The 61,059-nt window shown below is 43.4% G+C and overlaps 2 protein-coding genes across 2 annotated transcripts; one reads left to right on the forward strand and one right to left on the reverse strand.

The window, feature by feature from the left end:
- The first annotated feature begins 872 nt into the window (after positions 1 to 872).
- On the forward strand, positions 873 to 20,216 carry LOC111968709 (placenta growth factor). The gene is made up of 7 exons (XM_023994516.2): positions 873 to 1,480; positions 14,739 to 14,775; positions 16,541 to 16,737; positions 16,882 to 16,961; positions 17,101 to 17,130; positions 17,493 to 17,555; positions 17,683 to 20,216. Exons 1-7 carry the CDS (start codon positions 1,412 to 1,414, stop codon positions 17,702 to 17,704), a joined length of 498 nt encoding a protein of 165 aa, XP_023850284.1. The 5' UTR covers positions 873 to 1,411; the 3' UTR covers positions 17,705 to 20,216.
- An 18,970-nt stretch (positions 20,217 to 39,186) lies between these two features.
- On the reverse strand, positions 39,187 to 59,129 carry LOC111968710 (NLR family CARD domain-containing protein 3-like). Its single transcript, XM_023994517.3, is given in 12 exon segments — positions 39,187 to 39,831; positions 39,833 to 40,320; positions 40,475 to 40,521; positions 40,707 to 40,880; positions 41,014 to 41,187; positions 41,504 to 43,313; positions 45,186 to 45,414; positions 45,918 to 46,002; positions 51,469 to 51,576; positions 51,694 to 51,810; positions 51,957 to 52,078; positions 58,935 to 59,129. Coding segments are annotated over 11 exon segments (3,366 nt in total). The 5' UTR covers positions 52,046 to 52,078; positions 58,935 to 59,129; the 3' UTR covers positions 39,187 to 39,786.
- Between the last annotated feature and the right edge of the window lie 1,930 nt (positions 59,130 to 61,059).

Below are 61,059 nucleotides of genomic sequence, written 5' to 3' on the forward strand. Positions count from 1 at the left end.
TCCTGTGCTACTGCAAACACACGAGTCCCAAACAGAAGATTAACTCTTTGTGTCAACAGTCAAGGAATCTCCCTCTCCCAGACCCAACTAAATATAAAAGCCCATCTCTCTTAAAGAGAAAATCTCCATGCATCCTGGATCCTGAACCCATGGAGAAGAGTATTAAATGTTCCTGTTAAAAGGGAATATAAATGTTTGCTTTGCTCCAATGACTCTGTACATACTGAGTACTTTCAGTGACACTTTCTCAGCCAGAGGATGTCATGGTTGGAGACAAGAATCTTCTGTATCTCACAGAAGTACCAGGATTCTCATACCCAAGAGGCTGAAAATGGATCAACTGTGCAACATAAACAATAACATACTCTCACCAAGCTGCCTTGGTGGTGCACTATTTCTTTTTTTGTTGCATTGTGGGACTAATCAGTCTCCATGAAATCAGACTATGGAGTGGGTTGGGGTGGGGAGATCGGAGAGGATATATAGTTTGACAGTGACAAAGAACATAGTGTCCTTTCTAATGAAAATGTCATCAGTGACACTCATTCTGTATGTTTGCACATTTGTAATGTCTACATCCTAACAGCCTGACAATTAGGGACCATTTTAGTCTCCCTAAACAGTGACATATGGTTGAGAAGAGCCTGAACTGTCCAACAAATGTCAAAGGTTTCATACAATTATCAAGAAGTTGGGGCTATGAATGGAAAACTCTACCCTATAAGAAAACAGCATATACTGTACCTCCAGGAGTTCTATTAAGTATTTCCAAGGAGGAGAGGAGGAGTGTATCAAGGCTAGAGGGAGATGGAGGGAAACTGGAGGGGAGGGGATTTAAATGGGCAACATGTTGAGAGGCAGTGAGAGGCAATTAATAGCAAGTATGTCACTTTACCGAGGAAATGAACAGAGCAAGAAGACCATTCAAATTGACCAGGTTACAAAGTGTGACAGCTGGCTCCTTGTGCACTTTTTGAATGTATATATAATTGCAACTTTTGGAAAGATATTTATAGATTTTTGGACATGCTGATTTGGTAGACACGTTCTGCTTAACATATATTTTGTTTTTGTAAGCTACTTTAAAAACGCAACAATATTACTGTATTTTTTGTGTGCATTTGTTTTTTGTTTTTTGCATATTAAATTACACAAATGCATATCAACTTACTTTCTGAGAGCATTTTTCTGTAGCCTGATCAAACTCGTCAGGTTACACTTATCCCGCATGACGACACGCTCATTGCCTCACGATTATTGAAGAAGGAACGAGCGAGAAGCGTCTCTTCTGCAATTTCTTCTCTGGACTGGAGGGTTATTGCCAGAATATCTACGCGGCTTATCTGCACTTTGGTGGATTTCGCGTGCATTGTAAAACTTCATCATCTGGCTTTCTGACAAGAAACACGAAATGAAACCCTTTGCCTCGTTTGTCATCCAGATTGTGGTGACGCTCCAACTTCAGCTTTCACCTGCTCAGGTATGCTATGCTTCAATATGCTACACAGAACTCAATACAAATGTTATAATCATTTTCATTTTTATTCAAGATACGATTCATAGCCCAGGCTATCCAGTTTATTGCGAGATACCAATACGGCATATGATTGGCCCATATATTTGAGGATAGGCCTAATAAATTATTATTTGTATGATTATAATGACAATTATGATTATAGTTATTCATATTATTAACAGGCTAATATTAATAATATCTATATATGTTTTTATTACACTGGTATTGACATATCAGATTAGCCTATCTATGGACTTCACGAACACTTCTTTCTAACAGGCTCAGCAGAAGCCTTTCAGACCACTATGTGTGATGGCTCATTGTGTCTTGATACTATGATCCCTTTTTGAACGCGTGCCATGCTGAAACAGTTGAGTCATGAGGTGGAACGTGACAAACTGCATCCCTCTCTGACTCAGACATTAGAGGTTTTCACAGGGTTTCCAGGCTAATTGAAAAACGTTATGAATGATATGCAGTAATGGATATCTTCAGTATGTTCATTGATTTCTTTATGAACTGTTCAGATGAAACTCTGCCTGCCTCTGACCACTCTCTCCGTCCCTCAGCCTAATTAATTTCATCTGCCAATTTCAGAGTTAGAAAAGAAAACCATTGTCTTCAAATGTCCACTTCCAGGAAGGCAGGGCAGGTATGAGTATCAGAGCCTGGTATTTCTGTTAGATGTTTAGAGACTTGGCAATGTCACTATGGTCAAAATGGCAAGAAAATGCAGTAACAAGAAATTCACCTCTCTGCACTTTTCACCTCACCTGCTGCAAGCTGTAATTGTCTCTCCATCTTTCCTCTCAGCTTGATAACCGGAGAATGCACAATAATGATCGTGTGTGCGTGTATTTGTGTGTATCCTCTGTGACTATACAGTATACTTATTATCACAAAGCTGGTCTGTGTTTTCTGCCTTGGCATTGCCAGACTTTAGCCTTAGTCCCAAAATGTATGGCGATACATTTTCCCGGAACTGATAGTGAGGCTCCATTCAAAGTCTTGTGCCATGCTGCAATAACACTTGTAAGTGGACGTGCCACCGGACATTGGCATATGTGTTCCTGCATCAGAGAACCCATTCAGTCTCTCTCTTCCTCTTAAGGTGAGCAATTGCTGGCTCTGTCTACACTGCAGCTAAGTCCCTGGCCTCTCATGTTTAATGCAGAGCAGGTCGCCTCCCAGGGCCCATTCACAACCATTGTCTCACTGTTCATAGACTGACTCTGCCTATTGGTCTGAATGGCACTGCAGTGGCTGCCCTGTGCCAGCAGGCGTTGTGTGAATGAGGAGACTTGAGTTTCATTGCACTGAGACTCAGCTGTGCTTGAAGCATGGGGCGACCAGAGCTGCACGTCCCTCTGGGTTTTCCATGCAGAACAGAGCCCTGGGTCAGAACTCAGAGGGAGAGACTGGCAGTCTGGCTACTACAGGAACAGGATTCAGTAGGAGAGTGGGAGTCTAGGAGGCCAGAAGAGAGGCAGGGGCAGAGGAGAGGCAGGGGCAGAGGAGAGGCAGAGGAGAGGCAGGGGCACAGGCAGAGGAGAGGCAGAGGCAGAGGCAGGGGCAGAAGAGAGGCAGAGGCAGGTGCAKCGGAGAAGCAGAGGCAGGGGCAGAGGAGAGGCAGGGGCAGAGGAGAGGCAGCGGAGAGGCAGGGGCTTGCGGAGAGGCAGGGACAGGGGCAAAGGCAGGGACCGCCACATCATAAATACTAATCCACATGGTCAGCTCATGGCCTGCTTAGTCAAAACATGAGGGGTGAGAAAATCCAGCTCTCTTAACACGTATCAGGTTAAGCTGGTGTCCGCAGTTTGGAAACAGATGGGGAATGTAAACTACACAACCATGAGATACAACATACAGTAAAGGAAGCCTTTAGAATAAACACAGAAAAAATATATAAATGCAACATGTAAGGTGTTGGTCCCATGTTTCATGAGCTGAAATAAAAGTTCCCAGAAATGTTCCATATGCACAAAAAAATTATTTCTCTCAAATTTTGCGAACAAATTAGTTTACATCCCTGTTAGTGAGCATTTATACTTTGCCAAGATAATCCATCCACCTGTCAGATGTGGCATATCAAGAAGCTGATTAAACAGCATGATCATTACACTGGTGTACCTTATGCTGGGGACAATTAAAGGCCACTCTAAAAGGTGCAGTTTTGTCACACAGCACAATGCCACAGATATCTAAAGTTTTGAGGGAGCGTGGAATTGGCATGCTGACTGCAGAAATGTCCACCAGAGCTGTTGCCAGAGAATTTAATGTTAATTTCTCTACCATAAGCCGCCTCAAACGGCGTTTTAGAGAATTTGGCAGTACGTCCAACTGGCCTCACAACCGCAGACCACGTGTATGGTGTCGTATGGGGGAGCAGTTGGCTGATGTCAACGTAGTGAACAGAGTGCCCCATGGTGGCGGTGGGGTTATGTTTTGGGCAGGCATAAGCTCTAGACAACGAACACAATTGGATTTTATCTATGGCAATTTGAATGCAAAGAGATAGCGTGACGAGGTCCTGAGGCCCATTGTCGTGCCATTCATCTGCCACCATCACCTCATGTTTCAGTATGATTCATTATGTTGCGTGTTGCGTTTATATTTTTGTTCAGTGTATACTGTATCTCACTTCTCAATGTCACCTTGCTATACTGTACTACATTAAAACAGTGCTTTTCTGGGAGAGGGCCTGGCTGGAATGCTTCTGTTAAACTTCTGCCCTGCTAATGCTGAATACAGTCAATGCTGTTATAGGGGCTGCCGGGGAAATCCTGAGTGTTTATCCACAGTGCTGTAGTGTTGGTCCAGTTTATGTTTCCAGATTACCGCAAAATTGTCAGATGAGTGTAAAACCATCTTCCTGCAGTTATTCCAAGATAAGGCATTTTACTTACCCTTTTAGGAGTCGTGATATGCTGCTTTGAAATGCAGCAATAAATTATTTCCAGACGTCTCACACAGTAGCCAAAGGAGGATTATCAGGATTTTCTCCTTCTTCCCCATCCCACACACTTCATGATGAATTCATCATATGCAGCATTCCTAGGGAACTCCCTGCGTTAGCTCTGAGGATAACAATCAGATCATAATGTGTCTTTTTGCACGTCTTCATCTAACCAGAAACATTCAATCTTACTGAATGTGACGTGTCACTTGAGTACCATGTCTGGATGGACTCTGGGTAATGGCCTATTTGAGCAGGCTTAAACAAGGTACCGAAACTTAAACAAAGTGCTTATGCTTTGGACACAGTGTGCTGTTTGAGGTCATCCTCAATCGGGTTAGCTAGGATACACTGAGTGGACAGAGTCATTCTGCTTATGTGAAGAGGAGGTCTGGGATGTAGGTATCTACCCTGCTGGGCCCACAGTAAACCATTATTCAGGCAGACCAACCAAAATGGAAAAGCAAACATTGGCCATGTGGTTGGGGGGACCATTTATAAATGTCCCTCTCCTGCTCTGGCTCTTTCAGGCTGGAGTGTTTCTCCTCTCTGAAATATACACTCTTAATTGATGATGATGGTTTCTCGTCAGTGTCGTGGCTGCCACTGTTGACAAATGTTTTTTTATGACTCTCACTGTGACTCCTGTCCAATATGAGAGTTCAGGCTGACTGGGCCATGAAGAGAAGTGTTTACAAACCTGGGCCGATTACTCACCCTGCTCCTTTCATATGAACAAAGGCGCACCTAAAAAGGAACTTGTGCCGTGCTTGACTGTGTAACCGGTATGAAATGGCTAGCTAGTTAGCAGTACTTGCTAGTAGCGTTCAATCGGTGACGTCACTCGATCTGAGACCTTGTAGTCATTTTTTCCTTGCTCTGCTTTTGTGGAGTGATCATTAATGATGCTTTGTGGATGACCATTGTTGATGTGTTCAGAGGGTGCCTGGTTCAAGCCCAGGTTGGGGCAAGGAGAGGGACGGAAGCAAACCTGTCACAAGTGCTGGTGTGAGTGAATGTGTGTCTGACTGTCTGTGCTTCTCTGTGTGTGCATATGTTTAAGTGTGTACTTTTGTCAGCGATCCATTTATTAGAGCCAGTCAGAGTTGTTGATGGGTTATCTCAATACAGTCAGGGTGGGTTTCCCTTTTGAACAGTGGTGGCCTAGCTGTCATTACATATATTTTCTGCTCTGTCTTTCCTGTTGCATGCATTATTAGCACTTACTGCCCTGTGCACAGAGATGGAGGGTACTGACGGTGGTGAGTGTAAAATAACAACAGCAGCGCTGTGTGTGTACCAGCACTGACATCCTGTCTGCACTAGCTGCATTCACACTAAGGGCCAATGACTGCACTCCAATCGGCCTACTGCCCTGACAGTAAGACAGTTTTCAACAACTGCTAACAAAACCATGGGAATGGTCTCAATGATGTTGCTTTCCTTATAACAGATTCTCTATGAGGATGGTTGGATGTGGATGAGGAAATAAGAATTTCACGACAGTGGGGGCTTTTTCATAATGTTCTCCTTTATAGTGGATTATCTGTGCATTAAAAGCCTCTATGATGAAGGAACGGGTGCAAGACAGTTCCACTGTCTCCATTCCAAGAAGAGGGTTTGTGTTAGATGATCATTTCCCTCCTTGTTTACCTCATTTGACTCTGTGAGAGAGTGCAATCCTCTGATTTGGGGGAAGGTCTTTATCATAACATTTCACAGTTGATTCATTTCCCGAGCGTCCCTGAGCTGGAGCACAGAGGAAAGCATGGCCTCCAGTGCCCGGTGCTGTTAGTGTGTGTGTGTGTTAGTGTATTAGTGTGAGTGAGTGAGTGAGTGAGTGAGTGAGTGAGTGAGTGAGTGAGTGAGTGCGTGAGTGAAGTGAGTGAGTGAGTGAGTGAGTGAGTGAGTGTGAGTGAGTGAGTGAGTGAGTGAGTGAGTGAGTGAGTGAGTGAGTGAGTGAGTGAGTAGTGAGTGAGTAGTGAGTGAGTGAGTGAGTGAGTGAGTGAGTGAGTGAGTGAGTGAGTAGTAGTATTATTCTGTACAGGTGTTTCCTTTAACATCAACACTCGGAGCAAAACAATACTTGAGTCTGACCATCTGTGTCACATACAGTCAATTACCCCGGCCGATACTGAAGAGATGCAGCTATTTATACACTGGCACTGTGGTAGCCGACACAGGTAGGCCACAAAGTAAAACACTGAGACTTCAGACTACACGGCAGACAACTGGTCACACTCTCTCTCTAGGATCACAAACTCAAAATCATGCACGCAGGCATGCACATACACACACAGGCAGATCAATTCCACTTTCTCTAACTCCCTCCTCATGTGAGCTCATGTGATGCAGACTAAGTGAATGAGCATGCCAGACTGTTTGGACATACAATGGCAGGGAGCTGCTGGTGTCATGGCTGTTGTAGTTGCTACGTTGTTATAGTGACAAGAGCTCCCCTTTACGCCTCTTTAGTTATAAATACCCGTCCAGGGGAGAAGTGCAATCACAATCAGGAAATATGGATTTCTCCTTCCTCCTACGGAGGGGGTGGGGTGGGGGGGGGGGGGGGGGGGGACTGGGGGGGACTGGCGAGCAGTGGGCTCAGGGCAGCAGTCCACTCACCAGACTTTAATCTCCCATCTGGCTGTAATTTACTATGTTTTTACACAGGGTGTACACCATTTACTGTAATAAGGACCACAATTACCGCTGGTCAGCCTTATCTGAAGATGTGTGTGTGTGTGTGTGTGTGTGTGTGTGTGTGTGTGTGTGTGTGTGTGTGTGTGTGTGTGTGTGTGTGTGTGTGTGTGTGTGTGTGTGTGTGTGTGGTGTGTGTGTTGTGTGTGTGTGTGTGTGTGTGTGTGTGTGTGTGTGTGTGTGTGTGTGTGTGTGTGTGTGTTCTAGCGTAAATATGGAATGTATGGGGCAAATGAGCTCTAAAACATCATTTAATACGTTTAAATAGGCCTTTACAGCATTTAACACATTTAAATAGGCATTTACAGATGTAGGATCTTAATGTTAGCCAGTTTGCTACAGCAAGAAAAACAATCCTGCAGCAACAGGAAATGTGAATTATATTATTATTATATAATTAATGGACAATCTTCTAGAGGTTGATACATTTTTCAAGGAAAAATTAAGTCTGAAATTTCAAAGTGGAAATTACAAACTTCGGAAGCCTCTTTAAACCTCAAATACTTCTCAAAACCTCCCTCCTGCAACAGGGTGATCAAATTAAGATCCTACCCTGTACCTATAGAGCTAATTGTCTTGTAGGTTGCACCCAGTAAAGTACTGTACTACCGGTAGATTCCATTTTAAAGCTTTTGGTTTTCAGAGCAGTGTTTTTCCAGACAGTAATCCCACCCTTCATCAAATTAATACATCACAAACCCATTAGTAAACCATACAGTAGGGTTTTAGGTTTCTCCCTACAGATGTTGGATCTTAATTAGAGCCAGTTTGCCACAGCAGAAAAATAATTCAGCAGCAACAGGAAATTATGTGGATATGCATCATTTTTGTACGGGTTGATACATTTACGTTCAAGTCTGGAAAGAGGAAATTACAAACTTTAGAAGACTTTTTAAATCTTGAACACACTACAAGTTTGCATTTCCAAAAATCTCATCAACAAAAGAGTGATCAAATGAAGATCCTACATCTGTAACTGGATGCTTATGTTCCTAAAACACACCATAAACCAGCTGCTCTCCCCCTCCTCCATTAATACACTTATCTTTTCCCAAGAAGCACTACTCTTTAATGAGTTGATTTTTGGCTCTCCAGTTTTTTTTTATGATCTTACAATGTTTAAATTTCACCTGTATCCTAAAATGTATCCTGAATATGCTGCATATACTGCTGAGATATTTCCATGTGTGTTCAGTCGGTGTTGGTTTAGTGGGGTTAGGGGAATGCTCTCTGATCATGGTTATGATCTGACCGTCCTAGAGCTCCAGCTGGACAGTGTCAGACCCATAGGGGGGCTGCTGTCATTGGGGCTATGTTCACCTAATGTATACAAAACAGAGTGCTACTCTCCCTTTCAGCCAGTGGCGATGGATACGGCCTTACACCGACTCATTGATGAGCCTCGTAGTTCATTTTATAGTCATGGATTTGTGGAATCCAATGTTTAAGAGGAAATGCTCATAAGGAAAAAATGCCCGGTTAATAAGGAAATTATTACTCAAAAGTCAATTTTTTTGTTTGTCTGTCGCTAGTGTGGTCTCAAGTTTAGAGGCAGGCTCACCATTCAGCAGGAGACCTACAACATGACACAGTTCCAGTGGCCCCTGTGTTTTGGGCCAGGGCACCCCAGGAGGGTAGTTTCTGTGCTCCACTGGACTGGGTCCTGAGGTGGGGGTGGGATGTGGGCTGGATTTTCCCTAGCCCCCCTAACCCCTACACTCACTGACCTGAAACACATCCAAGGCCTGTCAACCCACAATGGCATTGACACAGATTCAGAGCAACTTCAATTGTGCCTGGCCTTTCCCCCTTCCCTGTCCCTTTCCTTGAAAAAGTTTAGGTGAAAGACATAGAAGGAATATGATCCCTTCTGTCCTGTGTCTTTTCTACACTGTAATGAGACACACTATCACTGTGATATTTTGGGGCTGGTGTGTGTCTGTTGAATATCAACTGCCATTTTTGCTTTCACTCCCCTATCAAGACTGACATGGGGGAAGATGGCCTTATTGTCCCAAGCAGGCCTGTTACTATACTATCTCTTTCTAGTCTCTAAATCTGGCTCCTCTGTCCTGTGATGTCTGGCCAGCTCACACTGTAATGTAGCAGTTTGACAGTCCAACAGGAGATGAGACAGACAGACAATATAATCAAGTTCAGTGTAACCTCCACCATTACAACCACTCTCAGGGGAGGAAGAGGTCTTGTCTATTTGGACCTGCTGCTATGCTATTAAGTCTTTGATGTGTGTTATGAACAGGAATGTGATTTGATTTGGCAAAACTTCTTGCAGGCTCATAAGAGGTTATACACAGGGCTGTTCCTGAACAATATTATCCCATTTCATGGGACTTTTCATCTTTTAATTTTTCAAATGTCATAGTTATTGCCACAGTCTCCCATTAACTCCTGGACCTCTCAGTGTAAGGAATCAAAATAAGTAGTGTTTGTCTGTAGTTCAGTCATTATGTACCAAATTGTTGTGATTCATGTGGTTGTAATTATCAGTACAGTCATTGCAATAAACTAACAGGGAATCTCCGCATCTCATCTGAGACTCACATCCAAAAAGTCCTATTTTTGTTTCGTCTCCATTTAATTTTATTTTTGCTCCTTATACTTCCTCCCTGCCTCCCACAGACGGCTTGAAGAGAGAGGAGGTTAACGATGACACATCTCAGCTGTGTGGGAATCAGGACAGAGAAGAGTTATGTAGTGTATAGAGCATGCAGCACCAGCACAGGGCACGGAGCGTGCAGCCCAGGCAGGCCCTCATGTCTGACCCAGGGAGGGAGGGAACACACAGCAGCTAGAATTGTTCCATAACGCAGGAGGGATGGTGAATCAGATGCAGGAGAGAGAGTGAATCATTTCAAAGTATTTGTGTGTACTCTAAAGTTGGGTATCAGGCCTGTTCTTAACAATACCTAAGAGAAACCTAAGTTTCCAGACACATTACATTAGCAGTTACAGATAACCCTTACAGTGAAGTGCACCAGTCAGAGGGAGCAGTTTAGTATAGAGTACAGTAGCACTCAGCACTTGATAAACGGATGTGAAGAGATTACCATGCAAACCTCTCCAGCAAATACAGGGCAAGGCATAGAAGGGCTGAGATGGGCTGGAGGAGCTTGAACCCTGCTACACCTTCAGCATGTAATCAGACAGTGAGAATGGCCTTTCTCTGGGAGCCCTCTGGCCCAACACCAGCCCATTGACAGACAGACAGACAGACTCCCTCCAGCATCCAGCCCATTGATCGACTCCATCGGCAAGTTTCCATCTGAGATTTACCCCAGTGTTTTACGCAAAATACTTTACATAACAATGGCTAATTGTGAACTTTAACACCTTCTCACAAAATAACTGTTTTGATGATGCAGAGATTGTTAATTCGGCTCGCCCCAAGTCTTTAGTGTCACACTCCTGATGAAAACATAAAAACACTACAGCTAACATTAACATAAAACACTGGCGACCCACTGGTGCTGGGTAAGTCTTAGGTGGAAGTGCAGCACATGAGTGCCTTATTAGGCCTACTGCTTCTAAAATCCCCATGGAATTGATATAGAATTCTCTTCTGATAGCAATATGGGACACAGGTCAGCTGTTCAATACCGATTACTACTGCACATAAAAATGTAGGCCATGGTCTTGTTCTACATGTCACAACTGCTCCTGCAACGCACTCTACTGCTCATCCTGTGACTCCTTGACCTGCCGCCAATCCCCCTGTACTCTCACCTCTCACCTCTCACCTCTCACCTCTCACCTCTCTCTCTCTGTGTGTGTGTGTGATTGTGTGGGCGGAGACAGGTGTGCTAGAGTCAGAGCAGATCCCCACCAGCTGCAACCTGTTCCATAATCAAGACCTCTACAAATACTCAGTCCTGCCACTTCCACGCCGCCAGATCGTAATCTCTGCTCAGTCAGTCTGTGTTTCGAGCCGATTGTCTCCTGTCCCACGTCTCATCATCCTGCTACTCTGTCCTGGATATCCCACTCTACTACTCCCTTGGATTCCCCCCCGGATCTGCTTACCCTGTCTCAACCTCTCTCGCTCCAGCCTCAGCCTCAGCACCTAGTTTCCAGCAACCCGCCCGAGCTTCCCCTGACCTGCACTCCATCTTCCCCCTGTGTTCCAATAAATACCTTGGTTACTTCATCCCCGTCTCCTCGTCTGAGTCTGCTCTTGGGTTCCCCTGTTTCACTCCGCGTAACACTACGCCAGGAGGGTCAATTTATATGCCTCAAACAAGCTGTGGGAATGAGACACACAGTAGATATTTAGAAGCTGTGGTAATCCCAGAGTGAGACAAGACTAAGAACAGTTTCCCAGTTTATACTAAGTAATTTTGCAATCAGACAAGGGCCAGTATTCTTTTGACCTGAATCATCTCCCAAACTCTTCTCACATCCTCAGACACACACACACACGAAGTAAGGAGTTGCTACGTGAGGATCCTCATGCAGCCCTGCTAATCTGCCAAACATTTGTGGGCAGCTTGCTCTCCTGCTCACAGCCACAGATGGTGCCGAGAGGCACTGGTGGACTTACCATAAGGCAGAAGATGCAATTGCATCAGGCCTCACATAATCACATTTTATTGGTCACATAGACATATTTAACAGATGTTATTGCGGGTGTAGTGAAATGCTTGTGTTCCTAGCTCCAACAGTGCAGTAGTATCTCACAATTCACAAAAATACACACATCTAAAAGTAAAAGAATGGGGCCTCATGAGCTGGGCGTACATAGCGTCCCAACAGTTTGTGCTACACACTAATATGATGACCCCTCTATGGAAAGATGAGACTCTCATAAACACGATGGTGCTCTATGACGCTCGTGTCACGGGACTCGTCTGAAGGTAATCCGGTACCGTGCCAAATTCTTTTTGAGAAGTGAATAGGGCGTTTCCATGTAAAAGTTTTACAGGTATTTCCACTTTTTAATTTTTTCCTAAGCTTTCTTATACTATATCTCTCAGATATAGAACACTTCAAAACAAATTTCCTTTTGATTACATTTTTGACTCCATGTATGAATCTGTTATTCAATGCAATTTTATGGGCTAAAAGCAGTAAGGCCAAATTGAATGTTTTATCCACCCCCCCAAAAATGTATTTTCTTTATACCTACAGGGGTCATACAATTTTAAATCAAATAGTTAAATGATCTTGGTATGACCATCTTAAAACAATTCCATATGTTAGCTTACTAGAAACCCAGCCCCGGGCCCTTAAACTCTAGGGGGATACAATACGCATTTCTGTAGTAAAAAGACAGGTGCTGCTGATAATACTGCAATCTTCATAGAGACAGAGGACACGTATGTTTAGCCCATGTAGCTGATGCTGTCTGGTCAAAAAGATGGCGTGTCATACTCTTTTTGGCCAGATAGCATCAGATACATGGCCTTCATACAGTATGGTAAGACAAGAGGGCCGATGTTTCGCTCGCTCGGATGCTTTCTCCGGTGAGATAGTTTCAGCCACTTACAAATTGAAGGAAAGTTGGCGGGTACACAGGTCACTGTTCGGATGCTGGAATTATTTTAGATGAACGTGCGAAGGTAACCTACTTTTTGAAGTGATTTGCTTGACAATTAGATGATAATATGATGACTGGTTGTGTTCATGGCACATTAAAAGGTAATACATTTTTATTTGGAGACCCCTCTTGAGGCCCCTGTGCCTGCGGCCTCCAAATCTCTAAGTCTGCCCCTGCCAAGAGGCTGCCTTATTGTGTCCAGACTCAAGGCTTACCCCAGGCTCGGATAATCCACAGCAAATCCTCCCAGCCCCACCACACACCAAAAGGCAAACCAGCCCTGGGCCAAAGAGCCCTTGTGAAGTGGTGGAGTGGAACCCCTCCCAAACCACATGAAAACCCAAGCAAAAGAAAGGCCCAAATCATATGCCAATTAACTCTGGGAAAGGATTTATAGAATGACCTCGGCATTTGGTGGACAAGGCATAAAGACATTAATCAATGCCCGACTGAGTGGGAAATTACTTAACAATAATGCTGGTGAACTCTGTGTTTAACTGATGTTAGATGTAACCCTTCATAGAGGAGAGTAGTGCAGAGTAGTGCAGCAGTTTCACAGACAACACACAAAAGCCACCCACTTGCAGACCCACAGGCCATGGACCCACAGGGGGACTAGCCACGAGCCTACCCACGGGTTCAACAGGAGCCTACCCACGGGACCACAGGGGGGATATCCACGGGCCTAGCCACGGGACCACAAGGTGGCTACCCACGAGCCTATGTTGGGGGAAAGTGGTTACCCCAAGGATCAGTAACAACCAGGTGTTCCCCAGTGGTTGTGTGCAGAATATCAGGAGATACTGGGAGAACTACCAGGTTTGAGGCTTTCTGTGGTTTCTGTGCTCCCTGTTTGTGACTTTGTAATATCTCTAATGTCTCCTGATGTTGAACAGAGATCCTGAACCCTCCACCTCTTCACCTACAGCTCAGGCCTGGCTGCCACAGGAAACTAAGAGGCACTTAGGAGGAAGTGTGCATGTCAGACATCTGCTGTCACGATAACAGATGGATTATCATTATGAAGGCTGGACAGGCATTCCTCTTCCTTCACATTGTTTGGACATATTTGGCTGACGGCAGCAATCCCTGACAGCTACTATCCTCACTATCTGACATATTCTGGTCCACAACAGGAAGGAAAGCATTTCTGTGATGATCAGTTTGTGTCAAAAACAGACCTCATGGCATTATTCCATCTGACTGTGTCTTTTTGCTTGTGTGCCATTATTTTCCATTGCAGGCTATGGTAACTGTTGGACCAGCATTGTAACACACACAGTAGTTGGGTGGATACTCAGACAGTGTATCAAAAATAATTGTCATCAGTTACTCATCACAGACAACCAGCCTGTGAAACTCAACACTGGTGTAGATGACAAATTGAGGAAGCAGGTTGTTGGTCGCCTGTCTGTCCAGTGGTCCTGCTGGAGGATATTTGACCAAATGGAGATTTCTCTTCCTGAGCCCATAAGATGGAGTCACCCAGAGGTTTTGTGTTATTGCAGCCCTATGAGAAATGCATACTGTTTATCATTGGATGATGGGAAAAATGAAGACAGAGGGGGAAGCCACCAATGGGAAAATAAATAGAGAGCTGAATCTTACACCACAGGAAACAAGTTTTTAACTTGAACAGTTGGATGTGCTGTATAAGAGACTGGATCTGGTGCTTGCCAAACAGAGTTTCCCATTGAAGGAATCATGAAAAAGCTGCTCCATCTGCAAGCAGTCCCCGTCTCCTTGTATTTCCAATCTTAACCACTAGAGGACATAGCTGTATTACAGGAAAGTCAGGCCAATACATTGGGGTGTTACTGTATGAAACTCTTTCCAGAACTGTAACTATCAAAGACAAGCATAATGTTTATGTGTAGCTTCTGGCAGCACAGTAGATCTTCCAAGTCCCTATATATTGTCTGTGATTGCTGGAAAGTTTTATTTGTCAAATAAATTGTAGTGTCCAGTGGCTTTTTTAAAACCCTTAAGTCGTTCTCTGTTTTGTTTTACAGATTATGCCCTCATCCAGCTCAAACAGCACAACTGGAGGTAAGAATTTTCTCTGCATTTGTACTACACAAATTAGATAATGGTGATCATATATTTCAAAGCAACATATATTTCATGATTGATGTGTGAGAGTCTTCTGAATTACAGAGTTGCCTACAGGTGTTCCCGAATATAAATTTTTGGTTTACAGACATTGTATTCCTACAAGCTGTGGTTATTAGTTCTGGGATCCCCATACCACTGCTCCGTGTTGTTCTGTATGGCAAAAGAGAGCTTAGGTAATCAAGGACACTCATCCATGCAGCTTGTCTAGCTGACAGACAGATGAAAGAGAAGCTGACACTCACTATTTTTACAGCCCACATCCTTCTGCCCTAAACCATGGGGTGCTTTCCCCTTGTCATCTTCCCTTGCTGCATAGCCATTTAGTACAGTGAGAGATGTCAATGCTGAAAGACACAAAGTACTACAGCACTCTCTGTAGCTTGTTTTCTCTCAAACCCCTGAATCAGAATCGATTCACCTATTAGCAGTGTAAATATAGGTATTGTTAAATGGCGTTAAGGAATGCACCTTGATTGCGGTGGAGGAAGTCAGGTCACTTAATCAGCTCTGAGGGTTGAGAGTTCAGGGTTGAGGGGGTAAGTGAGGACAAGCAGCTAGGGATTACCCAAGGTCACTGTGTTCCCCCAGCTGTCAGAAGGGGTAATGCAGGGGCTGATGAATGAGTTACTGGGGACACCCCTTTCACACGCTTCCTCACTCCCTCTCTCCCCACTATACTGTAAATCGCTGCACTTATAGTCTGTTAGGAGGATAGAGAAAAACCACAGGAAAAAAGAAAGACAAGATACTGACAGAGAAGTGTGGGGAAGTTATGGTTAAACCAATGATGGGCCTTTAGAGCTGTATGACGCCACCATAGCCCCGTCTCTCTCCCCACCTCCGCACCACATCTCCTTCACCCCTCCCTGGCCTGTCTGCTTTTATAAACAGCTGTTGTGGTGCCGGGCTCCATGCGGTGACCCCAGGGTCAGCCAAATCCCAGAGGTGCCTGGGGGGCAGCTCAGCTCTTCTCCATGCAGGTTCTGTTCATAGACATTTTTCCACTGTTTGTTTTCTCTTTCCTCTCTGTTTGTTCTGGCAGAGTTGGGCCCTGTTTTTCTTTCCTGACGATGCTATGGGGACACTTTCACACATATGCTCCCATAGGAAAACTTGTATTACACAAACAGTTTTTCTTAAAAATGATAACAGGATACACACCAGGCACATGACATTTAAAAAAAAATGTTTCAGCAGCAATATTTGATGAGTGTCCTGAATCTATTTTAAATGATCTGCAGATGGCTCTGTTTTTGCCCTTGTGGTTGCAATAACATAGACAGTGAGTAGAGTACATCACGGCAAAAAAAATTGTAAAGCAGACAGGGAAATATAAAGGAAGCTGAAAACACACACACATAACTCAGCCAGTTGGTGTGAAAACTCTGCTCGTTGAATTGCACAGTGTTATATGAGACCGGGCTAATGAGGCACACTGTAATTGTGCAAGTGTGCGTCTGTCCCGCCTGAAGATTGTTGAAACTGGTAATCCCTCTACGTGCAGGTTCAGCACCAGCCATCTCTTCTCTGGTCCAGATTCATCCGGCTGGGGAGCTGCCAGGAGACAGGCGTGGATGTGGTTGGGGCATCCAGGACTCTGTACAATGGCTTTATGAGCTCATCACCTCTATTCATATGACCTGTGATGGACAGCTGTCTCACCATCTCTCCTCTGTCCTCTCTCTCTCCTCTCCCCCAGTGTTAACGTTCCAGGAGGTGTGGGGTCGTAGTTTCTGCCGGACCATAGAGAAGCTGGTGGAGGTGGTCCAGGAGTACCCCGGGGAGGTGGAGCACATCTATAGTCCCTCCTGTGTGCCCCTAGTGCGCTGCGCTGGTTGCTGTGGCGATGAGAATCTGGAGTGCCATCCTACTCAGACCTCTAATGTCACCATGCAGGTAATAGGGCTCGTCCCTTCTGAGGATGGCTGCCATGTAGTGAGATCATCAGTCTATTATATTTGCATGCCAGCACAAAACAATTTGTTTTGTTTTTTTACTTTTCCGCCCGCAACATGTTCAACAAATTGTCTTACTTCTTAGCTGTTGAAAATCAAGCCAGGGGAACAGGGTCAAGAATACGTTGAGATGTCTTTTGTGGAGCACCAGACATGTCAATGTAGGTAAGAGACAAAAAGACTACCTGCTTTGGTAATAATAATTTTGGTCATGTAAATCAGTTACATTGTAATATGATCTTATGTGAAATGATATGACTGAGTTTTATATAATTCATCTGTATTGTTCATATTTCATTCTCAGAATCAGGAAGGCTGTGGTGAAAAGTGAAAGGTGAGCATAGCAATTGTCAAAATGTCCATTGTATAGTTTGAGAGTGGGACAGAAATCTTGCTGTCTCTATAACAGTTGATACAAGCATTTCGCTACACTCGCAATAACACCTGCTAACCATGTGTATGTGACCAATAAAATTTGATTTGATGTGATTTAGTTTCATTTACATTTAAGTCATTTAGCAGACGCTCTTATCCAGAGCGACTTACAAATTGGAAAGTTCATACATATTCATCCTGGTCCCCCCGTGGGGAATGAACCCACAACCCTGGCGTTGCAAGCYCCATGCTCTACCAACTGAGCCACACGGGACCAGTGTTAGTAGTAGTTGAGCTCATATTGCTGATGTCTTTCTGCAGGAGGAGACAAAGAGGAAGAGGAAGAAAAAGAAAGGAGAGACAGAGAGTGAAAGATTGTGACAAGTGAGTAATGGTGTCTGGAAAATGAAGAAAAAAATCTGTCCATCGACCACACATTACCCCTTCTACTTCCATGTATAGTAATAATGCCCAACATTTTAATGTGTCATCTATCCTGTTTATGTCCAAGGTGTCAGCCCCCCCGCAGGTAACTGCAGGAGCAGCCCTACACCTGTTGCAACCGGCATCTCTATTTATTCTCTGCCCAGCGCTAACAGTATCAAGAGTCTTCTAAACACAATACTGTGTCTCTCTGCACCTAGAGACTCAATCAGCTGGGTTGTTATGGTGACTGACAGGCCCTCCAGCCTAGGGGAGTTTTTCTGACTTAAGTTCTACAGGAAGCACATGTTGCTGGGTGAAAAAACCACCACCTTGGTGACAACTGACCTGACAGATGTTTCTGTGAAGCGGTGCAATGGAGGACCAAACTTTTTAAGGTTTTAGACTAACAATCATGATGGATATGTTTGGCATTATTACATGATTATTATTGTTTAGTGTTGTTTTTTATTGCTGTGGTTGTTTTTGCTGGTGATCCCGTTTAAAAATAATAGGTCTACTTATGAATAAATGTTCTATTCATGAAATTGCAATGTTGTTTTAATAAATCTTTAGGACTAACCGACTAACCAAATACTTGTGGTCCTCTCATGGCACGTAGGTTCCTAAGTAGACTAGCAACTCGTTTTCCCAACTGAATGAGTCATATTTAACTTTTTGTCTTGTGGTATAAAACTTTGTACAATTATACATTAGTGCTAGCCTTCAGGGTTGGGTAAGTTACTTTCTCATTGTAATCTGTTACAGTTACTAGTTACTGGTCCAAATTTGTAATCAGTAATGTAACTTTTGGATTAACCAAACTCAGTAACGTAATCTGCTTCCCATTAAGAGGCATTAGAAGAAGACAAAAATGATCCATCAAATGCATTTGGCGTGTCATCATAGTGGTCTCTGACTTGTAGACCGACTCGCTCAGGTGGAACAAACTTAAACTTGCACCTTTTTTCAATTTTGAATTGAATGTCATTGAGAAAACAGAAAGGTGTAATTTACATATTCACAAACATCCTTTCTGAATTTAAAGTAATCCAAGACGTAATCATCTAGTTTTTCAAAAGTATCTGTAATTGGATTACAATATTTTTGCTGGTAGCTGATTACAGGTTAAAAAAAATGTAATTGGATTGCATGTAATCAGTTACTCCCCAACCCTGCAAGCCTTAGGTAGAGCCCAGGATGTACTGAGAGCTCAGTAGACACTGCAGCAGTAACAGGACTGCACTAGTAGAATATCTCCCTCCAGTGGTTACAGAGGGAAATTTCAGAGTAATGTATTTACATAAAAGACAAAGGTTTGTTTAGTATTAAGTCACAGGAGGCTGCTGAGGGGAGGACGGCTCATATGGCTGGAATGGAGTGAATGGAATGGTATCAAACACATGGAAAACGTGTTTGATGTGTTCGATACCATTCCATTGATTCCTTTTCAGCCCGTCCTCCCCAATTAAGGTGCAACCGACCGCCTGTGGATTAAGTATATAATGATATTATTTATATAATAGGTACAGTTATATGTCTATTGTGTTTTTTTCCAAGGGACAATGTGTTGGTATGCCCCTGTGAGTTTGTACTTTTAGGGAATTAAATAGTGACATCATAAAAGGACTACGAAATCAACATACATGTCAGGCTATGCAATATACTGTAACATACACATCATATCATTCATCTTAGTGTTAAAAAACCTGGCACCAAGTCATTGACCATGTAGCATAATAATGAATAACTCCAAAGCAAGTAGACCTATACTCCAGTATCAATGTAAGGAGCTGCGTTAGAACGAGCTGCGTTAAACCAATTTAAGCAACTGACTGGTTGCTGTGAAAAGGGCCTACTGGACCATATCAACTCTGTTAATATTTTAACCTGCTGATCAAGACCCTCAGACTAGGTGGGCTCCTTGTTTCTCTATTTCATTTATAGGCCTGTAACTTCTGCTGTCGTTATTCCTTGACTTATGGCGTCATTGTGCCTTTTCAGACTAGTTTGTCATTAAGAAATGCAGTATGTCAAAATACAATGGATGTTTCTGATTGTTTCACAGCTGAACCAAAGAATAAAATGAGTTGCTGCTCTTGGGGTTTCAATGTTTTCTATTCCCCTTTCATCCTCCCACCTATCTATCAAATATTGCAAGTCATTTTACAGTCACACTAATCCAGTACACTATCACATCGCCCTCCACTGTGGTAGGTCTGTCTTTAACATGACTTTCATTCTGGCCTTTTTGTGTATTGTTCATTGAATAAAGAAGTGGCACGTGTGTGGGTTGATGTGTACATGTACAGGACTATGAATGACGTTGAACACTTGGGAGAGGAAAATTGTTTCATAATTTGTGCTTGTTGTGTATTTTTTTAAACCACTTGAGGACTAAGATCTCAAATGTCATGAAATATGACCAAGAACAAATTTGCTCCGGAGAAGTGTACTGCACGCCTATCCATTTTATCTCAAAATAAAATCTGTGATGTTGTAATCAATCATGAAAAAGAATATGCCCAAACATCTGAGTGAATATTATATATTGTAAATAGATATAGATATATTATAACTGTGAAGCATGTGCAACAGTTAATAAAGAAATATATAATTGTCTTGTGGCTAAAATATCATTTTTTGGGGTTGTTGTGATAAACCCTTTGTTGGGAGGGTGGAGCGTGTGTGCGTGTGTGCGTGTGTGCGTGCGTGCGTGTGTTTGAGAGAAAGAGATGGAGATATAGAGAGATGTTGATCACAGCTCAATCTGCTTTGAAGTATAGTACCAGTCAAAAGTTTGGACACACCTGTTTATTCAAGGGTTTTTATTTATCTTTTACTATTTAGAATAATAGTGAAGACATCACAACTATAGAATAACACATATGGAATCATGTAGTAACCAAAAAAAGTGTTAAACAAATCAAACTATATTTTATATTTGAGATTCTTCAAAGTAACCACCCTTTGCAAAGTGTATTTGTATTTGTATTTATTAAGGATCCCCATTGCCAAGGCAGCAGCTACTCTTCCTGGTGTCCAGCAACATTAAGGCAGATATATACACAATTTGCAATATTACATGACACTACATTTCATAACACTTTTCACAACACATTAAGTGTGTTCCCTCAGGCCACTACTCTACAATGCAAAATCCATGTGTACGTGTGTGTAGAGTGCTTGTCTTATCATGTGTATGTGTGTCTGTGCCTGTGTGTGTCTCTTTACAGTCCCCACTGTTCTATAAGGTGTATTTTTATCTGTTTTTTAAATCTGATTCTACTACTTGCATCAGTTATCTGATGTGGAATAGAGTCCCATGTAGTCATGGCTCTACGCAGTACTGTGCGCCTCCCATAGTCTGTTTTTGACTTGAGGACTGTGAAGAGACCTTTGGTGGCATGTCTGTGGGGTATGCATGGGTGTCCGAGCTGTCTGCTAGTAGTTTAAACAGACACCGTGGTGCATTCAGCATGTTAACACTTCTTACAAAAACAAGTAGTGATGAAGTCCATCTCTCCTTCACTTTGAGCCACGAGAGATTTACATGCATATTATTCATGTTAAATGTACACGGTGAGCTAAGTCCCCCTGTAACGATTCTCGTCTGGTGAAGGAGAAGAGGACCAAAATGCAGCGTGGTAAGTGTAAGTCATAATATATTTGAAAAACTGAACACTACCCAAAATAACAACGAGGAGAAAACGAAACAGTTCTGCAAGGTGAACAGACACTACACAGAAAATAAACACCCACAACCAAAATGGGGAAAACAGGCTACCTAAGTATGATTCTCAATCAGAGACAATGATCGACAGCTGCCTCTGATTGAGAACCATACCAGGCCAAACACAGAAATACAATAACATAGAAAAAAGAACATAGACTACCCACCCCAACTCACGCCCTGACAAAGCTAACACAAAGACATAAAAAAGAAACTAAGGTCAGAACGTGACAGTACCCCCCCCCCACCCCCCCCAGGAGTCCGCAAAGGTGCGGACTCCTGCCGCAAAACCTGAACCTATAGGGGAGGGTCTGGGTGGGCGTCTGTCCGTGGTGGCGGCTCTGGCGCGGGAAGTGGACCCCACTCCACCATAGTCTTTGCCCGCTTAAGTGGCGCCTTTAAGTTAATCACATACAGTTGAAGTTGGAAGTTTACATACACCTTAGCCAAATACATTTAAACAACATTTTTCACAATTCCTGACATTTAATCCTAGTAAAAATTCCCTGTCTTAGGTCGGTTAGGATCACCACTTTATTTTAAGAATGTGAAATGTCAGAATAATAGTAGAGAGAATGATTTATTTCTGCTTTTATTTCTTTCATCACAATTCCAGTGGGTCAGAAGTTTACATACACTCAATTAGTATTTGGTAGCATTGCCTTTAAACTGTTTAACTTGGATCAAACATTTTGGGTAGCCTTCCACAAGCTTCCCACAATAAGTTGGGTGAATTTTGGCCCATGCCTCCTGACAGAAGGCCTGCTTGCTCGCACACGCTTTTTCAGTTCTGCCCACAAATTTTCTATTGGATTGAGGTCAGGGCTTTGTGATGGCCACTCCAATACCTTGACTTTGTTGTCCTTAAGCCATTTTGCCACAACTTTGGAAGTATGCTTGCGGTCATTGTTCATTTGCGACCAAGCTTTAACTTCCTGGCTGATGTCGTGAGATGTTGCTTCAATATATCCACATAATTTTCCTACCTCATGATGCCATCTATTTTGTGAAGTGCACCAGTCCATCCTGCAGCAAAGCACCCCCACAACATGATGCTGTCACCCCCGTGCTTCACGGTGGGGTTGGTGTTCTTCGGGTTGCAAGCGTCCCCCTTTTTCCTCCAAACATAACGATGGTCATTATGGCCAAACAGTTCTATTTTGTTTCATCAGATCAGAGGACATTTCTCCAAAAAGTATGATCTTTGTCCCCATGTGCAGTTGCAAACCGTAGTCTGGCTTTTTTTATGGCGGTTTTGGAGCAGTGGCTTCTTCCTTGCTGAGCGGCCTTTCAGGTTATGTCCATATAGGTCTCGTTTTATTGTGGATATAGATACTTTTGTACCTGTTTCCTCCAGCATCTTCACAAGGTCCTTTGCTGTTGTTCTGTATGTTACTATGGAGTCTATGACTCCAGGATGGTCTAAATGAATAACACTTTAATGACTATTGGCTATGCAGCCTAAATGACAACCCATTAATTGTTAGGCTATAGCCATGATCTATTTGTTTAAGTAACTAACTGACAAGTGAACAAGACAACATGATGATTGCTATGATCTGGACAATTATTTTTGAATGCTCCCAGCCAATAAAAAGACCTGAGTTGGTGAGAAGACTTTAAATGGCCCATATGTGAAAAAAGACTGGGAGAGATCAAATGTCATGCAGCAATTGTAAATAAAGAAGTGCCTCTAGTCCTAGTTGGGCAATATATGTTGGACTTACTAATGAAATCATAAGTTGTATTATTATATATACATTTTGTATTTATACATGTTTCTCCTTCACACCACACCTTACATAAAATAGGACATTTATGGTTGACTTAAGTGCATTTTAGTCTGGCCAAGACTATACATTTTTTTATTTGTATTGCATAGAGACATGTCACTGACCAATCAATAACCTGCATGAATGACCACGGGTTGTGGATAATACTTAAGATATGACTACATTAACAATGTCATTAACAACGTCAAATTATACCAACATCTGTTTTTTTTACAATAATTTCACCTATGAGCAATATTCCTCAAGATCCAGAGGAGTATCAATTCTCATTGATTAAAAAAAAAGTCCCATTTAAGTCTACAGAAATGACTAAAGACCCAATTTACATTTTATAATGGTAAAAGGAAACCTGGCACAAGAAAAAGTCACTTTAATGAATTGTCATTGCCCAATTGAAGAAGACCCAGTCCATTAATTGCCTTATACTAAAACTATCTCAATGTAACTGGAATTTTATATGGCGGGGTGATTTTAACTGTCTGCGGGATTCAACACTAGACAAGTCATCAACTAAACTATAACCTCTTCCTAATATGTCTAAGGTATTAAACCACAACATCCAAGAGCTGGGTCTATGTGAACTGTGGAGATAGAAACATCCAACTGAAATATAATACTCTTATTTATCTCATGTCCACAACTCATATTCAGAAATTTACTTTTTTATTGTAAACTTTTCTTTAATTGATTGTGTTTCTGAATGTATATACCTTCCTAGAATAATTAAGGACCATAGCCCATTGTCCTTCATGTTTAAGCTCAAACCTCCTATGTCAATAGCAAAGACATGGCGATTCAACACAATGTTACTTGGAGATAAGGAGTTTACCTGATATCTCAACACATAGATAGACATGTTTTTGTAAATAAATGTAGACAATGAAGTATACCCAGCTGTTCTCTGGGAAGCTCTTAACGCATATATGAGAGGTTGTATCATGTCTTTCTCTTCACATAAGAAAAAGAAGACCCATGAAGAATTTAAATACTAAAACAGAAATCTATGACTTAGAAAGAAAATACAGTTTAGATAGAAATATTAACACTTTGAAGCTTGAATATAACACAAACTCTCGATCTGCAGAGATTGCTGCCATGAAATCCAAGCAACAATATGTTGAGCAAGGTGAAAGTGCAGGGAAAATGCTTGCTTGGCAAATTAAGAAAGAGGAACGTACCATCCATAGCATTCAAACCCAAGATGGTAGCATAACAATGGATCCTTGCACACATTATTAACTCAGTCTTAAGACATTTCATCATAAACTGTATCAATCCGGGAAAAAAAGTTCATAGGAAGTTATAGACATTTTCTTAATAATTCCATTCTACCAATTATAAGTGAACCAGAGAACATTTATATAGATGGAAACATTACCCCAGGTGAAGTGTCAGAGGCCATCAAAATGGGAAATCTCCTGGTAATGATGGATTCCCAGTGGAATTTTATAGACACCGTCTTCCCAAATTACTAAAGCCTATGTTACTTATGCTCACAGCAGCCCTAGAGAAAGATTTACTTCTCCAGTTACTACGTTTGGCTACAATCCCCCAACTTAAAAAGAAAGATAGGATCCATTGTCATGAGGATCCTTCCGCAAATTATCACTTTTGAACGCCAAGAGTGTGCCAAGCTGTCATCAAGGCAAAGGGTGGCTACTTTGCAGAATCTCAAATACAAAATATATTTTGATTTGTTTAACACTTTTTTGGTTACTATATGATTCCATGTGCTATTTCATAGTTTTGATGTCTTCACTATTATTTTACAAGGTAGAAAATAGTAAATGAATAAAGAGGAATGTACCATCCAGTAGGTGTGTCCAAACTTTTGACTGGTACTGTATATATATAAAAGTGCCCCTTCAAATTAGTTGATTCGGCTAGTTCAGCCACATCCATTGCTGTCAGGTGTATAAAATCGAGCACACAGCCATGCAATCTCAATAGATAAACATTGGCAGTAGAATGGCCTTACTGAAGAGCTCAGTGACATTCAACGTGGCACCATCATAGGACGCCACCTTTCCAGCAAGTCAGTTCGTCAAATTTCTACCCGGCTAGAGCTGCCCCGGTCAGTGCTGTTATTGTGAAGTGGAAACGTCTAGGAGAAACAACGGCTTAGCCACAAAGTGGTAGCCCACACAAGCTCACAGAACAGGACCGCTGAGTGCTTAAGCTCGTAAAAATTGTCTATCCTCGGTTGCAACACCGAGTTCCAAACTGCCTCTGGAAGCAACGTCAGCACAAGAACTGTTCGTCGGGAGCTTCATGAAATGGGTTTCCATGGCCGAGCAGCTGCACACAAGTCTAAGATCACCAAGCGCAATGCCAAGCGTCAGCTGGAGGGGTGTAATGCTCGCCGCTATTGGACTCTGGAGCAGTGGAAACGCGTTCTCTGGAGTGATGAATCACGCTTCACCATCTGGCAGTCCGGCAGACGAATCTGGGTTTGGCAGATGCCAGGAGAACGCTACCTGCCCCAATGCATAGTGCTAACTAAGGTTTGGTGGAGGAGGAATAATAGTCTGGGGCTGTTTTTCATGGGTCGGGCCCCTTAGTTCCAGTGAAGGGAAATCTTAGCGCTACAACATTCAATGACATTCTAGAATTCTCAAACTCAACTCTGGACCTCAAAACATTTTTTCATTGTTCCCCTCTAGTCAGGGACTGATTTAGACCTGTGACACCAAGTGTGTGCAATTCATTATCAGGTAGAACATAAAACTAGCAGGCTCTGGACCTCATAGGGTAAGAGTTGAGTACCCCTGTTCTAGAAGATTCTGTGCTTTCAACTTCGTGGCAACAGTTTGGGGAAGGCCCTTTCCTGTTTCAGCATTACAATGCCCCCGTGCACAAAGCGAGGTCCATACAGAAATGGTTTCATGAGATCGGTGTGGAAGAACTTGACTGGCCTACACAGAGCCCCAACCTCAACCCCATCGAACACCATTGTGATGAATTGGAACGCCGACTGCGTGCCAGGCCTAATCGCCCAACATCAGTGCCTGACCTCACAAATGCTCTTGGTTGAATGGAAGAAAGACCCCACAGCAATGTTTCAACATCTAGTGGAAACCCTTCCCAGAAGAGTGGAGGCTGTTATAGCAGCAAGGGGGGACCAACTCCATATTAATGCCCATGATTTTGGAATGAGATATTTGACGAGCAGGTGTCCACATACTTTTGGTCATGTAGTGTATTTATTTTCTTTAGCCACAGAACCCTTAGTATCCATAATTAGAACTCATGGCTTAATCTGGGGCATAGAGATTGGTGGAGATCAACATCCAATATCATTGTATGCAGATTACATTTTATTTTACCAGAACATTCTCTCTCATTTATTTTACTACTGTTGGACACATATGGTGCTGTATCAGGACTCAACATGAATTGGGAGAAAACTGAAATCATGCCCATTTCTAATCATAACCGAGGGCACTATGGTAGAGGGCACTATGGTATTGAAGGCTGACCTGTAGTTGATGAACAGCATCCTCACATATGCATTTATTTTGTCCAGATAGGTGGGGGCAGTTATGGGATCAACATCATACCAAATGTATTCTCGCAAATGTAAATCACCAATCCACAAAGGTAAATCACTGTCCACAAAAGTAAATCACCAATCCACAAATGTAAATCACCAATCCACAAATGTAAATCAACAATCCACAAATGTAATTCACTATCCACAAATGCAATTCACTATTCACTATTCACTTCCAAGATGGCACAGCAGTCAGACGTCCTTTGTCCTCGTCTTGTCGTGTACCGTGTATATACATATTTACATCTTTCTTCGCATATCTTTTATATATTTTCTTTTCCAAAAACTCAACTTCAAAACACTCTCCTGCAACCCGCCTCAACAATTTAAAAAAAAGTATTATTTACCTCAAATCTGAAATCCACAATAGAAGCTAATCAGAAGCTAGCCAGAAGCTAAGCTAACCAGAAGCTAGCCAGAAGCTAACCAGAAGCTAGCCAGAAGCTAACCAGAAGCTAACCAGAAGCTAGCCAGAAGCTAACCAGAAGCTAGCCAGTTTACTGGCTAACGTTAGTATTCAGCTAACCACGGTTTGTGGTCATCTGCTATTCTTTAGCTCGAAAAGCTATCACCAGTTTTGTACAACGCGACTCAGACCAGAACATACCGGACCTATTTTTCTCTCTATATACCCGGATTTCAACCGCAAGCTCTGGACATCTGAATCCTGGCTTAGGAAGACCACCAAAAATTCTGAAATCTCCATTCCTAACTACAACATTTTCAGACAAGATAGAACGGCCAAAGGGGGCGGTGTTGCAATCTACTGCAAAGATAGCCTGTAGAGTTCTGTCCTACTATCCAGGTCTGTACCCAAGCAATTTGAACTTCTACTTTTAAAAATCCACCTCTCTAAAAACAAGTCTCTCACCGTTGCCGCCAGCTGTGCTCTGGACACCATATGTGAACTGATTGCCCCCCATCTATCTTCAGAGCTCGTGCTGCTAGACGACCTAAACTGGAACATGCTAACACCCCAGCCATCCTACAATCTAAGCTTGATGCCCTCAATCTCACTCAAATTATCAATGAACCTACCAGGTACCACCCCAAAGCTGTAAACACGGACACCCTCATAGATGTCATCCTAACCAACTTGCCCTTTAAATACACCTCTGCGGTTTTCAACCAAGATCTCAGCGATCACTGACCTCCACTCATCACTGTCAAACGCTCCCTGAAACACTTCAGCGAGCAGGCCTTTCTAATCAACCTGGTCGGTGTATCCTGGAAGGATATTGATCTCATCCCGTCAGTAGAGGATGCCTGGCTATTTTTTTTAAAATGCCTTCCTCACCATCTTAAATAAGCATGCCCCATTCAAGAAATGTAGAACCAGGAACAGATATAGCCCTTGGTTCTCTCCAGACCTGACTGCCCTTAACCAACACAAAACATCCTATGGCGTTCTGCATTAGCATCGAACAGCCCCCGTGATATGCAACTTTTCAGGGAAGCTAGAAACCAATATACACAGGCAGTTAGAAAAGCCAAGGCTAGCTTTTTCAAGCAGAAATTTTATTCCTGCAACACAAACTCAAAACAGTTCTGGGACACTGTAAAGTCCATGGAGAATAAGAACACCTCCTCCCAGCTGCCCACTGCACTGAGGACAGGACACACTGTCACAACTGATAAATCCACTATAATTGAGAATTTCAATAAGCATTTTTCTACGGCTGGCCACGCTTTCCACCTGGCTACCCCTACCCCGGTCAACAGCACTGCACCCCCCACAGCAACTCGCCCAAGCCTTCCCCATTTCTCCTTCTCCCAAATCCAGTCAGCTGATGTTCTGAAAGAGCTGCAAAATCCCCGTACAAATAGACAATCTGGACCCTTTCTTTCTAAAATTATCTGCCGAAATTGTTGCAACCCCTATTACTAGCCTGTTCAACCTCTCGTGTCGTCTGAGATTCCCAAAGATTGGAAAGCAGCTGCGGTCATCCCCCTCTTCAAAGGGGGGGACACTCTTGACCCAAACTGCTATAGACCTATATCTATCCTACCCTGCCTTTCTAAGGTCTTCGAAAGCCAAGTCAACAAACAGATTACCGACCATTTCGAATCCCACCATACCTTCTCCGCTATGCAATCTGGTTACAGAGCTGGTCATGGGTGCACCTCAGCCACGCTCAAGGTCCTAAATGATATCCTAACCGCCATCAATAAGAAACAATACTGTGCAGCCGTATTCATTGACCTGGCCAAGGCTTTCGACTCTGTCAATCACCACATCCTCATCGGCAGACTCGATAGCCTTGGTTTCTCAAATGATTGCCTCGCCTGGTTCACCAACTACTTCTCTAATAGAGTTCAGTGTGTCAAATCGGAGGGCCTGTTGTCCGGGCCTCTGACAGTCTCTATGGGGGTGCCACAAGGTTCAATTCTTGGACCGACTCTCTTCTCTGTAAACATCAATGATGTCGCTCTTGCTGCTGGTGAGTCTCTGATCCACCTCTACGCAGACGACACCCTTCTGTATAAACCGATCGCTGCCTGCACCTGCCCGCCCGTCCAACATCACTACTCTGGACGGTTCTGACTTAGAATATGTGGACAACTACAAATACCTAGGTGTCTGGTTAGACTGTAAACTCTCCTTCCAGACTCACATCAAACATCTCCAATCCAAAGTTAAATCTAGAATTGGCTTCCTATTTCGCAACAAAGCATCCTTCACTCATGCTGCCAAACATACCCTTGTAAAACTGACCATCCTACCGATCCTCGACTTCGGCGATGTCATTTACAAAATAGCCTCCAACACCCTACTCAATAAATTGGATGCAGTCTATCACAGTGACATCCGTTTTGTCACCAAAGCCCCATATACTACCCACCACTGCGACCTGTACGCTCTCGTTGGCTGGCCCTCGCTTCATACTCGTCGCCAAGACCACTGGCTCCAGGTCATCTACAAGACCTTGTTAGGTAAAGTCCCCCCTTATCTCAGCTCGCCGGTCACCATAGCAGCACCCACCTGTAGCACGCGCTCCAGCAGGTATATCTCTCTGGTCCCCCCCCAAAACCAATTCTTCCTTTGGCCGCCTCTCCTTCCAGTTCTCTGCTGCCAATCACTGGAATGAACTACAAAAATCTCTGAAACTGGAAACACTTATCTCCCTCACTAGCTTTAAGCACCAGCTGTCAGAGCAGCTCACAGATTACTGCACCTGTACATAGCCCATCTATAATTTAGCCCAAACAACTACCTCTCCCCCTACTGTATTTATTTATTTATTTTTCTCCTTTGCACCCCATTATTTCTATCTCTACTTTGCACATTCTTCCACTGCAAATCTACCATTCCAGTGTTTTACTTGCTATATTGTATTTACTTCGCCACCATGGCCTTTTTTTGCCTTTACCTCCCTTATCTCACCTCATTTGCTCACATTGTATATAGAATTATTTTTCTACTGTATTATTGACTGTATGTTTGTTTTACTCCATGTGTAACTCTGTGTTGTTGTATGTGTCGAACTGCTTTGCTTTATCTTGGCCAGGTCGCAATTGTAAATGAGAACTTGTTCTCAACTTGCCTACCTGGTTAAATAAAGGTGAAATAAAATTTAAAAATTTAAAAAATCCCCAAATGCAATTCACTATCCCCAAACAAACAACTTTTGATTTCTATTTGTAAATGGAGGGCCTTAAGTAAAATGACTGCCATAAAGATTTGCACATAAAGTAGGAGAAATACGCAAACATGACAGATAAGGCAAACCTGCAACTCCATATTTTGAAGCGCTTAGGTCACCTGACTTTTGAAAGCGATTTCTAGAAATCGCTGGCAGCCTCTCGTTCAGCCATGTTGATGCCTTCCTTTCAAGGCTGCAGAAGTTATAGTATGGTAACCATAATAACCATAACCATAAATAAAAGGTTAAATAAAAAAAATGAAATGTTAACCATATGTATAACCATAGTATATCCAACGTAAATAATTGAAACCCTATCCCTAGATTACTCTATATTTGCAAAACTATTGCGGTGTACACCCGTTCATCACACAAATAGTTGAATTAGCTGGCCAGTGTGATAGCACCACTAAATGTAAAAGATATGTCATACATTGTAAGTGATTATAATCCATCCGCTGTCTCATGTTGCACAGACAATGAGCATTAAGGAGACATAAGTATTCCTGAGGCCTTTAACAGTTTCCCCAGGAGAGGCATGCAAAAGGTAGAGAGGTGTATGACATGGGATCAGACTTTGTAACAGTATATAAATAAATAAAACATTTTCCTTCTCCAGAAGTTCCAGCTAGGCAGGCTAACGTTAGTTAGCTAATTCATTTGCTAGCTATCATACAGTAGGCGTATATTAATAATAATATATTTAATATAAGTAGGCACTCAAATTGACAGAAGCGCATATAAAGCACCCACAAGCTACTGGTGGCTGAAAACACAATCACCGCGGGATGAACGAGTGATGAATTTCCGACCATTACATAGTAACATACAAAACATTTTTGACATTTTGTTTTGAACACAGTTGAACTCGGAAGTTAACATACACTTAGGTTGGAGTCATTAAAACTAGTTCAACCACTCCACAAATTTCATGTTATTAACAAACTATAGTTTTGGAAAGTTGGTTAGGACATCTACTTGGTGAATGACACAAGTCATTTTTCCAAAAATTGTTTACAGACAGATTATTTCACTTATAATTCACTGTATCACTATTCCAGTGGGTCAGAAATGTACATACACTAAGTTGACTGTGCCTTTAAACAGCTTGGAAAATTCCAGAAAATTATGTCATGGGTTTAGAAGCTTCTGATAGGCTAATTGACATCATTTGAGTCAATTGGAGGTGTACCTGTGGACGTATTTCAAGGCCTACCTTCAAACTTTGTGCCTCTTTTCTTGACATCATGGGAAAATCAAAAGAAATCAGCCAAGACCTCAGAAAAAGAATTGTAGACCTCCACAAGTCTGGTTCATCCTTGGAAGCAATTTCCAAACGCCTGAAGGTACCACGTTCATCTGTACAAACAATAGTATGCAAGTATAAACACTGGGATCACGCAGCCGTCATACCGCTCAGGAAGGAGATGCATTCTGTCTCCTAGAGATGAATGTACTTTTGTGCGAAAAGTGCAAATCAATCCCAGAACAACAGCAAAGGACCTTGTGAAGATGCTGGAGGAAACGGGTACAAATGTATCTATTTCCACGGTAAAACGAGTCCTATATCGACATTACCTGAAAGGCCGCTCAGCAAGGAAGAAGCCACTGCTCCAAAACCGCCATAAAAAAGCCAGACTATGGTTTGCAACTGCAAATGGGGACGGAGATTGTACTATTTGGAGAAATGTCCTCTGATCTGATGAAACATAAATAGACCAGTTTGGCCATAATGACCATCGTTATGTTTGGAGGAAAAAGGGGGATGCTTGTAAGCCGAGGAACACCACCCCAACCGTGAAGCACGGCGGTGGCAGCATCATGTTGTGGGGGTGCTTTGCTGCAGGAGGGACTGGTGCACTTCACAAAATAGATGGCATCATGAGGTAGGAATGTTTTGTGGATATATTGAAGCAACATCTCAAGACATCAGTCAGGAAGTTAAAGCTTGGTCGCAAAAGTCGTCTTCCAAATGGACAATGACCCAAGCATACTTCCAAAGTTGTGTCAAAATGGCTTAAGGACAACAAAGTCCAGGTATTGGAGTGGCCATCACAAAGCCCTGACCTCAAGACATTTGTGGGCAGAACTTGAAAAGCGTGTACGAGCAAGGAGGCCTACAAACCTGACTCAGTTCCACCAGCTCTGTCAGGAGGCATGGGCCAAAATTCACCCAACTTACTGTGGGAAGCTTGTAGAAGGCTACCCGAAACGTTTGACCCAAGTTTAAAAAAAATTAAGGCAAAACTACCAAATACTAATTGAGTGTATGAAAACTTCTGACCCACTGGGAATGTGATGAAATAAATTAAAGATGAAAAAAATCATTCTCTCTACTAAATTGTAATTATTTTTGCCTTTAGGGCCTATTTATTGCCTACCTCCCTACTCTTACTACTACCTCCCTACTACATTTGCACACACTGTACATAGATTTTTCTATTTTTCTTTTGTGTTATTACGTTTGTTTGTGTAACTCTGTGTTGGTGTTTTTGTCGCACTGCTTTGCTTTATCTTGGCCAGGTCGCAGTTGTAAATGAGAACTTGTTCTCAACTGGCTTATCTGGTTAAATAAAGGTGAAATACATTTTTTTTAAGAGACATTTCACAGTAAGAACCTCATACCAACGATCAAGCATGGGGGCGGTAGTGTGATGGTTTGGGGATGCTCTGCTGCCTCAGGACCTGGACAACTTGCCCTAATAGAAGGAACCATGAATTCTGCTCTGTATCAGAGAATTCTACAGGAGAATGTCAGGCCATCCATCTTTGACCTGAAGCTGAAGTACAGCTGGGTCATACAGCAAGACAATGATCCAAAACACACAATCAAGTCTACTTAAAAATGTCTAAAAAGCAACAAATGTGAAGTTTTGGACTGGCTAAGTCAAAGTCCAGACCTAATCCCAATTGAGATGTTGTGGCAGGACTTCCTCCACAGCGATGTGAGAGACTGATCAACAACTACAGGAAGCATTTGGTTGCAGTCATTGCAACTAAAGGTGGCACAACCAGTTTTTTAGTGTAAGGGGCAATTACTTTTTCACACAGTGGAATTGGGTGTTGCATAACTTTGTTCATTAAATAAATAAAATAATTGATTTTGTAAACTCAGGTTCCCTTTATCTAATATTAGGTTTTGGCTGTAGATCTGGTAACATTCAGAAATAGAGAAAATAAGAAAGGGGGCAAACACTTTTCTCACAGCTCTGTAGCTATGATCCCCCTTAAATCTTAATGTAATGACAAGAAAAAAAATTGGCAGATTATTATCAATGACTTAACAGCTGTAACAAGTTGTCCAGCGTAGGAAATCCTCACTGGCACCCTAGTTTATAGAAAGACCCATATATACTAGTAATTCATGTTATTAATAGTGTTAATGTTACTCATATTTATTCTAAAACTTTAGTCAATAAAATATCACAGTTCATTGTTGGGAGGTTCAAATTTGGTTGTGAGACCAGGCAGCATAGATTTGGATAGAGAGAACCTGGCTCAAAGCCTGTTTAGCATGTTTTTTTTTATTATTATTTTTTTTTTTTTCACCTTTATTTAACCAGGTAGGCAAGTTGAGAACGAGTTCTCCTTTACAATTGTGACCTGGCCAAGATGAAGCAAAGCAGTTCGACACATACAACAACACAGAGTTACACATGGAGTAAAACAAACATACAGTCAATAATACAGTAGAAAAATAATTCTATATACAATGTGAGCAAATGAGGTGAGATAAGGGAGGTAAAGGCAAAAAAAGGCCATGGTGGCGAAGTAAATACAATATAGCAAGTAAAACACTGGAATGGTAGATTTGCAGTGGAAGAATGTGCAAAGTAGAAATAAAAAGTAATGGGGTGCAAAGAGCAAAATAAATAAATAAATAAATACAGTAGGGGAAGAGGTAGCTAAATTATAGATGGGCTATGTACAGGTGCAGTAATCTGTGAGCTGCTCTGACAGCTGGTGCTTAAAGCTAGTGAGGGAGATAAGTGTTTCCAGTTTCAGAGATTTTTGTAGTTCGTTCCAGTCATTGGCAGCAGAGAACTGGAAGGAGAGGCGGCCAAAGGAAGAATTGGTTTTGGGGGTGACCAGAGAGATATACCTGCTGGAGCGCGTGCTATAGGTGGGTGCTGCTATGGTGACCAGCGAGCTGAGATAAGGGGGGACTTTACCTAGCAGGGTCTTGTAGATGACCTGGAGCCAGTGGGTTTGGCMACGAGTATGAAGCGAGGGCCAGCCAACGAGAGCGTACAGGTCGCAGTGGTGGGAAGTATATGGGGCTTTGGTGACAAAACGGATGGCACTGTGATAGACTGCATCCAATTTATTGAGTAGGGTGTTGGAGGCTATTTTGTAAATGACATCGCCGAAGTCGAGSATCGGTAGGATGGTCAGTTTTACAAGGGTATGTTTGGTAGGATGAGTGAAGGATGCTTGTTGCGAAATAGGAAGCCAATTCTAGATTTAACTTTGGATTGGAGATGTTTGATGTGAGTCTGGAAGGAGAGTTTACAGTCTAACCAGACACCTAGGTATTTGTAGTTGTCCACATATTCTAAGTCAGAACRGTCCAGAGTAGTGATGTTGGACGGGCGGGCAGGTGCAGGCAGCGATCGGTTGAAGAGCATGCATTTAGTTTTACTTGTATTTAAGAGCAGTTGGAGACCACGGAAGGAGAGTTGTATGGCATTGAAGCTCGTCTGGAGGGTTGTTAACACAGTGTCCAAAGAAGGGCCAGAAGTATACAGAATGGTGTCGTCTGCGTAGAGGTGGATCAGAGACTCACCAGCAGCAAGAGCGACATCATTGAACCTTGTGGCAAGAATTGAACCTTGTGGCAAGAATTGAACCTTGTGGCACCCCCATAGAGACTGTCAGAGGCCCGGACAACAGGCCCTCCGATTTGACACACTGAACTCTATCAGAGAAGTAGTTGGTGAACCAGGCGAGGCAATCATTTGAGAAACCAAGGCTATCGAGTCTGCCGATGAGGATGTGGTGATTGACAGAGTCGAAAGCCTTGGCCAGGTCAATGAATACGGCTGCACAGTATTGTTTCTTATCGATGGCGGTTAAGATATCGTTTACGACCTTGAGCGTGGCTGAGGTGCACCCATGACCAGCTCTGAAACCAGATTGCATAGCGGAGAAGGTGCGGTGGGATTCGAAATGGTCGGTAATCTGTTTGTTGACTTGGCTTTCGAAGACCTTAGAAAGGCAGGGTAGGATAGATATAGGTCTATAGCAGTTTATGTCAAGAGTGTCCCCCCCTTTGAAGAGGGGGATGACCGCAGCTGCTTTCCAATCTTTGTGAATCTCAGACGACACAAAAGAGAGGTTGAACACGCTAGTAATAGGGGTTGCAACAATTTCGGCAGATGATTTTAGAAAGAAAGGGTCCAGATTGTCTAGCCCCGCTGATTTGTAGGGGTCCAGATTTTGCAGCTCTTTCAGAACATCAGCTGACTGGATTTGGGAGAAGGAGAAATGGGGAAGGCTTGGGCGAGTTGCTGTGGGGGGTGCAGTGCTGTTGACCGGGGCAGGGGTAACCAGGTGGAAAGCATGGCCAGCCGTAGAAAAATGCTTATTGAAATTCTCAATTATAGTGGATTTATCTGTGGTGACAGAGTTTCCTATCCTCAGTGCAGTGGGCAGCTGGGAGGAGGTGTTCTTATTCTCCATGGACTTTACAGTGTCCCAGAACTGTTTTGAGTTTGTGTTGCAGGAAGCAAATTTCTACTTGAAAAAGCTAGCCTTGGCTTTTCTAACTGCCTGTGTATATTGGTTTCTAACTTCCCTGAAAAGTTGCATATCACGGGGGCTGTTCGATGCTAATGCAGAACGCCATAGGATGTTTTGTGTTGGTTAAGGGCAGTCAGGTCTGGAGAGAACCAAGGGCTATATCTGTTCCTGGTTCTACATTTCTTGAATGTGGCATGCTTATTTAAGATGGTGAGGAAGGCATTTTTTTTAAATAACCAGGCATCTTCTACTGACGGGATGAGGTCAATATCCTTCCAGAATACCCGGGCCTGGCCGATTAGAAAGGCCTGCTCGCTGAAGTGTTTCAGGCAGCATTTGAGGAGGAGTAGGATAAGGGTACGGCTAAAAGCTATGAGAATTGGTCGTCTAGGACGTTCGGAACAGAGGGTAAAAGGAGGTTTCTGGGGGCGATAAAATAGCTTCAAGGTATAATGTACAGACAAAGGTATGGTAGGATGTGAATACAGTGGAGGTAAACTTAGGCATTGAGTGATGATGAGAGAGATATTGTCTCTAGAAACATAATTGAAACCAGGTGATGTCATCGCATGTGTGGGTGGTGGAACTGAGAGGTTGGATAAGGTATAATGAGCAGGGCTAGAGGCTCTACATTGAAATAAGCCAATAAACACTAACCAGAACAGCAATGGACAAGGCATATTGACATTAAGGAGAGGCATGCTTAGCCGAGTGATCATAAGGGTCCAGTGAGTAGTGAGGTTGGTTGGGGTCACGGCGATTCAGACAGCTAGCCGGGCCATCGGTAGCAAGCTGGCAGAGGATGGAGGTCTGTTTTTAGCCACCTCGTGCGTTTCCGTCGGTAGATTAGTGGGGTTCCGTGTGGTGTAGGGGACCAATCAATTGGCAAAATAGATATAGTTATAGTGACCCAAGAAAATTGTCTGATAGACCTATTCAGATAGCAGCCGATAAGACAGCTAATGATTAGCAGGCCGCAGATGGGGGTTCAGGTCACGTCGCGACGGAGGGGCCAGTTGGATAACTCCCTCGAGCAGATAACGTCGGTAGTCCAGTCGTGAAGACCCGGTGGGGTGCCGCATCGGCAGTAAAACGCGTCCGGATAGGTGATTGTAGCCCAGTGTGGAGTGCCATTGAGGGCTTTCACCATTTTGAAGTAGTCAACTAGGTGGGACTTGCTATGCGTTAAGGAAGAATCACAGAATTCAGCAGGAGGGGTCAGACAATGAAAAATATACTCCTGAGCAAACATTCCATAATTGCAGATGTTAGTAAATCAGCAACCTTATTTTTATTTCTGTTCAAAATATATAAACTCCAGCACAGTAGGTGGTTGTATGCACATTTTCAGTTTACTTACAAACTGCCAATACACTCATAAAAGTAAACAAAGAAGACTTTAAAATGGAGATGGCATCAATGGTCCTGCCCATGCTGTCACAGAAGCAGCCATTGCAAAGGTAAGAGATGAGCTCTCTAGTACATCTGTATGCACAGCAGTCTTCTATAAAACAAAACGTTACTCGTCACATACTCAGTTAACAGCAGTTATAAAAGGTGCAGTGAAATGGATGTGTGCTAGCTCCCTCAACAGTATTACTGAGATTGAAAATTATTTTCATATCTGTCACATAATTCAACTGTATAATTATTGTCACTTAAGGTAATTGGTTGTCTATTTCAGGAGAGGACGGACATGCATGACTTTCTTTCTGTCTCCCCTCTCTGCTAAGACCGATCCGGCCCCTGCAGCGCAGACCTCTGCCAGCCACACCACCACTGCCTCTGAAAGCTTCTCCCTGGGCCCATGAAGACAGGAGTTTGTCCTGGACCACTGGTAGTGGACAGAGCCATTGAGAGCTGCTATTAATGGGCTACTGGCCAAGCACCACAGGAAGAAAGAGATCCAGAAGCAGTTGGATCTGCTATTAACACCAGCCCAGAGAACTCCTGGAGTCACTCAGCTCTGGCATTATGTTACTGCAGAGAGTGGAACGGCCAGTTTCCCAGTCACGTACACTGCCATCTGCACTTACAAAACAGAAGGCCTCATCAACTCAAGGATGCCATTTGAGGATTTTGCTGCCTTCCTTCAGTGGAAGCTGGAGGCCACGAAGCAGAGGGGGGCAGTGTGGAAGGAGCAAACAGAGGAAATAGAAAATCCCCAGAACAGCATCCCTCCGGCCGTCTGTCCAGGTTCTGCCACCAGACGCTGAAACAAACCCCCAACAGCCCTCACACACATACCGGCTTTCCTGGAGTGGCAGGAAAATATCTACTTGCTAGCCAAAGTGTTTTCCCTGTACCGGGCACAGGAATTGGAGGGAGCTTCAACAGTGTGCCTTCTGATAGACTAGAAAGCAGAAATGGATGGTGGAGAAGGTGGAGGGACTCTAAAGACACATCAAATTCTTTGGGTCAGATACACATGGTTCGCAGATGTTAATGCGAGTGTAGCGAAATTCTTGTGCTTCTATTTCCGACAGTGCAGTAATATCTAACAAGTAATCTAACAATTCCAGACACTTGTGCAGAAATAAATAGCTGAAAATCTATTTCCATTGAGTGAAGTGGATTGGACTCTTGTTTGATTTGTGCTTATTTCAGTTACTTTTCATTCTATTACATTACTGTGCATACATTGCCGTTTATCTATTTTGTGTAAATGTTGAACAAAGACTAACATTTTAAGCTTATCGCTGTGATTAGGTCTTAAATTATAAACCAATTGCTAACATTGTGAATGTTTGTTGAACAGAGGATTGTGCTCCAACACTATCATAAATATGCCTTTGATTTCATCAAAGTAAACCATTCTTTTTTTATGTTGTCTTTATAAGATGGACATATATACATTACGATTGTGCTCCAACATTATAAATATACCTTTGATTTCAGTAAAGTAAATCTCAACGATTTGAGAGAAACATGGTAATGTTTCACTGATTGCCCATAAAGGAAAATGGTTCCTACATGATAGTGCTGCTTTGTTACCCAACTGATCTGGTGTCCTTTCTGTCATCCTGTGAACCCTGTTCATTGCTGCTCGCAGCTATATTTCGATTCATTATATTTCTGTGGTTACAATTATGACTGAGGCATCAGAACAAACGCAGCGAAGTCAAAATCCTGAAAAGCTAGTTTTATTTACAGCAGAATATACTGTACATGAGAACAGGACTTTACATGACAAAGACAGGACATAGAATGAAACAATACACACTTTATTGCCTGTAAAACAAATTATATTTAAGGACAATGTAAGATAAGTTCATAAATACAGTATTTATTTTACAAGTTGCTATTCCCGACATACATCAAATTACTTAGTACAGATGACATGCTTCAATAAATAACACACACAGTATGTAGACTACCTACATTAAAATATAAACATTTACAGAGTATTGATGCTGAACATGAGAAAGAATAATAAATAGATACATGTATAACTTTCAAGTGGATTGCCCTAAAGATGTGGCTGTTACTCTGACTTGTAAGAACAGGAGGTTATTCTACATGGCACAGACACAGAGCCATGATGCCAGACCTAAACCCTGCATAGAGGGGCTCAGCGAATTGTAAATGTCCATTTTAGTCATTTAGCAGATCCAGAGCGACTTACAGTTTGTGCTTAAGGTAGCTAAGGTGTGCTGGGGGCTTACTGGGCAGGGACTCTAAAGATGGGCAGGGACAGGACTCAGATGAATTGTAGGAACGGGCTATTCTATCTGGCACAGGGACACTGCGGAATCATGACACCAAAGCCGAATTCCTAGGTAGAGTGGCTCAATGAATGTGGTGTGGAATGTGTGCAGGTGGGTCAGTGTGTCAGAGGAGACACTATAGAAGGACAGAGTGCCGGCCGACCAGTCCAGATACACTCCTACTCTGTTGGTGCTGGAAGGAGGGATAGGAATGGTAGTGGGAGTCTTATCATGCCTGGTAGTGAAGTAGTTTTTATAACAACTGAGAGCCCAGGAATTGTCATTGTATCCAAGCCCACACTCATCACCCCGTCCTTGCCTGTCAAGTCCATGGTAAGCCACTCCTATGTGAGCCTCTAGGCCTCTCCACTCCATCTCCCAGTAACAGCGCCCAGTCAGACGCTCTCTGCACAGCACTTGTTTCCAGAACAGAAACCTTTCTGGGTGATCAGGATACGACTGCTCGTCTTCAAGCCGTGTCACTTTCCTGTTATTCTCAGATAGAGTCATGTCATTGTGTGCTGTGTTGGGGTCCAGGGTCAACTCACAGGCATCTGATAGAGACACAAATACACATTTAACGTAAGACAACAGATTTGCACCTCAAATCTGAATAGGTAGAATAAAAACTGGATGATGTAAGGTTAAGAGTTTTGTTCAAATTTCAAGACTTAAATATAGTCATTCTTCACTGCAACCAAGACTTACATTTCTTGAGTGCTGATTTCAAATAACACTCTTCATTATGGTCCACACTGTGACAAAACAGAACACCACCATATTTTATGGTATGAGACACCATTAGAATCATAGGGTATGTTTTGTCTATTCAAAAATACAAAAGATATCTTTCAATATCATACAATTGTTCGCAGTAGTTGTGTCAAAAAAGTACATTCATCAACTTTAGTTCTATGATTAACATCAATTACATTTCTACCTGAGTTTCTTCAGTCTGCAGTTTGGATCCCCTCTTACAGCAGTGAGCAGTTTCACTCCGAAATCGCCTGGGTGATTGTAGCTCAGGTCCAGCTCTTTCAGATGGGAGGGGTTTGTTCTCAAAGCTGAAGCCAATGACGCACAACCTTCCTCTGTGACCACACAGAATGACAACCTGCAAAAAGACTGGTCACTCTTAGAAATAGACCTATTGGTTCTGTGACATCCCAAGTATTATCCATACCATGTGAAAGGCTGCTACACATCAAGGTTATGTTCATTTATGTACAAATGGGAGAAGTACTGACCTCAGTTTCTCTAGTTTACAGTGTGGACTCTCCAGTCCAGCAGAGAGCAGCTTCACTCCAGAATCTTTCAGGTTGTTGTCAGTCAAGTCAAGCACTCTCAGCTGTGAAGAGGTTGAGCTGAGAAGTGAGGCTAATGGTTCACAGCATCGCTCTGTAAGGTTGCATCCATTCAGCCTACACAATGCGAATACGAAAACAACACAATATCACACTTTTAAAGTTCCAGTCATATGTTAATATCCCCTTGCTGTGGTTTTTCAGCTATCTTAATGGAAATAATACAATGTCACTTTAAAGGAGTACTACCCTACCTACTCCTCTTGAGATCAAATGTGGTATTCCACAGGGATCGATTCTTGGACCTCTATTCTTTCTAGTTTACATTAAAATATCTGCCAAACAAAACTACTTTCAAAACTACTTTCTCAGATATCTTATGAAATCTGTCTCTATTTTAAAACAAAATATTGTTTCATATATGTATACTTACAGAGCTGTACTGGAGGCTTTGACAACTGGCAGCAGCCTAAGAAGACCTTCCTCTGATTTTGAGTATTTCTTCAGGTCAAACACCTCCAGCTCCTCTTCTGAAGTCAGTAACACAAAAACCAGAGCTGACCACTGTGCAGGTGAGAGTTCAGCTTCTGAGAGACTTCCTGAGCTCAGGTAGCTTTGGATCTCTTCCACTAGAGAATGGTCATTCAGTTCGTTCAGACAGTGGAACAGATTGATGCACCTCTCTGGAGAGGGATTTTGCCTGATCTTCTCCTTGATGTACTTGACTGTTTCCTCATTGGTCTGTGAGCGGTTTCTTGTCTGTATCAATAGGTCTAGTAAGTGAGTGTGATTGGACTCCATTGAGAGGCCGAGAAGGAACCGGAGGAACAGGTCCAGGTGTCCATTCCCACTCTGTAAGGCCTTGTCAACAGCACTCTTGTGGAGGATGGTTGCAGACGTGTCTTCAGACATCTGAAGTATTCTGGTAGTGGTTTCAGGTTCTGCCATTAGATTTACATTGTCATTGTTGAATGTGACAAACACATACACAGCAGCAAGAAACTCCTGGATGCTCAGATGCACAAAGCAGTACACCTTCTCCTGGTACAGCCCACTCTCCTCTCTGAAGATCTGTGTGCACACTCCCGAGTACACTGAAGCTTCTGTGACATCGATGCTACACTCTCTCAGGTCTTCCTCATAGAAGATCAGATTGCCTTTCTCCAGCTGTTGAAAGGCTAGTTTCCCCAGTTTTAGAATCATCTCTGCATCTGCTTTCATCTGTGAATCTGTCTCAGCTTTCTCTGGTCCCTCTGGATATTTCTGTGTTTTGCGCAGTATGTTGCAGATCAGGAAGTGGTTGTACATTTCAGTCAGAGTCTTGGGCATCTCTCCACTCTGTGCTTCCCCCAGCTTCTCTAGAACTGTGGCAGAGATCCAACTGAAGACTGGTATGTGGCACATGATGTAGAGGCTCCTTGATGTCTTCATGTGTGTGATGATTCTGCTGGCCAGGTTCTCATCACTGAATCTCTTCTTGAAGTACTCCTCCTTCTGTAGGTCATTGAACCCTCGTACCTCTGTCACCTGGTCAACATACTCAGGTGGGATCTGATTGGCAGCTGCAGGTCTGGAGGTTATCCAGAGGAGAGCAGAGGGAAGCAGATTGCCCTTGATTAGGTTTGTCAGCAGCACGTCCACTGAGGTTGATTCTGTGACATCACAACAGCCCTCGTTGTTGTTGAAGTCTAGAGGAAGTCGACACTCATCCAGACCATCAAAGGCAAACAGAACCTTGCATTTGTCAAAGTTAGAGATTTCAGATTCTGCGGTTTCATTGAAAAAGTGATGAAGAAGTTCCATCAAGCTGTATTTCTTATCTTTCATCAAATTCAGCTCCCGAAAAGGTAGAGGAAAGATTAATTGGATATTGTGATTTGCTCTTCCTTCAGCCCAGTCCAGAATGAACTTCTGCACAGAGATCGTTTTCCCGATGCCAGCGACTCCCTTCGTCAACACAGTTCTGATATGTTTGTCTTGTCCAGGTAAGGATTCAAAGATGTCGTTGCATTTGATTGCTTTTTCTTGTGCTGCTGGTCTCTTGGATGTTGTCTCAATCTGTCTCACCTCGTGTTCTTTATTGACCTCTCCACTTCCACCCTCTGTGATGTAGAGCTCTGTGTAGATCTTATTGAGAAGTGTTGGGTTTCCTTGTTTAGCTATCCCCTCAAACACACATTCACATTTCCTCTTCAGATTGGATTTGAGTTTATTTTTACACACAGCAAGCTCACCTAGAAGACCTGAAAATGCAGACATCACTCATGTGTTACCTTAGTAAAGGGTTGAGAATCAAGTGGACATTTATGATAACCTATTCTCTTCATTAAGAAGAACATGTAAAAAGAAAATGAAGTATTAAAAGGGGAAGTTCACCCATAAACACTTCTGGGCCCTTTTGCCCCCCCCATCCCATGACTGAAATCGTCATTTTAATGACTAACTCGACATCATTTTTCTGCTAACTTATTTCAGTAGGCAAATATTTAACAATTTATTTTGTTATTTTTATATTGAAATCCAGGAAGTAGATTAATACGCACCATGAGTCGGGACGTAGGTCAGGACTACTTATTAGTATTATATAAGTAATGGAAAAGGGAATTTCAACACAAAGCAAAAAACTAAAAAAACAGTCAGTAGGACAGGATAACGTTACAGTAGCAAGCCAAATACATCACAAGCTACAGTAGCTCGCCGAATGGCAAACAAATAACGTTATAAATTACATTGTAGTGACTACAGGTGTTAGCAATTTAGCTTGCTAGCAACCTACTGTACCTCGAATGGTTGCAGATTTTCCGTCCATAGTGGAAAGACAGTAAACCCCCCCAAAAAATGCTGGGTTAAAAACAACCCAATTTGGGTTATTCGGTAACCCAGTGCTGGGTAAATATTGGACAGAACACACACGGTTATTTTGACCTAGCCTGTTGGGTTGTTTGGATTACCCAAACATGGGTTAATTTAATGAGGCTTACACAAGTGTATCAGTGTTCAACCTTAACATGTGATAACAATACAACAGAACAGATGAACTGGAATGACATCTACTCTCACAGGTGGTCAAAAATAACTATATGATCCATATCTCAATAACCCAGCATCAATAGCCAAGCGGTTAAAAAAAATATAATAATAATAAATGACCCAATGCCTGCAACGAATGCATTTTAGGTCATTTCGGAAATGTACCATCTTGATATAAAAACACAGAAAACTATATACCAAAGCAATGGACCTGTGGTGGGGGGTAAGTTGAGCCAAAGGGGGAAGTTGAGACACCCTTGTTTCTAGGAAACCATACGCAAAAATTAATCGTTTGACCAAATATTTAGGAAGATTTCATGGAGTCTGTGATCATTTCAGTCTGTGAAGGAAGAAACCACATGGAAAAAGTGGTAAGCAAGTTAGGTGATTTTTAAAAATCACCAAGTCAAATGAATTTATTGCGTTAGAGGTTTCATGATGCTTGCATCTAAACCAAAGTAGATAATTTTAAGATTGTTCTATACATCAGTTGGAGTCTCTATAAGCTTCAATATGCGGTCTTAAACCTAACATGAAAGTGCACCGTTGTAGCTGTATGGGGCTAATATAGTCAAAATGTATGCCTTAGGATAAGTTGAGCCAATGGCCATGCAATGTATTATCACTGGGATATGAGGTAACAACAGGACCTGGCCTATGTTAAACGTTTTCTTTTTTAAGTACCAAATGTTTGTGAGGTGTTAAGCCTGTGTTGAAAGATGCTTAAAATTATTAATATTCCATTCAGTACAGAAATTTGTAGGAGCTTAACTTACCCTGTCCCGTGGATCAACTTACCCCATACCCAGAGAGATCACTTTTTTTGGACAAGCTATGTTTTCAAAACTGTAATGTTTAAATGAATTCTGATTATTTCCAGGGATACACAAAATCCTGAAATATATGTAGATCTCTTTATTAGAAATAATACTATATTTCCCTCGACAGAGTGATGTTGAATAAATAAAAAAAAGGCTCAACCCTACTCTCCCCTACTGACAAACAGCCAGGCAAGCATTATAAATGGTCCAGAAGTATTTTGGGGTGAACTTCCCCTTTAAGGAATGAAGCCAGAAACCACTTACTGTTCTCCAGTGTGTCAGCAAGCTCCTTCTGGTTCATTTTCCTCAGAATGTGCAATGTGATCTTCAGCGCCCCCTCTCTGGGAATGCTCTCCTGCTCCACATCTTCAGCGTCCACCAATTCCTTATCCTCCATCTGACTCTCAAAGCATTCTGGGAGATCTGGACACAGAATCTTCTTGAACTTCTTCAGCTCCCGTTTTACCAAAGCAATGGCATTTTTTTCAACCAACTGAAATGGATCAAAGGGTGTGAAAACTAATACAGTATGTATATGAATACAAAGATATAATACAAAATACTGAGGTTGGGAAAGTAAGGGAAATTGTAAGCATAAGTAAGCATTTCACGGTTGTATTCGGCGCATGTGACAAATAAAATTTGATTTGATATGCAACCAAAAATACATTATATGTTAATGAGATAGTTTGGGATTTTGGCAATGAAGCCCTTTTATGTCTCTGCATCCAGTATGAAGGAAGTTAGAGGTAGTTTCGCGAGCCAATGCTAACTAGTATTAGTGCAATGACGAAGTCTATGGTATCTATTAGCATGCTAGCAGTTACCACAGACTTCCAGCCATTGCGCTAACAGTAGTTAGCAACTGCGCTAACGTTAGCAAATTCCTTCAAACTGCATGCCGAGACATAAAAATGGTATCCACGAGTTCATCTGACTCTGGGGAAGTAGATTAAACACTGCCGAATAACACATGTGAGACATAAGCCAGCCCACCCTGAATATGGAAGACAGGTCTGTTTGATGACTCTGGGCAGACTGGCCAGTGGGAACTTCTGACTCTGATCTCTTCTTTTTGTCTCTGTGGACAAAACATGAGATTTCACTTTACTACAACTGAAGGAAGGCCAGCTACAGTGGGTGGCACAGAGACGCCCCTGGCACTGCTCCGCCACCAATAGATGTACAAGGAGAAAAGCATTGAGCAGTGTTGGTTCCCTGGCTGATGACCATAGATGTCCAGAAGGAAATCACCCGCCCGGTACAAATAATTTTTGTGTTACATAAATAGTCCACCCACCATAAAAGGCTACAGAAAAGGTGTTTTGTAGTCCAGGAAGCGAAACATGTCAACATCATTATGTAGAAAATTTGATTAAGATGAAGAGTTTGACATTCAACTTGTAAAAGTTGCACATGAATTAAAATGTACATATTTGAAATCGTTTTGGGTTATTTCCCATAGCAACGTTAATTAGGTTGCCATGTTACATCTTGGTTACAATTGTTACAGATGTTCCGTTGTCCATGCTTGCAGAAAGCAGTGCATGTACAATCCGTCCAATCAAAGATGGCGTAGCAGTGCAGACGTGGTTTGTCGTCCTCTCGTGTACTTTTGTATTTTTTGTATATATTTCAATTTATTTTCAATCTCTTCTCAATTTTTAAATTAGATATACCTTCCGGTAACCCGCCTCACCCAATGTGATACGGATCCGTTCATTTTTAGACCTTATAGCCAGAACCTCCATCAGAAGCTAGCCATCAGAAGATAACCAGCTAATTAGCTACTAGCTATTTAGTCATTGTTAGCCACTGCTAGCGGCCTTTACCTTCTGCACAGACACCAGACGTTTTTTTTAGCCTGGATAATACTTGCCAAGCTGCCAGTATCGGACTGTTTTCTCCACTACAATGCCGGATTCCTGCCGTAAACCCTGGACCATTACTCCTGATCATCACAGCTAACTAGCTGCCACCGAGTGACCCAGCCCCGAAGCTAGCCTACTCTGTGATCACTCGGCTACACAGCCGATGCCTCCCGGACTCTACCCCAACACGGCTAGAATCCACTACTCCTCCGGATCCTTGCCGTAAGCTCTGGACCTTTGCATCGGATCATTGCTGCTAGCTAGCTGCTACAGAGTGGCTATAGTGGCTAACGCCCCTGCCCCGAAGCTAGCACCAGTTAGCCGCGAGCCAACTGCATCTCCCGGCTAGCAAACAAAATGACTACAACTACAATACCTCTTTCGCCATCTGGCCTGGACCCTTTGTCGACACGGCGCCCCGCCGTACCACCACAACTGGTCCGCCGACGTAACTCCATCCACTGTGCGATCAATCAGCCTTTGCCGGACGTCGGAGCAGACGCCTCTACTTACCCGGGCCTGCTAACTTTAAAACGCTGTGTGCCTCAGATACCTCCTTTGTCCCACCTCTCACACATGCGGTGACCTCACCCAGCATAACTAGCACGTCCAGAGATGCAACCTCTCTTATCATCACTCGGTGCCTGGGCTTACCTCCACTGTACCCGCACCCCACCATACCCGTCTGTACATTATGCCCTGAATCTATTCTACCATGCCCAGAAATCTGCTCCTTTTATTCTCTGTCCCAACTCACTAGACGACCAGTTTTGATAGCCATTAGCCATACCCTCATCCTACTCCTCCTCTGTTCCTCAGGTGATGTGGAGGTTAACCCAGGCCCTGCGTGTCCCCAGGCCCTCTCATTTGTTGACTTCTGTAACCGAAAAAGCCTTGGTTTCATGCATGTTATCATCAGAAGCCTCCTCCCTAAGTTTGTTTTACTCACTGCTTTAGCACACTCCACCAACCCTGATGTACTTGCCGTCCGTGTCTGAATCCTGGTTTGTTTTACTCACTGCTTTAGCACACTCCACCAACCCTGATGTACTTGCCGTCCGTGTCTGAATCCTGGCTTAGGAAGGCCACCAAAAATTCTGAGATTTCCATACCCAACTACAACATTTTCCGTCAAGATAGAACTGCCAAAGGGGGAGGAGTTGCAATCTACTCCAGAGATAGCCTGCAAAGTCCTGTCATACTTTCCGGGTCTATGCCCAAAGAGTTTGAGCTTCTAATTTTAAAAATGAATCTCTCCAGAAATAAGTCTCTCACTGTTGCCGCCTGTTATAGACCCCCCTCAGCTCCCAGCTGTGCCCTGGACACCATATGTGAATTGATTGCCTCCCATCTATCTTCAGAGTTCGTTCTGGTAGGTGACCTAAACTGGGATATGCACCCCGGCAGTCCTACATTCTAAGCTAGATGCCCTCAATCTCACACAAATTATCAAGGAACCCACCAGGTACAACCCTAAATCCGTAAACATGGGCACCCTAATAGATATTATCCTGACCAACATGCCCTCCAAATACGCCTCTGCTGTTTTCAATCAGGATCTCAGCGATCACTGCCTCATTGCCTGRAACCGCTATGGGTCCGCGGTCAAACGACCACCCCTCATCACTGTCACCCCTCATCACTAAAACACTTCTGCAAGCAGGCCTTTCTAATCGACCTGGCCCGGGTATCCTGGAAGGATATTGACCTCATCCCGCCAGTCGAGGATGCCAGGTCGTTCTTTAAAAGTAATTTCCTCACCATCTTAAATAAGCATGCCCCTTTCAAAAAATGTTGAACTAAGAACAGATATAGCCCTTGGTTCACTCCAGACCTGACTGCCCTCGACCAGCACAAAAACATCCTGTGGCGGACTGCACTAGCATCGAATAGTCCCCGCGATATGCAACTTTTCAGGGAAGTCAGGAACCAATACATGCAGTCAATCAGGAAAGCAAAGGCTAGCTTTTTCAAACAGAAATTTGCATCCTGTAGCTCTAACTCCAAAAAGTTTTGGGACACTGTAAAGTCCATGGAGAATAAGAACACCTTCTCCCAGCTGCCCACTGCACTGAGGCTAGGTAACACTGTCACCACCGATAAATCCACGATAATCGAGAATTTCAATAAGCATTTCTCTACGGCTGGCCATGCTTTCCACCTGGCTACCCCAACCCCGGCCAACAGCTCCGCACCCCCCTCAGCTACTTGCCCAAGCCTCCCCAGCTTCTCCTTCACCAAAATCCAGATAGCAGATGTTCTGAAAGAGCTGCAAAACCTGGACCCGTACAAATCAGCTGGGCTAGACAATCTGGACCCTCTCTATCTAAAATTATCCGCCGCCATTGTTGCAACCCCTATTACCAGTCTGTTCAACCTCTCTTTCATATCGTCCGAGATCCCTAAAGATTGGAAAGCTGCCGCGGTCATCCCCCTATTCAAAGGGGGTGACACTCTAGACCCAAATTGTTATAGACCTATATCCATCCTGCCCTGCCTTTCTAAAGTCTTCGAAAGCCAAGTTAATAAACAGATCACTGACCATTTCGAATCCCACCGTACCCTCTACGCTGTGCAATCTGGTTTCCGAGCTGGTCATGGGTGCACCTCAGCCATGCTCAAGGTCCTAAACGACATCATAACCGCCAGTGATAAAAGACAGTACTGTGCAGCCGTCTTCATCGACCTGGCCAAGGCTTTCGACTCTGTCAATCACCGTATTCTTATCGGCAGACTCAACAGAGTTAGATTCTCAAATGACTGCCTCGCCTGGTTCACCAACTACTTCTCAGACAGAGTTCAGTGTGTCAAATCGGAGGGCCTGTTGTCCGGACCTCTGGCAGTCTCTATGGAGGTACCACAGGGGTCAATTCTCGGGCCGACTCTCTTCTCTGTATATATCAATGATGTCGCTCTTGCTGCGGGTGATTCCCTGATCCACCTCTACGCAGACGACACCATTCTGTATACATCTGGCACTTCTTTAGACACTGTGTTAACTAACCTCGAAACGAGCTTCAATGCCATACAACACTCCTTCCGTGGCCTCCAACTGCTCTTAAGCGCTAGTAAAACCGTTCAGTGCCCGCACCGGCCCTCCCGACTAGCATCACTACTCTGGACGGTTCTGACTTAGAATATGTGGACAACTACAAATACCTAGGTGTCTAGCTAGACTGTAAACTCTCCTTCCAGACTCATATTAAACATCTACAATCCAAAATTAAATCTAGAATTGGCTTCCTATTTCGCAACAAAGCCTCCTTCACTCATACCGCCAAACATACCCTCATAAAACTGACTATCCTACCGATCCTCGACGGTGTCATTTACTAAATAGCTTCCAATACTCTACTCAGCAAACCGAATGCAGTCTATCACAGTGCCATCCGTTTTGTCACCAAAGCCCCTTATACCACCCACCACTACGACCTGTATGCTCTTGCCGGCTGGCCCTCACTACATATTCGTCGCCAGAACCCACTGGCTCCAGGTCATCTATAAGTCTATGATTGGTAAAGATCTGCCTTATCTCAGCTCACTGGTCACGATAACAACACCCACCCGTAGCATGCGCTCCAGCAGGTATATTGCACTGGTCATCCCCAAAGCCAACACTTCCTTTGGCCGCCTTTCCTTACAGTTCTCTGCTGCCAATGACTGGAACGAATTGCAAAAATCGCTGAAGCTGGAGACTTATATTTCCCTCACTAACTTTAAACATCAGCTATCTGAGCATCTAACCGATCGCTGCAGCTGTACATAGCCCATCTGTAAATAGCCCACCCAATCTACCTACCTCATCCCCATATTGTTTTTATTTACTTTTCTGCTCTTTTGCACAACAGTATTTCTACTTCACATCATCATCTGCTCATCTATCACTCCAGTGTTAATTTGCTAAATTGTAATTACTTCGCTACTATGGRCTATTTATTGCCTTACCTCCTCACGCCATTTGCACACACTGTATATAGACTTTCTTTTTTTCCTATTGTGTTATTGACTGTACGCTTGTTTATTCCATGTGTAACTCTGTGTTGTTGTTTCTGTCGCACTGCTTTGCTTTATCTTGGCCAGGTCGCAGTTGTAAATGAGAACTTGTTCTCAACTAGCTTACCTGGTTAAATAAAGGTGAAATAAAAAATATAAAAAATATAAAGGTGACCGAAGGAATCCTGAAATAATACAAGATAAGAAGCTGTTGAAACATGCTAAATATATTTTTTCTCAGATGCCAGAACAGCTCTTTATTTAGCTTGCCAGGACCTTGATTGTTTTGAGAGCTGGTCTAGCAAACGTTGTGCTGTCATTATACAAAAGTAGGCAAAAGCAATATGGCCCTTAAAGGCTAAATACAGCTGCAAAAACATATTATATTCACTGAGAAAATCATGGTAAATCATGTTTATTCGTTTCGCGGTTCCTCCGGATCAGTGAAGGTAACATGTTGGTTCTTGAGTAGATGCAAGGACAAACAAATAGTTCTGTGCACCAGTGTGAAACAAAAGTAACCAAGGTGAAACACGGGAAATTACCCAAGATGTGCAACTTTTACATGTTTTGAATCACATAGTGTTCATGTTAATACAATTATCTATATAATGATGTTGACATTTTTCAGTTTACGCTTCCTGGACCACCGAACACCACAACAGGCCTCTCAGATCACTTACCGTTGTCTTATGGTGATGTCTCTGAACTCTATTGGATGCCCGATAGACTTGACACTCTGCATGGACACACAGCTGGGTGTAGAGGAGTCTGGTCTCTCCATCTGGTTCCTGTTGAAAGGACACAGTAATCAGAGCTGTTAAAACTATGTTCAGAATAAGTAAATATTCTGCTAGTTTCACAACATGGTAATAAGGAGAGGGTCGAGGAAATCGTCAAACACAAACTTGTGATCAGTAGAAACATCTCTCCTCTGGAACTCTATTGGATGCCCCATTGACTTGTCACTCTTCATGGACAGGCAGCTGGGTACAGGTGAGACTGGTCTCTCCTTCTGGATTGGGCTTTAACACAACAGAGACAGATCTTCAGATAAGATAGTTTAGCACACTCTGAAAAGTACAGGCTAATTTAATTTCCATCCCTGCATATTATCACTGCTGAGCTTTGAGATGAATACACAAGATAACACCATCTCTTTTTTACTCACCTTTCTGTTACATTGGTGGAGTCAAGTTCTCCACAGAGACTCATTTTAGAGGCAGTGCCCCCCTCCTCTTTCTCCCCAGAGAGACTCATTTTACAGGCAGTGCTACCCTCCTCTCTGTTTTACTGTAAGAAGAAAAAAAGGAACAAGTAAGATGAGATTCAGGGCAGCCTTGAAAATAAATCAAGAAAACAGTACAGCGTTTATATTGATAGTAAGCCATACCAGATACAGTAAGTCGCAGCAATGCCTATACATTCAGCTTCTAAGTAAATTGGGTCTGGACAGTCAGACACTTGTACTGAGAGTGTTCTGACTGGGTGCATTACAGTATGTTTGGTATGGCAAATAACTGTAGCTTACACCGCCTTAAGGCTTATACAAAGGAATGTGAAAACAACACAGAAAATCACTGCAACAGAGCTGCTATGCATAAATTACCTTTTCACCAATCACTGTCACAGCAAGGCACTCGTTCTGTATAGCCTAGTTAAGGACGGCCATTCTCTTTGTATTGTTGTGGCAGAGCCCCACCTGTTTAGCTACACATATACATTGTGGTATCCCGGGAGGTCACCCTCTTGGTGATAGAGGGGAGGTACGTGCCGCGACGCTGGCTCCCTCTGCTGGGAGTACACGGGCTGGGCACCCCGACGCTGATGGCTCCAAGTAGAGGTAATTAGGGGAGTGTGCAGGCCACATAAAGGGAGCACCGTGGCACACCACGAGGAAAAACAGAGAGACAGACACGGAGCAGACCCTGAGAAGAACGACCGAGCCAAACCTACGTTATTTTGTTGTTATGTTTATTTTGTTGTCAAGTCGTGTTTTCTGACTAGAACCTCCCTGTCTCTGTATTAATCTTTGCGCGCTCAACCCAACACCCCACGGTTTACCACATATGGTGGAGAATGCGGGCATCTCAGTAGCTTTGGGTGCCGTGCGGTCGAGAGTACAGAGATTACCATGGAGGAACTGGTGGCTCAGTTTATCCTCAGCCAGCAGAAGCAACAGGCTCTCCAGGAGCGAGCACTGGAGGAACAGCACCAACAAAACCTCAGACTGGTAGCAGATGTAGCCCAGATGAAGGATGGGATGGCTTAGGAGTCTAGCCCGAATCAGTTCCTGGTTAAGTTAATGGAGGAAGATGATGTGGAGATGTATTTGTGCACCTTCGAGAGGACGGCGCAGAGGGAAGGATGGCCCGAGCCCAAGTGGGCCAGCCTTTTGGCACCCTATCTCTCCGGGAAAGCCCAGAAAGTCTACTTCGACTTGAACGCCGACCAGGCAGCAAATTATGAGGAATTCAAATGCGAAATCCTGAGCCGTTATGGATTCAGCTTTGCACGCCATGCACAACTGGTACACGACTGGGACTCCACCGTCTTCCCCCGCGCTCAGATGAGCAAACTGGTGCCCCTGACCAAGGGTTGGCTACGGACCGACGTACCGTCCCTCCCAATAATCGATAAGGTCGTCCTGGATCGATACCGTCGGACCCTCCCATATGAGATGAAGGCGGAGAGTATGCAGAATCCCCAGAGCCTGGAGGGATTGCTGACAGTGGTGGAAACCCACCAGAACACCCAGGACCTGCTGAAAGGGGCCCGGGATGAGAGAGTGGACACGGGGAGGGGGAAGAAAAGCACAGAGAGAGGCGAGGGGCTGAAGGGGGCCCGGACAGAACCAGCCGAGGCTGTGACGCGGGAGGGCAATCCCCTGCTGGACCTAGATCAGAGGCGCTGCTATGAGTGTGCCGTGCCGGGACACCTCGCGTGGAGCTTCCCCGGTCGGGAGGAGTCCAAGCCCTCTGCATCCCCCCAGCTCCGGGGTAACCCGAATGGCGAGTTAAGTCACCTCCTGTTGGGCACCCACAGACAGCCCCTCCGGTGGTTCCTGTACGAATCAATGGCATCGATGCCAGCGCTCTGCTGGACTCTGGCAGCATGGTGACCCTGGCCCAACCGCAGTGGCTCACACGAGAGGGGAAAGACAAACCGGGGGACGAGGAGGTGACAGTGTCCTGTGTACACGAAGAGGTACCCAGCCGTGCTGGGTATCCACTGGGATTCTCTGCCTCTAACCCTATTACAGGGGCTGAGTCACTGGCTACTGGTGCTCTTTCATCGTCCCTAGGAGGGGTGCGTCACTTGAGTGGGTTGGTTACTGACGTGATCTTCCTGTCTGGGTTGCGCGCCCCTTGGTTTGTGCTGTGGTGGAGATCTTTGTGGGCTATACTCGGCCTTGTCTCAGGATTGTAAGTTGGTGGTTGAAGATATCTCCTAGTGGTGCGGGGGCTGTGCTTTGGCAAAGTGGGTGGGGTTATATCCTTCCTTCCTGTTTGGCCCTGTCCGGGGGTATCATCGGATGGGGCCACAGTGTCTCCTGACCCCTCCTGTCTCAGCCTCCAGTATTTAAGCTGCAGTAGTCTATGTGTCGGGGGGCTAGGGTCAGTTGGTTATACCTGGAGTACTTCTCCTGTCTTATCCAGTGTCCTGTGTGAATTTAAGTATGCTCTCTCTAATTCTCTCGTTCTCTCTTCTTTCTCTCTCTCGGAGAACCTGAGCCCTAGGACCATACGTCACGGCAAACCGGGCATGATGACTCCTTGCTGTCCCCAGTCCGCCTGGCCTTGCTGCTATTCCAGTTTCAACTGTTCTGCCTGCGGTTATGGAACCCCTACCTGTCCCAGACCTGCTGTTTTCAACTCTTAATGATCGGCTATGAAAGCCAACTGACATTTATTCCTGATTATTATTTGACCATGCTTGTCATTTATGAACATTTTGAAAATCTTGGCCTCTCTAATTCTCTCCTTCTCTCTTTCTTTCTCTCTCTCGGAGGACCTGAGCCCTAGGACCATACGTCAGGACTACCGGGCATGATGACCCTTGCTGTCCAGTCCACCTGGCCTTGCTGCTATTCCAGTTTCAACTGTTCTGCCTGCGGTTATGGAACCGCCACCTGTCCAGACCTGCTGTTTTCAACTCTTAATGATCGGCTATGAAAAGCCAACTGAAAATTATTCATGATTATTATTTGACCATGCTTGTCACTTGTGAACATTTTGAACATCTTGGCATAGTTCTGTTATAATCTCCACCCGGCACAGCCAGAAGAGGACTGGCCACCCCTCATAGCCTGGTTCCTCTCTAGGTTTCTTCCTAGGTTTTGGCCTTTCTAGGGAGTTTTTCCTAGCCACCGTGCTTCTACACCTGCATTTCTTGCTGTTTGGGGTTTTAGGCTGGGTGTCTGTACAGCACTTCGAGATATTAGCTGATGTACGAAGGGCTATATAAAATAAACTTGATAAATAAAACTTGATTGATAACCGCTCCAAAGGGGGGAGTGCCAGATGCGCGCAGGGGCTGTTCCTAACCTGCCCGTGCCCATTCTCTGCAGTAGAGATTGCCCTCTCTTCCAGGCACTGTGGAGGCACGCGAATGAGGTAGGAAGGAGAGGAAAAAGGATGGTCGCCTGCATAACCCCCGACCTGCCGCGGGAGGTGTCCACTGGGTCCGAGTCGGACTAGGAGGAGGGAGACAACACCGTGCCGGGAAGCGAGCCATCGTCCGAGAAGGACCTCAGGCTCCCCTTTATGGAGTTGGAGGAACCTGAAGGACCGCCTGACACAAGAATCACGGGCCAGTTCGGGATGGCCCAGTTAGAAGACCCCAACCTCCAGAACGCAAGGGGCCAGGTGATTGCGATGGATGGCGTGCTATTACCTGGGTAAGTGGGTGGCACTACCCCCACTTCGCAATCAAGCAAGATTTATTGTATCAGGTAGTAAAGCACAATGGAGAGATGAAAGACTTGTTACTCATACCCACCCAGTATGTTAGGACTGTCTTGCAGCTTGCCCACACCAACCTGTTTGGGGCACAGCTGGGATGGAGAAAACCAGGGAGAGGATCGGAAATCGGTTCCACTGGCCCAGACTCAAGCACGCCGTGAAGGACTACTGCCGTACCTGCCCGGAGTGCCAGATCACAGCTCCGAGGGCACATTATAGAAACCATTTGGTTCCCTTGCCCATTATAGGGGTGCCGTTTGAGCGGTTGGCGATGGATCTGGTGGGTCCGTTGGTGAAGACGGCGAGGGGACACCAATACATCCTGGTAATCGTGGATTACGCCACTTGGTATCCTGAAGCTATCCCATTACGCACGGTGGAAGCGAAAGGTATTGCACAGGAGCTCTTCCATTTATTCAGCCAGGTGGGCATTCTGCGGGAAATCCTGACGGACCAGAGCACCGCATTCATGTCTCGGGTAATGAAAGATGTCTACAATCTGTTACGAATCAAACAGGTGAGGACCAGTGTGTACCATTCACAAACGACCCTAAAGCAGATGCTGAAGGTCATCAATTGAGGAGATGAGGGAGAGGATGTGGTCATGGAGGAGATGAGGGAGAGGATGACTGCGATTTGGCCAGTAGTGAGGGAGCACATGGCCCAGGCGCAACATACCCAGGAGCGCGTAACCGGCCCAACCACGAGAGTTCCACCTGGGTGTGAAGGTCTTGGTGCTGATCCCCACAATGGAGAGCAAATTCCTGGCTACGTGGCATGGGCCCTACGACATCGTCGAGCTGGTAGGTGACGTCAATTATAAGGTCCGCCAACCGGGGCGCAGAAAACCCCTCCAGCTCTACCATGCAAACTTATTGTAGAAGTGGCATGCACAAGAAGTGCTGTGTGCAACGTGGACCCGACCACAGCAGAACCCGACCTCTGTTGAAGTTGCCATGGGGGAAGACCCCAACCCGACCCAACGACAAGAGCTCCGAGAGTTGGTCCAGCGGAATACGGCCGTGTTCTCCAAGGTGCCGGGGCGCACGGATCTCATGGGACATCATATCCACACACGTTGGGGTCTGAATAAAAACCGAAGCCAGACTGCAACATTTTAGTAGCCTAGCTAGGTCTGTGGCATGTGTCTGTACACTTTCCCTCCGCTGTAAATGGGACACGAAGAAGCAGCGCAATTGAATTCACTGATGTGAGCACATCGCACTGTAATTTCATAAAGTAGATGACTCAAATGTTAGCTCCTTTAGGCTCGCTTGTGTATCCTATTCGGCCCGCAGGCCTTGTTTGACATGTGCGCTAGCGTATTAGCCACGTAAAGACTGACTTGTGATCATTGCCCTTGCTAGTTTGATTGTATTGACATTCCCAGCCTTAGTTACAGTCGTCTGTTTTTGTTCAAAATATTGAGTCATTAAACCTGAAACGGTGCATCCCGAATGGGTGGAGGCAGCAAACAACGTACCAGGCCAGCTGGGATTTTTAACCTGATGGCAATGTTTTTTGGAGTACCAAGAAATGTATTGGTGAAATACATTAACCATACATTGAACTGCTTCCATCTTTTCTGCCAATATTGCCTTGCTGCATGTCATGGAATTTTTAGTCAAATATAACCTATTTTTAAACCTCTTAAAGTTGGGTTTGAAGCATAAACTGGGAATTTGATATATCTGAGGATTGTTTCTTATCTGCAAAGTAGTTAAAACGCTGTCAGTTCCACTTTAAGAACGGGCTGCATAGAAATAGCGCACATAGAACATATCTACTGCTTCTTAGACTTGCTTTCAATGATAATGACAGATCTACAGTGGCAACCCATCATTCAGGGTTTTGAGCCCCACATTCTTAGCAAAAAATTAATTAATTAAAAAATTGGGTGGGGGGGCTTGCCTGTTTTGCATGTTATTTTGGCATTAATACGTGTCTCATATCAGTTAGCAAACAATGTAAAAATAACATATATCATTGAGTTAATGAAGCCACATACAAACATGGTCTCTTTTTTTCTTTCTTGAGTAAGGCAGCTTGAAAATGCAGGTGTTTCAGCCTAGCTCAGTGCTTTCTGTGGTGGTGGGGCAAGCCAGCAGAAAATATGGAGTGTTGCGTCGTGATTGGCTCAGTGTTCTGTCACTCATGGGGACTTTATGTCACTGTCAAGTGTAAGAGGAGACATAAGGAATTTCTATCCCTTCGGATGCTTCCATAGTTACATTAGAAGTGCCCATCCAAAAAGGCTCAAGGTCAATGGCCACAGATAAAATGACGTCAAATGTACAGTAGCTTTGATTGGACTTATCATGTCAACGTCATACTTTCACAATCTTAGCTAGCAGTCATCATCATGAAATTAGTCGACAATCTACTGGCAAATCCTTTTTAATCCTTGTCATATGAAGAGAAATAATTAAGAGAAATGATAGATAAAACGTATCGGTGCTCATCGGCCATTGGACATAAACATTACACAACAAGTTGGAAGTGCTAAGATGTTGGGACAGCTTTATGTAGGCCCTAACAGTTTGTGGGCACCGTTTGTCACCGTTATAGTGCAAGTAATGTGTTGTGTAGTGTCTTTGCTAGTGTAACAGTATAACTTTAGTACGTCCCCTCGCCCCGACCTCGGGCGCGAACCAGGGACCCTCTGCACACATCAAAAACGGTCGCCCACGAAGCGTCGTTACCCATCGCTCCACAAAAGCCGGGAACCACTACTTCTAGGTTTCAGAGCAAATGACGTAACCGACTGAAAGGCTGCTAGCTCGCACCACCGCTAACTAGCTAGCCATTTCACATCCGTTACACTAGCATGCATCCCACTTTTTTTTGGCCCCACCAAGATTTACATGCTAATATCGCAACTGCAGATGTATAACTCCCATTTCTATGTGAATTTGGTCATAGTCCAAAAAGTTCTTGCAGCTTTGACCAAGTGATATTTGCTGTTATTTTAGAAATTGACATCTACAAAATGACTTCGACAGTCTATATTAGCCATATCTATTACTCAAAAAAGAAGTCGTTTTACAATCGGAGTAATTTTTATCTCTTCTTATGTCAAACACTGAAGGTAAATGATTTGTCCATATAAACCCACACCCTTAGAGTGCAGTTCTGCAGCAACAAACATTGACGGTTTTAATATTAAAACGTATTTTAAAGCCTACCTTTCATCGATCTAATTCGTGTTCGAGTGAAGTTTCACTTTCAGATGAATGTGTTTCTATGGGCGCACGTCATCAAACATAGGCGCTAGTGGAATGGAAAATAAAAAAAATAGGCTGCGGATTGTAGTTAGTAACCCTAACCATTTTATATTTCAACCTGAATGCTAATTTTTAAAATTTTACTGGTGAACCGTCTCAACCTGGACTCCGGGGTAGACGTAACATAGTAAAGTAAATCTGGGACAATCCATTTAGTATAGGTTACATATTAATTTGTGGATTTCCATCATCCAATTCGTATGCCATGTTATGAATTGCAATTCGTAGAATATGTTCCGAATTTGCTAAACTTATTTCTTACGAATTTCAATATGTTGTGGGTAATGTTAGCTAGGGGTTAAGTGTTAAGGTTAGGTTAATTAGGGGAAGGTTTAGCTAACATACTCTAGTCTGAGACCAGGCTGAACGTCTATGCAGCATCTGCATGCCAACCATTTGATCCCAATCAGTTTCATGGAATATGCATTTAGATCTTCTTAGTTATGTACAGTGTTGTTTCGAATTATATAGTGAGCAGTGTTAACTGTATCATAGACTACCTGTGTTTTGTTTAATTGACAGCACATATTTGCCTAGTGGCACGTGTTGTTGAGTTGTGGCATCATGAGAGAAAAATGTGACCATTCACATAATCATCCTAAAATCTCATAAGAAATTCTTTTTTTTTTTGTATGCATTCTTCCCAACCGAAACAGTAACGTGAGAGTTGTGACGTTTTAGACATCGGTAAGGGTTTTTTCGGCTGTTTGGACACATTTTTTTTCTCGAGGCCAGCGGAAGATCGGGAGTCTACGCCCATTCGTAAGCGATTGGTCAACTGTAGGAATTCTTCAATAAAGTGTTTATCATTCAACGAGAGACGACTCGTTTTCATTTAGAAATACTGCACCAAACATCGTAGTTTGATTTAAAATTGCGCGACTAAGATCTCCTAGCCAAAAACGTAAAAATGAATAACAGATGTCTTGAGTTATCTTAGATTAATGCTGACTAATTGAGGAAGCGTATACTGACTACGGCTTCTCAAAATGGACAAACAGAACTGAAGCATGCTGACGTCGTTAGGCTATGCTACTATATTTTCGGTTCTGTTATATAGAATACTATTATTATGATTGTACCAGTAAAATGAAATTGCGTTCGTTCTAGCTTGTGGTGTGGATAATTTTGATGTTCATGACAAAAACGTAATGTTGTTAATGTAGTAATGACTATATATGTGCAGTGGTAGAGCCAGGGTGAACTTTCCCTTTCGATCTATCCATAGTCACATTACAAATTACCTAACCTGTTGTACCCCCGCACATTGACTCGACACATTGACCCTGTATATAGCCTCGCTGTTGTTATGTACTTTTCTTGTTACTTTTTGATTTTATAAAAAAAAATATATACTTTAGTTTATTTAGTAAATATTTTCTTAACTCTATTTATTGAACTGCATTGTTGGTTAAGGGCCTGTAAATAAGCATTTCACGGTAAGGTCTACTACACCTGTTGTATTCGGCGCATGTGACAAATACAATTTGATTTTATTTAATTTGACAAAAGTTGTAGTATTTCTAGCCATGGCCATCTTCTCTAGGCTACACATAGTTTTTTGTCTGCACAAGTCGCAAAGCGCATGTTTGTCAAAATTATTCTCCAACAGGTGGCGATGATGCTTCTTCAAACTCCCTGAGTGTGGCAGTGGTCTAAGCATTAACAGATGCATCTACTTGAAAAACTTTAACTTTCCAAACATACATACAGACAGTAGCTTTAGCTTACACTGATAGGCTACACGAATATGATATTGCTCCATATTAATTAAAACCGACTTCTTAAACGCAGCTCAATGTCATATGTCAAATTAAAACATGTGTATGCTAATAGACCCGCCATTGCACAATTTCATATTAAGTGTGAAAAAAGTGAACCGTCATAGCCGATCCAGATCCGATCATAGCCTATAACGGGGCGGCATGTAGCCTAGTGGTTAAACCGAAAGTTTGCTAGATCGAATCCCCGCGCTGACAAGGTAAGAATCTGTCGTTCTGCCCCTGAACAAGGCAGTTAACCCACT

Source organism: Salvelinus sp. IW2-2015, linkage group LG9, assembly GCF_002910315.2.
Source record: "Salvelinus sp. IW2-2015 linkage group LG9, ASM291031v2, whole genome shotgun sequence".
Lineage (NCBI taxonomy): Eukaryota > Metazoa > Chordata > Actinopteri > Salmoniformes > Salmonidae > Salvelinus > Salvelinus sp. IW2-2015.

Bases quoted from the DNA above. Each gene is read 5' to 3' on its own strand.
- LOC111968709 (XM_023994516.2), top strand. From the start codon at position 1,412: ATGAAACCCTTTGCCTCGTTTGTCATCCAGATTGTGGTGACGCTCCAA. The intron at 1,481-14,738 runs GTATGCTATGCT...TTTGTTTTACAG, and splicing joins TTCAGCTTTCACCTGCTCAG to ATTATGCCCTCATCCAGCTC. The intron at 14,776-16,540 runs GTAAGAATTTTC...CCTCTCCCCCAG, and splicing joins CTCAAACAGCACAACTGGAG to TGTTAACGTTCCAGGAGGTG.